Source organism: Gymnodraco acuticeps, unplaced genomic scaffold, assembly GCF_902827175.1.
Source record: "Gymnodraco acuticeps unplaced genomic scaffold, fGymAcu1.1, whole genome shotgun sequence".
NCBI classification, from domain to species: Eukaryota; Metazoa; Chordata; class Actinopteri; order Perciformes; family Bathydraconidae; genus Gymnodraco; species Gymnodraco acuticeps.
Genome location: NW_022989764.1, coordinates 564,942 through 637,030, shown reverse-complemented (window position 1 = coordinate 637,030; position 72,089 = coordinate 564,942). Strand labels below are relative to the sequence as shown.

General features: G+C 42.5%; 1 long non-coding RNA gene across 1 annotated transcript; it reads right to left on the bottom strand.

The window, feature by feature from the left end:
* Nucleotides 1-43,502: 43,502 nt before the first annotated feature.
* Nucleotides 43,503-45,670, bottom strand: LOC117546100. The gene is made up of 3 exons (XR_004568939.1): nucleotides 44,680-45,670; nucleotides 44,539-44,581; nucleotides 43,503-44,399 (listed from the first exon to the last, which is right to left on the bottom strand). It is a non-coding gene; the product is annotated as an uncharacterized LOC117546100 (long non-coding RNA).
* Between the last annotated feature and the right edge of the window lie 26,419 nt (nucleotides 45,671-72,089).

Sequence of the window (72,089 nt, the reverse complement as noted above, 5' to 3'; positions counted from 1 at the left end):
GAAAACCAAGGATTGTCTCGTACCTTTACTCTAAATGTACGCAGGGGTGCATGTCTATCAATGATCTCCATAAAACCAAGATAAAAATAAGACCATGCGGTTTCTACATCAGCACACAGATCGATTTTACCCCAATCAAAATCAAACAGATCATGTACAAAACCCTGCTCCACAAAATATTTGATGTCTCTCTTGATGATAATACGAGGTTTAACCTTTTGGACCTTAGTGTCCCTAATTGTGGCTACAACACAGTGATCACTCAGATCATTTGCAAATACTCCCACAGATGAGTATTTATAGGGAACATTAGTTAAAATGAGATCAATTAGGGAGGATTTATTAGGGGACTTAATGTTAGGGCGAGTAGGACTGTCAACAATCTGAGTAACATTTAAAGAGATACAAACGTTTTTAAAATCCTCTGACACTGCAGTTAACCAGTCCCAGTTAAAATCTCGGTAACACTTTATTTTGATAGTCCATATTTAACACTCTATAAGTCATCAGTTGACATTTATTAGCATGTCAACAGCGTATTAACCAATATTCAACCTTACTATCTGTAGATTGTGTCAACACCTTCAAAATTGACAATCAACTACTCAAAATCAATCTGTCAGTTGAAAGTCAACAGGGTCATCTTGACTATCTGTTGATAATCTGTTGAGAGTCAAGATGTCAACTAAAGATTACATTAAGCATTAGTTGATGATCAACAGATAAGCAACTTTAGAGTTTAGTTGACTTTCTGTTGATCGTCAACTAATCTAGAGTTGACTATCAGTATACTTTTAGTAGGCATTCTCCACTAAGCGTTTGTAGGCATGTGTTAGGACTATCCAATTAAAGTGAAACACAGTTGAGAACAGTAGAAAGTCTATAACCTATCAACAGAACACATACATTCATCCACTAATTATATGCAACAGACATGGGAATACAGCGAAATGTTTTGCACAACTGATCACAAACTTTATGTATTCATTATGTATGTAATATTTGAGTTAGAAACACCTGTTCCTGTTTTATTTGACTAATATATAAGATAAATACAGAAGCCTAATGCATTCACTTGAGAAAAAAAGGTTTTTCACAAGAACTCACAATCTACAGATAATAAGGTTGAATATCGGTTAATAATCTGTTGCACAAAACATGTTGACAGACACTTTTTGTAAAATCTATAGATCAACACTTGAGATGTACCTTATATTCTACTGGCAGTTAGTTAAATGCATGTTTACTTGTCTGTTGAAACAGTCTTGTTGAATGTCAACTGATGACTTGTAGAGTGTTAACTATGGACTATCAAAATAAATATTTACCAAAATCTCCAAGTAACACTATTTCCTTGTAGTCTAGTTGTGATAAAAGATTTGCTAGTGAAGACAAGGAGTCTTTGACAGCTGAGGGGGGTCTGTAACAACTCACTACCATGACCCTTTGCCACTTCTATATTTATGGCTAAAAATTCGAATTGCTTACTGATCGATTTGGAAACTAATGTGGTTACACTGAACTTATTCTTAACATAAATGGCAATGCCACCACATTTATTAGGCCGGTCGGTACGATACACATTAAAACCATTTAAGGCAATGTCAGAGGCCAAAATAGATTTGTTTAGCCATGTTTCTGATAAAACAATGACGTCAGCGTCAGTCGAGCTCGCCCAGATACGGACAAAATCTAGTTTACCTAACAGACTGCGCACATTCAAGTGGATGAAACCCAACCCAGACCTAGCTTTAAAATCAGCAGGAGTAGCGATCTGACTACTACTACTGGGCAGACCAGGGTTAGGTTGTACATTTCCTGACAGTAATAACAACAACAAAACCAGGCATCTTTTCCTCTTAAACGACACACATACACCGTCATCTAATTTAGAATCACCGGAAAAGTCTGCGAGAGTGTGATTTGAGCTTAAGAAGCAGTCCTGAAGAACCATCATCGCAGGAAAACAAAAAAGACAAACATATTTTGTCGAGCAGATTGACTGTGACAAGGCAACCGGTAATTGTTTGAGCAACACATCCGAACCTTTGCAGGGGATGCCCACTGCGGGTGGCAGAACAGACCTGAATCCAGTAGAGTTCTCAGAATGACTAGAGATCTTCTCATAGTCCAAAACAGTTAACAGGCACAGCAGAATCCCGATATGGGCCATTTTCCCAGACCAGCACACAGTATCCGCGATGTTCCTGGAGCAAAATCAGCACAGCAGCAAAGGACAGGCGAAAACAGCAGTGTGGAAGCGCTCCAGTCCCTCCGTGGTATCCCCGGGGTGAAAGCAGGCCTCTGCAACAGCAGAACCAGGACAGGTGGAAAGCAGGCCCCAGCGGTGGTAAAATCCTCCTCCGCACAGCAGCACACGCCCGGTGGAAGCAGGCCAAGCCCGAAGCGTGGATCCACTCCGTCTCTCCGCGACGACTCCGGGGTAAAAACCTCTCCAGTACAGCCGTATTCTACAGGTGGGAGCAGGCCTCCGTAGATCGCAGATCGCAGGCAGCAACAGGTGGAGCCGCTCCGTCTCTTCGCGACGAGCAGGCCTCCGTAAATCGCAGATCGCATGCAGCAACAGGTGGAGCCGCTCCGTCTCTTCGCGACGTCTCCGGAGGAAAAACACCTCAGTACAGCCGTACTCGACAGGTGGGAGTAGGCCTCGGCAGATCGCAGACAACTAAAACTACTTGTATAAGCAGGGATGGCTAAAAGTTTGTAAGCAGGAGAGCTAGATCCTAACAGATGCCAGATGCTAACAGGTAGTGCGAGCCTGTAGAAATTGCGACTGCCTCGCATCATATCATCCGGTGTGGTCTCTAACATTTATAAATTATTATGTAGGGCTGCCCCGAATACCTATTCTCCTGTCCAACTGTCCTGGGAGCATGCCTTGAATATCTCTCTGTCTGCTTTGCAATGGAACTCCATTTGGAGGTCAGCTATGTTCTCTTCTAAATGTGTAAGATTCAGGATCATACAGTTCAAAATTCTCAATAGAGCATACATCACCCCTGTTACAAAATCCAAGATGGACAATAAACACAGAGACTTATGCTGGCATGAATGCAGTGGCGAGCGGTGACTTTTATACCTAGGCCCTCTGACCCCCCTTCCCTCGAAAAAAAAGAAGAGATATTACGTCACAGTATACTTCAGCGGAATATCAAAACAGCGGCCCGGGGTGCAAAACGCATCAATGACAGCGACCCTCTACCACACAAAACAACACCATTTATATAAACACTTATCATGACAGGGCACCCACAGCCAAGTAACAATTACAAATGAATTAAGTCGGCACAGCAGCCCGCATTGAAAATGACTTAGGCCTACCTTTGATGATAAATCACTGAAACACAAAGTCCATCCTCCTGTCCTTTTGGATGAAGCACTTGATGGCAGGTCATGCAGCTGATCCTTTGCCACTCCAGTTTATCATTGTAACTCAATCTTGAAAATGACTCGGTTAATAATTTCGCAACGATATCACTATCACTGAAGTGAGCCATCATGAACGAACTTATGCTAATTATAAATATATCGATCATAAATCTATTAGATTTATGATTCAAAAATAATAAAAGTAGGATAGACATGTGGATATTATCCGGCTGAACAAAACGTGCATTTATCTAACAGGTTCGTTTTCCACAGACCTTATTTCGAGCTATTTTCCAAAATCCTATGGAGAAATCCCATTGCTTTCTGTCGAGGGAATCCGAGTCACTGCACCACTTGCATAGACCTCACAGCGGGCAGAACTTGTCATAAAGTCCGCGAAAATGAAGCCCGCCCATTTAGAGGGAAGATATGATTGGTCAATTGTACTCTCATTTGACATTACTCTCTCATTGAGTTACTATAGCTGGCCCTCTGTGAATGTAGAGAGGGACCAACAAGCCCTCCCGTCTTCACATAACTCGCAGAGACGGCATTTAACCCTTCACATTCCAACATAAACTGAACAGGCAGATTCGAAGGATTTCTTTCTTTCGAAATATTATTATAAATACAATTAAATCAAGTTATTTTGGTAAAACTAAAACAACAACAAATATTTTTAAAAAATGTTTTTTTTTTAATGTTTTCAAATGTAATTTTTTTGAATATCTTAGGCCCTCACAGAGGGCCTAGAGGGCCCTGACGGCTCGCCACTGCATGAATGTGGCAAGCGAGGTACATTATTGCACCTACTCTGGGAATGCCCAGCGGTAAAAAAACTTTGGTCAGAAGTAATATCCTTAATGTCTGAATCTTTAAAAGTTAATTTCCCTACATGTCCCATTGCATGTCTACTGGGTCTCAAGCCAGATGGCAATGTTGCAAGGACTGCAGATCGGCTCTGGACATTGGGCTGTTTCGCCACAAAAAGACTCATCCTACTAAACTGGAAGGAACGCAAACCAGCCTGCTTTACTAGGGACTCATGGCTGAGGGAGTATCTGGACCTACTGAATATGGAGCGTGCAGCTTCTCTGCTGGGGGATTTTGAGGGGAGACAGGAGGACTGCGGTTCACTGTCCGCAGCTCTCCTATCTGACCCTGTCAATATGGCATCTCCTGTGTAATGTATAATGTAATGTCCTGTGTATGTCACAACAATCAGCTGTTTTAGGAAGTCATTCTTGCATCCCCCCCCCCCCCCCCCCCATTACGTTTTGTTTAGTTGTTTGTTGTTACATGTTTTGTTGTATGTTCTGTTATCTGGAGCAATGTCTGTTTATTTTATAACTGAAAAATAAAAAACATTTAAAACAATTAAAAAAAAGATTTGTTGCAAGAAACACCAGCCTGTTTACATGGTCTGGTTTCAGAGATGAGCACAGGCAGGTGACAATATTGCCACCTGTACTGAAGACCCTCTCTGAAGAGGAACTTGTGGCAGTGCTGCCACATATGACACAGGAAAAAAAGAAAATACTCTGAACCCTTTCTTTGCCATTATATAAAATTAGTGTTGCTACACAAGTATAAACTAAGCTTACTAATAAGACAACTCAGATCTGAAGCTACACAGGAATCTGCTGCCAAAGTGCAATAAAAAAGAAAAAATTAATAGAATCAAACCCTTTTTTTGTTGCATTTTATTAGAGTATAAAAAGAAATGCCTTTAAAATAGGATGCAAGCAACACTAGTTTCTTAACCTGAATTAATAATAGACTATAATCAATTTAAGTTTGCATTCTTATACCATTTTGTACAATAATTATAATGAATAAGTTCAAACAAACTAAAACTTACAGCAGATTAATAACGGTATCTAACTTGAGTTTTTATTATATCAAAAACCTGTTGAAATGCTGCTGTTATTTTTACTGTCCCCAAAAGCGCGTCGGCAGCCTCCAGGAATGCTTCTTTCACAACTTCGCCGTCTTTGAAAGACTTCATGTGTTTAGCAAGAACGTGACTGACACGATAAGATGCTATGGTAGCAGCCTTGCTCTTGTTGTTGTGCCTGGTGGAAATGGACTGCTGTGCATTTAGCTGTCCTTTCAGGCCCCTCCCCTTTTGGGATAAAAAAATATTCATCCTCCCACTCGGAGTGAAAATGATATATTTTGGGCTTTTTTGCTTCTGCCATAATTGCGGTCTTGTGTGTGTGCGGACTGTCACTCCTGTTGACACGGACAACGTCAGCGAAATAGTGCCCACTGCCCACCAACCACGCTCCGACACATGGCGTGACGCCGGCCAATCACAAAGCTTTGATGCGTTCAAGTCAAGCGGCAAACTCTGGGGAAGAGCTGGGACGCCAATACGGAAGTGCCACACACTGCAGTTCATATATTGGCCGATAGGCGATGGCTGCAGAAGGGATCAATTTCCATAGACCCCCATGTTAAAATGCCCAACTTTACAGCAGAAATAAACATGTTTACATCGTGGTTCAAAAAACCATATTCTCTGTATAGTTAGATTCCCCCTTCATGACTACTGTGTGGGGGGTGAATTTGTTCTCAACTCATCTGTTTAATTAATATTAAGCCTTAAAACTTTTGCATAAATTAGGGCGTGGTCACTTTGATGGACATGTACATGCCTCACTGTCAGCTAACAGCAACTTGTCCACTCTGCTAGGCTACAACCATAGAGGCTACAACGTTAGTTAGTTGTAGTTACTGTCCTTGACCCTTTAGCCGTGTTCGTGGTGATTGTGCCTTTTAGGGAATATTGTTACAAATACCAGACAATTAAAATGTTGTGCTGTGCGCTTGAATGTACTAACAGAACTTCCAAGAAGTCTAAAATTATAATATTATACATGTTAACTGTTAACTGTGTTCTTATTCTCGCGTCCAGGAAAGAGAAGCTTAAAAAGGAGACTAAATGGAGTCTGGAGGTTCAAATTTGGTACTTTAATTAATAAAAAAGGCCGGTAAAGTCACAAACAGGATATTGTTCAGACAGGAGAGAAAGTCTGCAGCTTCCTCTCCCAGGTGCTGGCCGTGCAGAAGAGCTTACAAGCATTCGTCCTTCCTGCTTGCTGGCTGTTTGCTCCTCCTTTCTGTGAGCTGTAGTGACGTAGGAGACTTCCCCCCCTCGTTCGGCTGTGTCCGATATCGCGTTAAACAGAGGATTTCGACATTTTACATTCATTGCTTACTTCCACATGCCTTTTCTCCTCCTTATCTCTTTCATAACTTTATATGTAATACATGTTAACGGCGTCAATAGCCACTTTAATGATACTAATGGGCGGTAGTCCCGGATGTCGTCATGAAGGATTTTCAGAATAAAAGCTTGGTATTGAGAACTTCCGGTTTTTTCCAGAATAAAATAGCATTTAAAATGACGGTATGTTTAAGGTACATTCTGCCATAAAACATTGATTTTAATTTCTAACATAACCCCGTTCACAGGTGTTTGTGTGCTTGGTAGCTTAGCTTGCTACATATTAGCCAGCTAAGGACGTAACCCTTTATCCATACATATACATTTTAGTTTATGATTCAGCCTTGGGTAAGACTTTTATAGTCTATGGCTATGACGCCCATAATGCTAAACGGGAGCAAATGTTAATAGGGGACCCAATTATCCCAGTGGTGGCCGCCGGAGCTAACGGAGCCGCAGGGGGAAAGCTCCAGCCGGCGTCCCGGAGCTAGCCCACTGCGGCTTCGTTAGGTCCGGGCGGTGGAGTCCGTCTTTTCTCAACGTGTGAATGACAAGCATTAAGAATAACAAAATAAAGCTAATTCTCTTGCAGATTGTCTCATTTGATTATGAATGTAACGTTTATATAGGGGAACTACATTGTTAGCAGTAACTTGGTATGCATGTATTTCATGTTAGCTTCTTAGCCTGAGCTAGCTCTGTTTACTTCAAGTTCGGAGGCAGCAGGTCCCGCCTCGGCTCCGCCTCTTTGCCCTTATTTGGAGCAGGCGGGATTAGACTCTGACGTCACAGTCGAGCCGTTAGTGGCCGACTCCGCCTACTAAGGGCTTCTCGGCAACTCTGCAGAATCCTATGGGTGACGTCACGGACACTACGTCCATTTATATATACAGTCTATGGTTCAAGTGCATTATTCTGGCACAGGAAGATTATGTTACAGGACATTAACGATAAAACAGAATATTGTTGTTCTATTTTTAGACACATCTAGCGATCGACTGGGAATCTCCCCATAGGTCCGTTGTGGTGGCAAAGTAGTCAGCTGAAGCCACATCTCTCTCAACTTCCCCAGGCATTTGTCATATAGCGCAGGCAGCGCAGACCTGCTGAAATAATACCGAGACGGCATCGCGTAACGCTTGTCCAACGTGTTGACAAGTTGCTCAAAGTAATCAATACTTTAATAATACTGGAAATACTTTACGGCAGTTATCATTTACGGTAGTCCCGGAAGTCGTCAAATGCTACCCACGTCTGTAAACAAAATGTAATATTCAGCAATAATAATATCTCAACGTCTATAGATGTGGTGTTAAAATCAGTAGGTTTTGATGTGCAACACTCCGTGTCATTTCCACTGTACATTTCACATTTCTAGAATTCGTAATATTAGCCACATGCTAAATGCTAACTGGAGACATGAGGTCAAAACAAGATGGCAACTGATTTTTCAACCCCTAACCTGAAGAACAAAGAGATTTGAAAGTACACCATGTGGCTCTCACAGAGGAGTTTAAACAGGGGCGGACTGGCCATCGGGACGTTCGGGACGAATCCCGGTAGGCCGGTACTGAAGTGGGCCGGTCAGACGATGTGGGCCGGCCGGTAACCGGCAGGGCTCAACATTAAATGGCCTGCTGGCCCGGAAGCACTAGACACCCCGGGCCAGCATAACGTACTTTCCACTTGCCCGCTCGGGCCACTAAAATTATTGCTTTAAAAAAATGTTTCCTGTGGTATTGGTATCTTGACTAGCAATTTAGTTAAATTGTTTCGTTTATTAACGCTACAAAATAGCGTTCCGTGAGTCGGTTGTCGTTGTTGGGTGTTGCGTGAGACATTATATTCAGCAGAAGTCTCCACGTTTGCAGTCAACCAAAGTAGCTTGTAAGTATGCTAACGGACAGAAGAAACACACGACCACATCGCTTAGAGTTTGGCCTTGAGTACTGGGCTGTTTATTGTAACTGCGCATGCTCATTAGCATCACCACGTTTCAGGCACATTCTGATGATGTCATACACATGAACTGAAACATGACTTTGTTATTATACAAATATGCTCAACACTCCAACTCAAAGACATGTTGATAACTCTCTACCGTGGTACACAGAATCCAAATAAACAAAACAAAAGCTTCTCTAGCAGTGTTCAATTTTTATACCTGCAATTTACATTACTCTCCAAACAAATACCCTTTGAACTTGTCAAATTGTGCCTTTGTCAACGGCTTGGTTAGGACATCAGCTACCATATCTGCAGTAGGACAATATGTAATAGATATCTTCCCCTCAGCATGTGCAGATCGTACAAAATGGTATTTGATGTCTACATGCTTGCTTCTCTGTCTGGATACAGGGTTTTTTGATAGAGCTATTGCTCCCTGGTTGTCCTCATATATCTTCACTGGTACATGTGGGCTATTATGGTCTACCCCTTTTAATAACTGTACAAGGTACATGCTCTCTCGAGTAGTAGCCGCTAATGCCATGTACTCGGCCTCACAGGTCGATAGCGCCACTGTTGGCTGCTTCCTGCTTTTCCAGGATAGAACTGGACCATTTTCAGTTAAGCTGAAACAATATCCAGTTGTGCTTCTCCTATCATTTTGATCGGCTGCCCAATCAGCATCACTGTATCCCTCAAGCTTTAGGCTTTCCTCACTTTTCTTGTAATGTAGCTCTTGGTCTATTGTACCCTTTAGATACCTCAACAGTTGTTTTGCTGCAGCCCAATGTTGTTGTTTTGGTTCGGCTAAGTGTTGTGATAGTTTACTCACAATCCAGCTCAGATCAGGTCTAGTACATGTCATAATGTATATCAAGCTACCTACTATCTCTCTGTATCCTGTTGAATCGATAACTTCACCCTCAGTGTCAAAATGTAACTTTTGCTCGCATGGAGTTGACCTTGGTTTGCACTCTGACATGCCAAACCTCTCTAGCATCTTTGCTATGTGTTTCTTTTGGCTCATTTTGATCTCCCCCTCACTCTGTGTAAAGTCGATACCTAGGAAGTGTTTAAGTTCACCCAAATCTTTCATTTTAAACTTCCTCTTCAACATCTCTTTGACATCACTGAGTGAGCCGTTGTTATTGGCCGCTATAAGTAGGTCATCTACCCATATCAACAGAATCACTCTTTCTTTCTCAGACTCTTTTCTGTAGACACAATGATCAGCATCATTTTGCACAAACCCATTCTCTGTAAGATGATCATGCAGTAACTTGTTCCAGTTTCGCCCGGATTGCTTTAAACCATACAATGACTTGTTAAGTTTGCACACTAAGTGTTCCCCTGTTTTGGATTCTGCCTCAAAACCTTCGGGCTGTTCATATAACTCGCAGTCTATTGGTGCATGGAGATAAGCTGTCTTCACATCCATTTGGTGTAGGATAAGATCCTCCTGTATAGCCACCTGCATCAATGTACGTACAGGAGTCATATTTGCTGTCGGTGAAAAAGTTTCCTTGTAATCAATTCCCTCTACTTGACTATAGCCTTTAGCTACATGTCTGGCTTTCCTTTACTGCATATACCCAACGACCTCCCACTGCTTGCTTGCCCTTTGGCAGTGTGGTCAGACTGAAGGTCTCATTCTCTGTTAAAGAGTTTATCTCCTCTTTCATTGCATCAGCCCACATTTTTGATTTCTTAGAGCCTACAGCCTGCATGTATGTTTTGGGTACGTCACAAGCAACCCTGTTGAAATAATCTACATTTTCACCTTCATCATTACAATCAGCCTTACACTGATACTCCATTAAATATTCTGGAGCGTTTCTTTGTCTAGTGGGATAGCGTCGTGCACTCTCTCCCTGTTCTCTTTGAGTACCATCTGTCTGGATCTGACTAGCCTCAATATTCTCCTCACTATAGGACTGTACACCCACATTAGGCTCTCTCTGATTCTGGTTCACTATTTTTGTCCCTGCTGGTGTTGTGGGAATAGTTTCTCCATAAGTGTCAAAATCCATATTATGATTTGTCTGAGTCTGACTATCTGCACTACTCTTTGTGATACATTTTACCAGCCTATGTTTCAGGACTTTCCCTGTCTCAGGATAAAATACTTGGAATGCTGGGCTATATTTGTTGTATCCTACAAAAAATACCCTTTGCACATCTAGAATCTAGCTTCTTCTTATCCTGTTTATACCCGTAGCATTCAGAGCCAAATATTTTCATGTTGGACAAGTTGGGTGTTTTGCCAGTAAAAACACGGTATGGTGTCTGCTCTAGACGCTTACAGTAACACCTGTTACGTATCTGTGCTGCTGTCTGTACAGCATATGTCCATAACTGCTTTGGGAGTTTACTCTCCAATAGCATGCATCGTGACATCTCAAATAAGGTCCTCCAACCTCTCTCAGCAGTACCGTTCTGGTGAGGTGAGTATGGGGCACTTGTCTCGTGCCTTATCCCTTTCGTCCTAAGTCAAGTTTGAAATTCATGCCCAGTAAATTCAGTACCGTTGTCAGATCTTATGCACTTAATGTGTCCATATGGAGCAGTATCCGCTATGAATTTTTCAGTAGCTTTTGCTGTATCACTCTTTACTTTGATAAAGTAGGGAAAAATCATCCCACTATAATCATCAGTAAATGCTATCGCATATCTGTACCCGTCTTTATCTGCTGGTTCTATTGGACCGCATAGGTCTGTATGTACTAGCTCTAGTACTGTCTTAGCTTTTGCATCTGCCTGCCTGTTTCTGCTTTGAGTAAATTTTCCCTGCGTACATGTTTCACAGTTATGGTTAGACATGTCATGTTTCCCTTTGATCGACATACCTTTAACCACTTTCTCAAGTTTAGACACATCCTCAAAATTACAATGACCAAGTATTCTATGCCATGTCTGGATGTCATGACAACCATTACAAACATCATCAGTATTTTCATCCTCTACTGTGCTAAGGTAATATAGCCTACCATACACATCCATTTTAAACTTAGTACCATTTTGATGAATCAGCCAATCATCACCGTCCTTGAAGCGGACCTCAGCTCCGCTGGCTGTCGCTGCTTTCACGGAGAAAATGTCCTGTGGAAAAGATGGGATGTAAAGCGCTCGTTTGAGCCTCGTTTTCACTTGCCGTCCCTCGCTGTCGAGCAGAACAACTTCGGCTTCTCCTCTCATCTTCGCCATCCCGGTCGTTTTCGTTCCATCTGCCAGCTCTATCACATGGTCCTCGGGTCTAAAGCTCTTATCGATTGTCTTAAACTTTGCCGGGTCATTAATCATGTGTGTCGTGGCACCACAGTCGACCATAAGACCTCTCTTATTTCCTACTTGATTTTGACAGTCACTTATTTTGAAAAAGAATGATGCACCGGTATCATCCTCCGTGTCTCCGTCTGCCTTCTTCACCTGATCACGGCCCAGCCCTCTGCCTCGGCCTCGCCCCCTTCCTCGGTGTGGCGTGTCCCACCGTCGCTCCTCTCGCCTCGCTTGGATCTCGTTAGGGCATGTCCTAGCCATATGCCCCATCTTTCCGCATGTGTAGCATTCAGTGTCGGCTAAGTCCATCTTCTTCCCTCTTCCACGTCCTCGTGTCCTCGCCCCGCTAGTCCTCATAACGCCATCCTCGTCCGCATTCATGTCACTCGTCCTATATTTGTCAGTGCTCTCATAGCTCCGCAGTTTAGCTTTGAACTCACCGAACGTTAGACGGTCGTTGGTTTGAGTGACGTGCACGACAAACGGGTTGAATGAGTCCGGTAACCCCTTCACTACCATGTGTTTAGAGTATGAGAGGTCCTGATAATTTATTCCGGTAAATTATTCTGACCTCCTAATTGACCTTTCCGAAGATTATTGAGTCTATGTATGCTGCTTGGCTCAGATCCACCAACGTCAGCAAGATCTCACCTCTTCCTAACCCCCCCGAAGAACCAGGTTCAATTAACTGCTGTTTCAATTCAGACAACTCTCTTTTAATCTGTTTAAGCGATCCCGAAGGATTTTGATATCAGTAAATGGAGTGTGCTCCTACCTAAGTGTGTGTGGCAGGGTGCAATCTTACCTTTGACGCAGGAGAGGAGGGCACAGGTGTCTTTTAAAGGATCCCAATCCAACAGGTGGGAGTCAGTTTATTTGAAGAAAAATAGGTCCAAACTAATACAGGGTTTTTTCCTTCTCTCTCACAACATTATAATCATACTAAAAACCTGGTGCTGTGATCATGTTCAAATGAAACTTTAATTCACAGTCTTACATTTATTACCAAAATGTTTTAATTTCAACTGCCCATTTCAGTTGTGACATTTTAAAATTCTCCCGATAGAATTTAGAGGTATTTCCTCGTAAAAAGACCGGTGACAATAAAAAGCGCATTCAACTTTCCATTCATCAATTAATTCACATCAGTTTCATACCGTTTTTTTCCGACACAGACGGCGGATTAACACTTAAAAAAAACACATTCCCATCCGCCAAGAGTTCGAAGGAAGGTCCTTACAGGTCGCGGTTTATAATATTCCCAAACACATCTTCCGACACAGACGGCGGATTAACCTGTCAAAAACACATACCCATCCGCCAAGAGTTCGAAGGAAGATCCTTACAGGTCGCGGTTATAATATTCCCAAACACATCTTCCGACACAGACGGCGGATTAACCCTTCAAAAACACATACCCATCCGCCAAGAGTTCGAAGGAAGATCCTTACAGGTCGCGGTTATAATATTCCCAAACACATCTTCCGACACAGACGGCGGATTAACCCTTCAAAAACACATACCCATCCGCCAAGAGTTCGAAGGAAGATCCTTACAGGTCGCGGTTATAATATTCCCAAACACATCTTTCATCAAATCATTCCACTCAGCCAACAACCAAGAAAATCGAGAGATATTTACCCCGTCTGACAGAACCAAATACCGAGAGCTAGTTACCCAGCTCTGGCCTTTTTTACTCTCACCCCTGTCTTTTATGCACAAAAACCCCGATAGCATTTTCCAAAACGCCTCTTCCACACCCACATCAGGAAAAACTGGGCATGGCTTCTACTGTACAGGGCTAAAAACATGACTCGACATGTTCCATAGCTTTATGGCCTAAGACCCCCCCCCCCCCTCTTATGTTAGTGTGAAAAGGACATGAACTCTTTTTGGCCTCTGTGTTTTCCCTTACGCCTGGAGCCCCCCCCTCTTTGTGTACTGCTGCCAGAGGAGAGAGAGAGAAAAACGGCCTACTCTTTTCACAGACACCTATATATAATTTTCCCTTACACACTCAACCTACACAAACCACTTTGTTTTGTTTATACTGTACTATAGAAAAACCTAAAATATGAAGCATGTTCATTGTGGGTTATACAAGAATATATTTGATTATAACTAACTTTCGTTTTTAAGTATTAAACATGCTATGAAAACTCACAACACATGGCAATCTGCAACCCGTCACTGATATTTTCTTCGGCCCTTCTCAAAGACGTGAATATAGTCTCCGCTCGAATAATATAATCAGTAACAGTCTCGTTGCTTGCTTTGTGGAGAGAAGAGAGTTCACAGTACAGGCTCACGACTCGTGGTTTGTCCTTTCCTGCGTAGTGCTCTCGGAGTATTGCCAACGCTTTTCTTCCATCTCGTTTCGCGTCTCTCATTATGAGTGATAAACTCTTATTATCTAGACACTGCACTAATTCAGCATATGCCTCTGCATTCTTTGTTGCGTCTTCTTCAAGTGCTTGTTCGTCGTTGTAGTCTATCGCTGGCTCTTCCAGGATAACTTCACTGAGGCCGCGCAGTTCCATGTGCGCCAAAAACCTTGTCTCCCATAACTCAACGTTTTTCTCGTCACCGTCGAATAACAACTTAAACCACCTTTGGCCTCCTTGACTGGGCCCATAACCTGTTGCGTGAGACATTATATTCAGCAGAAGTCTCCACGTTTGCAGTCAACCAAAGTAGCTTGTAAGTATGATAACGGACAGAAGAAACACACGACCACATCGCTTAGTGTTTGGCCTGGAGTACTGGGCCGTTTATTGTAACTGCGCATGCTCATTAGCATCACCACGTTTCAGGCACATTCTGATGATGTCATACACATGAACTGAAACATGACTTTGTTATTATACAAATATGCTCAACATTGGGTGAAAAGCAAACAGCTGTTTGCTGCGGAGCGCAGCGCGAGCAGGCTCCCGTGAGCGTGAGCGCAGCGCGAGCAGGCTCCCGTGAGCGTGAGCTCCTTCACTACAGATTATCGCGCCACCTAACCATTCGCCAAATGTTTTTAATACCAGCGGTAACCGGCCAAGCGCCGTGCAAAAAACAATCTTCAAATAAAAGAAAGTCACCGGAGGAGTTAAAGGAGAGTGACAGCAAGCTTGATCGATGGAGCTGGCTTCTAGTGGTGCAGTGACGCATCCTAAAATCCTTTTATAATCTATCGATTAGATTTATGATTCGAAAATTATAAAAGTAGGGTAGACATGTGGATATTATCCGGCTGAACAAAACGTGCATTTATCAAACAGGTTTGTTTTCCACAGACCTTATTTCCAGCTATTTTCCAAAACCCTGTGGAGAAGTCCCATTGCTTTTTGTGGAGGGAACTAGCAGCTTACTTCCTGGTTTTAGGATGCGTCACTGGCTGCACCTCTCAATATGATGGCAATATAAACAAGGTCTTCTGTCGGCTCTGTACATCAATGCCGACCTATGCTGACAAGTAAGTGAAGAGTAGACCATATAAAGGTATTGGCGAAATGTCCCAGCAGTTTAGAATAATGAAGGCTCTAATCAAATCAATTACATGGCCATTACATGTCTAACTCCTAATGACAGGAAGGCAGAAAGTGCATTATACAAATAATAATACTCATAATAGCAGAAATGTTTTAACAATAACCACAATATCATTATTTTAATAAACCAAATATGAACAATTGAGGAAAATGAGGAAGAACTGATGATTCAAATGTTGTAGTACAAGTAGTAATGTAGTTAGTGCATACATTACTATTGCAACAAATGTGTTCATTTTCTTCATTATTAGTCGATTTTTTTTTTTGGACGAATGCTCCGGGCCAGTGGTTACAATGGTGGGACCAGTGATAATACAAGTCTGCGGTGGGCCGGCGCTACCGAAGTGGGCCGGTCGAGAGTCCCGGGCTGATTTGTAGTCCCAGTCCGCCCCTGAGTTTAAATAATGGCGGGGTGATCTTTAGACGAACCGTAACAAAGGGAACCACTGGTGTGGTAAGTTATAGTTTAGAAAATACAACACAAAACAACACTGTAGTTTAAAATAATAACATTTCTATCTAGTTTACTATGAAAATGGGCCTTGAACCCCTTACGTTATAGGCCTTGAACCGAATTACGTAATAATTGACTTAGAGTCACTATTGTGAAAGAAACTTCTGTACAGCAATGCAGAGCCAATGGTCGTGAAATGATGGAAGCTGGATCGTTTTTAGCCAAACACTGTTATTTATTGAGAGAGAAATACAGCCGGAGAGTTCACAAGGCATTTCACATATTGTCATGGAAGCAGCCAAATCAACTCTGGAGACAAAGAGAAAATAGCGCCGATACACTCCTTCCAAAGGGGAGGAACCCAGAAAACCCGCGCTTTTACTTAATGATTGCCAGACGTCGGAACAAAGGCACCTTTGTATTGCAACTCCTCATGTGCCCAAACCCCTCACCCCCACAGGAAGTCAGAGGACCTCTTGACCTGTGTCTTCCTGAGGTTACACGCAGGATCACATTACAAGCAGGAGAATCTGTGATTTAACGAAAAGCATATCTTTGTGATTAACAGTTTCTCAGAAAGACTGAGAACCTCTAAATACACAGATCGGATTAACATATTCTCTGACAACTATGATAATCTGTCTGGACAAAATGGGACGCTATCCAAACACAATCAGAAGAATATCGTCTATCTAACGCACGAATGTCGCATTTCCTGTCGTAATCCACACGCAATGCTTGGTTAAAAACAAAACAGAATAACCACTGATAAAGCCTCAAACTTTAATCAGGCCTATTCACACCAAGGACTTTTTTTAAACAGCCTTCAACTGTTGTAAGACTAACACTCACTTAAATTACTCAGTCTTAAACTGTCTCGCTATGTCTCCTTTATCTTAACAGCCTTAAACAGTTTAATGGCCTTCAACCACTTGCGTTATAGGCTTTAAACCTAAGAACGTAACAAGAGACACCTACTTGAAGTAAAATCAGCCTTAAACTGACTACACATCTTAATATTTAAAATACAAAACATACAAATTAATAGCATGCAGGGTTAGTGTAAGAACAAAGAAGAAAATGTGAACTCACCCTGCTTGCCAAAAAACAACGCCACTGGTTATATGATGCTTATGTTTATAAATGTAGGTTGTTTTAACATTAAATGCACAGCTATTTTCAGGATCCGCCGGCCGCCATCAAACACACAAATCTAATAGTTCCTACATAATCTATGGAAGAATTTGATATAACAGGCTTCTTCTCTTACTACGTGGATTTGAGCTCTTTTGTGTGTCATGGGAGCCTGCCTGCAGACCTCCACTCTCAGGACAGTTCCGGTGCAGACCTCCACTCTCAGGACAGGAAGTGCATGCTAAGAATTCCAAAATAAAATCACCACTATCAGTACTGTGCCACTTTCCAAACAGGAAATGCACGCAAATACAAAATAAAATCGTACTGACACTTATTATCTATATAGATATATATTTATTTATTTATATATATAAATACAACATCTTGTATTTTAGTTACACCTGCTAGACAACAGTGGAATGTTCGAGAAACAACCGTGTTTGCCGGGGTGCACCGCGGCGGAGGTGGGGAGGTTCCAGCTGGGAAGTTGTGGGAACCTCCACCCCGCTGCGGGACCCGTGGGACCCCTGGACGGTGCGTCTTGGTCACGCTTCATATCGGCCGGCCCGGGAAGGAAGAGACACGCAGAGTGGGGGAAGTCCCCCACCCCAACGCAGCACACCCTCCCGGCCATCAGAGTCGAACCCGCAGTTCGGAGGAACCGACCGCCAGAGCACCGGCACTAGGCCGGGCCGGCGCGGAGGCCCTCCGACAGTGGGTCGCGTTTGCCATTCGATCAGTGAGAAGAGAGGAGAAAAATGCAACAAAAATTGTCAAAATCCGTTAATATATGGATGAGTGGGGGGGAGGGGGCTGGACACAGGCCGTGGGGGGACACCCGAGACCGGGCAATGTCCCCGGTAGAAACCGGGTGAAATAGCCAAAAAAATAATAAAACCGGGGAAAAGTGAAAAAAGGTGTCCGAAAATAGGCACTCGTGAGGCGGGCAGAGTCTCCTGTCAACTCCCGTTACATTCCTCCATGGTGTCATTTGAGCGAAAAACTTTTACGAGAACCAGCCTGGGGGGGTCAAAAGGGCTTGAGTGCACGGTGGGCGAACTCATCACCTCCGTGATGAGTCTCCATTGTGATTTGAAAACTTCCATCAAACGAGTCCTTCGGTGGGCGGGAAAAAAAATGCGTCAGAATCGTCACTTCCTGTACTGACAGTGGAGGTGTCCTGAGAGTGGAGGTCTGCACCGGAACTGTCCTGAGAGTGGAGGTCTGCAGGCAGGCTCCCATGGTCGATCGCGGCCGAGTCTCCGTTGAATAGTTGGCGTTGTTTGTCCTCCTGGCACAGTACTATCACGTCGGGCGTGCCAGTTATTAGAGTATTCGTTATTCTCGCGTCCAGAAAAGAAGCTTTAAAAGTAAGAGACAATGGAGTCTCTGAGAAAGGTTCAAATGGGTACTTTAATTAAATGGCGCGGTAATGTTAAAGGCAGAAGATGGTTCAGAGAGAAAACAGCTGTGTTCTCGGGGTCTCGAGAGCGAAGGAGGGACCCCAAACACACACGTCAGCTCCTTAAGTATCCTCCAATGGCCCCTCCTCGTGTGTCGGTTGGCGTTGTAGGGGGTGCGCCCGCCTCTGATCTTCAATGTCCGTTGTTGCGCATAACAGAGGATTCAGACATTGTACATTCAATACATAACTAAACACGCCTTTTCTCCTCATATTCTCTTTCATGACTTTTCATTTATTGCATTTTAACGGCTGTAATCAATACTTTAATAATACTGGAAATACTTCACAGCAGTTATCATTTACGGTAGCCCCGGAAGTCGTCATATGCTACCCACGTCTGTAAACAAAACTTATTAAAATAAACTGTACCTTCATTTAATATTCAGCAATAATAATATCTCGACGTCTATAGATGTGGTGTTAAAATCAGTAGGTTTTGGTGTGCAACACTCCGTGTCATTTCCACTGTACATTTCACATTTCTAGAATTGGTAATATTAGCCACATGCTAAATGCTAACCGGAGATGAAGGATTTTCAGAATAAAAGCTTGGCATTAAGATTGTGAGAGAACTTCTGGTTCTTTCAGAATAAAACAGCTTTTAAGCTGACGGTATGTTTTAAACTAAATTATGCCATAAAACATTGATTTTAATTTCTAACAGTGCGAAGATCTCGAGGCCAGATCACGGCGTAAGGATCGTGGGTGTACCGGAAGAAACAACCATCACTAACACAACTGCCGCTATTTTCACTCAGCTTAAAGAGGCTTTTAAGCTGGAGAAAGAGCCACTTCTGGACCGCGCCCACCGCACCCTCCAGCCGAAGCCGAGACCTGGCGAGCACCCCCGCACCATAATTGCCTGACTTCACTATCATGCGGACTGTGCTGATATCTTGCGGAGAGCCAGAGCCCAACAACGAATCAAGATCGGTGACTTTGTCGTCTCCATATTCCCTGACCACACCTCGAGGACAGCCCGTGCCCGTGCTGCCTTCAATGACGTCCGCCGTCAGCTCCGTGAGATACCGGGGATACGCTTTGGTCTGCTTTACCGAGCGCGACTCCACATTACGCATGGCGGTACCAAGAGGCAGTTTTATTCACCGGATGACGCCGAGACATTCATTAAGACACTGGTCAAGTAAGGGATCTGTTAACACACCATGATGAACACCTCTCGAACAATTATTTACTCTTTATTTACTTAAATCCATACACCAAGTTCTCTGTATGTGGAAGTTGATCTGGTTATAAGTGCCTTGCTCTATATCAATTTCAAGTTTGCAAGAGCTTAACCTAAGTGTAGCTTTCACTATTAGGTCACAAGCTGTTAGCCATAGGAATTTGACTCCTTGTGGAGTTAACACTCCATCGTTTGGGGATGGGGTCGATGTAAGTGCTATGGGATGGGTGGGAGGTGCTGGGAATGTGTGTTTTTTTATTTATTTTTTCTATTGCTTTGTTTCCTTCTATGTCTCTTTCGGGGTGGTGCTTCATATTCAATTTTCTCTTTATAGAAAGTCCTCAGTAAATGTCCACCAATACTAGCAATTTAGGAATCGCTCCTACTGGTTCACCAGTGAAGTTTGTAAGCTGGAGCATTAAAGGTATGGGGAGCCCCTTGAAGAGATCCAGGGTATTTGCTCATCTGAAACGACTTAATGCAGACATAATGTTTCTACAAGAAACCCATATGCGCTCCACAGACCAGATCAGGCTTAAGTGTCCATGGGTTTCTGAGGTGTTCCATTCAAACTTCAACTCTAAGTCCAGAGGGGTTTTAAATTGATAAGTCTGTTAATTTCACATCTTCCAAGTGTATAGCGGATGACAATGGCAGATATTTAATTATCTCAGGCACGCTGTTTCATGTTCCTGTATTGTTAGTCAATATTTATGCCCCAAATGTTGATAACCCACACTTCGTGAACAAGCTTTTTGAATGTCTTCCGTCATTGCATAATAACCTGCTTATATTTGGAGGGGATATGAACCTTGTTGTCGATCCCAGTCTAGATCGTTCTTCTCCTAAAACGCTGACCGCATCACTCATGTCAACAACTCTTTCTGATTTAATGTCCAAGAATGGCTGCGTTGACCCCTGGAGATTATATAACCCCCGCATTAAGGAATATTCCTTCTTTTCTCATATCAAATCAAGTTTTATTTATATAGCACATTTATAGTCGAGCCAAAGTGCTGGACACATAATAAAAATAGCCTACAGTAGAGACACTTTACAGCAAATACAACAGCACAGATTGTTCAGAATATCAGTATGAGAAAAAACGACACCCTCTATCCTTAGACCCTCACATCGTACAAGGAAAAACTTCCAGAGAAAACCCACAGTTTAAGGGGAAAAAATGGGAGAAACCTCAGGGAGAGCAACAGAGGAGGGATCCCTCTCCCAGGACGGACAGACGTGCAATAGATGCCGTGTGTAAATCGAAGAGATAATACATTTTACAGCATATAGACCGAATGTTAGGAAATGCATGTGTCTGTAATAAGAAGATGAATCCAGCTACAATCCTGTGGAAGCCATCAGGGAAGCAGCATGGCGAGACCCAAGGCAGGACCGCAGAGACAGGTTCAGCCACGACCCGAACGTCCACGACTTAATCCAGAACTCAGGATAGAGGATCCAAGACACAGGACTACAGCAAGAGGATCAGCCTCGACTCCGGATCCCGGCGTAGATATAGATACAAAACAAGAACAAAGATTTGGCTGGGTTAATCGGAACAAGAGAATACACAGACACAGACAGAGAGGGAAAAGGTCATTGGATAAAAGTTATTCTTGATAACCCTCTAGAAAGATCTCATGAACTTCCCCACTCAATCTATCAAGACCCGAGCAGTTATATTAGAAGTCCAAGGTAAAGGCACAAGCCGGCACATATCGCTCATGGAATCCCTCACCATATGAACTCTGACCCCTCAAGTGTACAAGTGAAGAGACACCATGTGTCAGCTCCTTTTTAGAATAGTATTTCTTCTCTTCTCTGAGAAACAAGGGTATGAAAAGAACAGCCAGAAACAGAGGAAGAGAGGCACAACGTGACTACGTAAATGCACTCTCCTAAATATTAAACGAGTAAGAGGTGAAGAAACTGAAATGAAAAGGCACCATCATGCTTCCCCTTAGAATAGGGTGGAAATTATGAAGACCCAAATTATAAAGAGGGGACATGGGATACTAGTGAAGAGGGACAACAGTGAAAAGGCCCAACATATCCAACGTACTAGCACTCTCCAAAGAGACAGAAAGTCAAAGTATACGCCGAGAGGCACAACGTAACTGCACTCTCCCGTATAAATTAGTTCAAGGGAAAGGGGGTGAAAAACTAAACTAATCAAAAGAAGGAAGTAGAGAGGCCTAAATGCCCTCAAAGGAAAGAACTGGGGAACAAACAAGTACAGGAGGAAAGGCCCAACGAGTCAACGTCAACACACTCACCTAGAATAGTTCAAGGTAAACGGGGTAGGAAGAATATAGTAAGAAACAGAGCTGAAAAGGCGTCCAAGAACGCTTTCCCTCTAGTCCAGGGTGAAAATGTAGGATAAGAAGCAGAGATAGAGAGCACAACAACCTATCTCTTCGTCAGATGCACTCCCCCGCCTGGATAAGCGACTCTGTGCCCCATCCCCCTCTACCGGACCTTAGATCCGCAGAGGGAGAGGGGAGGGACCAACCCCAAGGGGGGGTTTAGGGTTTTAAAAGAAAACCCAGCAGAGATCCAAAAATGGATGAAGAAGTAATTACAAAACGGTTTATAAAACCAAGAGGTTATTCCTCATATTTCTAAAATGTTCTAATCTAATTCAGCGTTATACCAACTCAGCATCAAGCTACCAGATTTAGCAACCAATTCAGTATAGTCAGAACCTTCTCTAAGGTCTCCCCGCCCCCAACCTACTAATCATAAAAAACTGAAACCCCATAAAACCCCAATAATATTAATAACATTTAATAATATTAAAAATAGTATCAATTCTGAGGATAACTAAATAAATAAATAATGAAACAAAAGCCCAAGAGAAAAAGTGAGTTTTAAGTGTGGATTTAAAACACCCCAGGGTCTGGGCCGACCTCACATGGAGGGGCAAAGTATTCCAGAGCCTAGGGCCAGCCGCTGCGAAAGCTCGATGCCCTCGGGTTTTAAGCCTGGTCTTAGGCACTATCAACAACAGCTGATCAGCCGACCTTAAGGCTCTGCCTGGGGTGTAGCGATGGAGGAGTTCGGCTACATAGGCAGGAGCCAGCCCATTTAGGGCTTTGAAAACAAATAAAAGGAGTTTAAAATCTATTCTGAACCGAACCGGAAGCCAGTGCAATGAAGCCAGAATTGGGGTGATATGGTCACGCTTTTTATGGCCAGTAAGAAGACGTGCAGCTGCATTCTGAACTAGCTGGAGGCGTCTAATTGAGGCCTGGTCCATACCCACATACAGAGCATTGCAGTAATCCAGTCTTGAGGTAACAAAGGCATTAATAACCCTTTCTAGGTCTTTAAAAGATTTCATATTTTGAAAAAGCAGGTCTTGACTACAGTGCTAACCTGCTTATCAAATTGAAAGGTGCTGTTGAAGGTCACTCCAAGGTTCATGACAGAGGGGAGGATATTTGTATTGAGGGAGCCCAGAATATTAACCGGGGACACTGTTGATTGGGGTCCAAAAAAGATGAGCTCGGTCTTGCTCTCATTGAGGGTAAGGAAGTTTTGGCTCAGCCAGGATTTTATCTCCATTAAGCAGTCCTTCAACTGCTGTAGTGTGTTGGCATTTTGATTGAGAGGCAGATAGATCTGTACATCATCAGCGTAACAATGGAAGGGGATATTATGTTTTGTAAGAATTGAACCTAGGGGCAGTATATATATACAATAGGAAAAGGATGGGGCCCAGAATCGAGCCTTGGGGAACCCCACAGGTAAGAGGGGCTTTGGCAGAGGAGAAGGCACCTAACTACACTGAGAAGCTACGGTCCGTCAAATAAGACCTGCACCATGCAAGAGCAGAGCCTGTAATGCCTGCGGACTGTTCAAGCCGTGACAACAGGATACTATGATCCACAGTGTCAAAGGCAGCAGTTAAGTCTAACAGCACCAAGACAGCTGGGCTGCCTGAATCGGCAGCTAAGAGCAGATCATTAAAAACTCTTAAAAGGGCTGTTTCAGTGCTATGCATAGTTTTAAAGCCAGACTGACATTTTTCGTGGATGTCATGCGTGGTTAAAAACGACTGCAGCTGGGCGTAGACTACTCGCTCCAAGGCTTTAGATAAAAAGGGTAGCTGGGAGATGGGCCTGAAATTTGAGAGAATGGAGGGATCGAGATTTTTCTTTTTAAGTAGTGGCTTAACCACGGCATGTTTGAAGGCAGCTGGGACACATCCTGAGCTAAGAGAGGTGTTTACAAGCAATAAAACACTTGCTCCAACTGATTCAAAAACATCTCTAAGGAAGCGAGAGGGAATGCTGTCTAAGATACAGTTTGTCGGCCGCAGGTGCTTGACTACTTCCGAAAGAGAAGAGAGGGATACAGGCTCAAAATGGTCGAGGACATCAGGGCACAGAAAGGGAGCAGGATCTGGGGTAGCACTAGTATAGGCTAGCCTTAGAGCAGATACTTTTTCGATAAAACATTTAAGAAATGTATCGAATTGAGGACATTAAAAATAACTTGAGGTTTATGGCTGTTTTTGGAGATCAACAGAGAAATATACTCTGTTTTGGCTGCTTTGACTGCCGTCTGATAATCGGAAAGGCAAGCACGAAGAATTTCTAAGGAGACATGAAGTTTATCCTTTTTCCATTTTCTCTCTGCACGCCTACAAGCGCGTCTAAAAGCGCAAGTACAATCATTGAGCCACGGCTCTGAGAGAACTTTGTTGCATCTAAGCGTAAAAGGAGCAACAGAATCCAGTATTAGTGTGCATGTCGAATCAAACAAAGAGATAAGCTCATCCACACTAAAAGCACAGTTCACCTCTAATTTACAAATCGGATAAGTATTAAAAGCATCTGAAAACTGTGAGGCAGTCAAGGGGTTAATTGAACGCAGACAACGCGCAGGAGCAGGTGATTCGACTCCTACAGAAGGGATCGAGGTTGTAAACAGAATCGGTAAATGGTCTGAGATACGCGTTCCTACACAGATTTCATCCACAGAGATAGACAATCCAAACAATAATACTAAGTCTAAGGTGTGTCCTTTATCATGTCTTGGGCCAGCCACAAACTGAATGAGACCGAAAGAGTCGAGGAGGTTTAAAAAATCCCTAACCAGAGGTTTAGACTCGCAGCACACATGGACATTAAAGTCTCCGCAGATCAAAACACGATCATATTTCACCATGATTCCGGACAGAAAGTCAGAAAAGTCAGTTATAAAATCATTATTGTCTTTGGCGGATGATACACGACTGCGCATAGTATAGGTGAGGCCAGGTTCAGCTCAAAAAGCTGCAACTCGAAGCTAGCATAGCTAGTTACAGGGTGAAGCAATCGGCATTGGAGATTAGCAATAAACACTGAAGCTATACCCCCACCACGGCCGGTGGTACGGGGGGAGCTGAAGAAAGTACAGTCGGGAGGAAGAAGTTCAGAAAACGGTACATACTCGCCGGCGTGGACCCAGGTCTCCGTCAGGAACATTAAATCCAGATCATGAGAGGTGAAGAAGTCGTTTAACAGGAACGTCTTGTTTGCTATTGACCTAGCATTTAGCAAAGCCATGCAGAGTTTTCTCTCCGGGCTGGCCGAAGATGTGCGTGTTGAACGCCGCGCGGACCGGGAGCAGTCAGTCGGGCAAGAGGAGCTGCCAGCGGGCCCAGCAGAGGCCGCAGCTCCGGAAAAACAGGGCGAATCCACCGAACCCTCGGATGGCGTGCAGCGGGAGGGCCATGACATCTGATGCGTGGATAAGTCACGGAAGAAGCCGTCAGGTGTGCTTTTTGATGGACGAGTGCGCCACCACGCTTTCCCCGTCGTCTAAAGCGCTTTCGGTGAGGCAGGATGCAGGGCAACCGGCGCAGGTAGGTGGGAATATCTGACAGTAGAGGGGGAGAGGAGGGGGGGTCAATTTACGGTTGCCAGATATAGGTTTGGGCAGCAGTATAAACTCCAGTGAGGGTCTTAGTTGGAGGAGAGCTTGGCGATCATAGACAAGCAGAGCAGGGACATTCTGACAAACATAAAACAAAAACAGGATAGCTAAAGGCAGAGAGCTGAGGGAGTGGCATGCCGACACAGGCGCCATCTTGAAAAAAATGCACAAATACTTTTCTCGAATTGATTATGTCTTCATCGATGCCAAACTTATTACCAAAGTGTCGTCAGTTAAATATCACCATATTGTAATTTCTTGTCTTAAAAAGTCATACATTTGATAATATGAATTTAAGGCCTTAAAAAGGTTTAAATATGACCAACAAAATGATCGGATTTGAAAGGTACTTCTGTGTTGCGATCGCGTCTAAATATGTTTTGGGGGAAATGTCCGGACTGCAAAGTAACCAGTACGGTAATGGCCTTTCAGTTCCCCCCAACAATTTCGATTGAAATAAATCAACATGGAACCAGTAATCACTAACTTTGTTTCCCCCGGCCCCTTATCGGAGAACACCCAGCTAGTAACCTAGCAACCAAGCTTCAGCTAGCGGCAGTCAGAAACTCAGGTATCTTCGAATCTACTTACAAATAAATATGAGGAAGTGTAAGTTCAAACGTATTTGGTTGGAAAACATCTAATTTAGTGCTTAGTTGAAACCAGTGGAGGGGAACGTGTTTGAAGCCCGCTGCACCTTTTGCAAAATAAATTAGCGTTTGTTTTGCTAATGTAGCGTTAGCTAGTGCAGCGTTAGCTAGTGCAGCAGCTCCCGCAACAACACCGGGGTACCTCCGGGTGACCTCAACCCTAAAAGCGGAGGTGCTGTGGACCTACATGGCGACGCTAAATACCGTTAAATAGTGATGGGAATTCCAATTCCCTTCGGGGACACGAATCTTTTGATTCAGTTCACTTGAAAGATTCGTTCACTGATTCGTTCACCGGTTCGTGAACGACTTCTGGTGATTTGCACGTTCGCGAACGATTCGTCTTTGTACTTAATTCGTTCAGTGAGTCTTCACTACTGCCGAAGTCCATACAAGAAGTTTGCTGGCGTAACATTTATGATATTAAAACACATTTTACACCTCACCTTGTTGCCCCATGAATTATGCTCTGGGAATAGGCTACATATTATTTAAGAAATATAATTGGCCATTGTTAAATCTCTCATAAATGTGTGTCTGACTATACGATGTATTACAGCAGGCTAGCACGTTATACTTTCAAACCCATGCACGTACTATGTGGTCTAACTTAAATCCCAAAGCATTAAACTCCATTTGGCCGAGTTCAAAGTGAATAAAAAAATATATCCTCTACATCAGTGACGATTTATTCATATTCTGTTGTATGTACCCATCTATGTTTACCTTTAGCTAGCGGCTAAGCTAGTGGGACGCTACGGAGCCCAGCTATCCGCCCTCTGAAGCATTTAGGGCCGACAGGGCAACCCAGTCTCATGGCATTTCGTGTTTACCAACACGATTTTTAATCTATTGATTCGTGTTCACCAACACGATTTTCCCCTTTTTGTCGTGTTGCACAGCACGATTTTAAAAGCAATGTATTTCTACTGGTAATGACGCTCATGGAAGCACGGCATTCGTTGGTGTCGGCTGCCCTTAAAGGCAATGTGAGAGTCCATTCTCATTGGATAACGGAGAATTGTACACCCGGAAGTAAGTATTCCCCTTACTGTCGATTAATTTTACAGTGATATCTGCACTACTCATCGACTAAAAACCACCAGATTATCCTTGTTAATTACACAACATTGATTGGTTTAAATTGTGTGCAATGCTTTTGTATTTTCCCCCTTCGATTCGGAGAAACAAATATTTTTTCGGAGTAAAGGATGGCGGAAGACACTACACTACCCAGAATCCCCAGCTATCGTTTGGACTACACCATGTGCTCTATTTGACAAACCCCGTTTTTTTCACCATTCATTCCAATGGCTGGTGTCTATGTCACGTGATCTTCAAATTTCTCCCTGCAGAAAAAAAAAACATGGCCGAACTTCGTTTTATTCTCGGTGGAAAATGCCTATTTTAAAGTTAGTTTGGCCATTAAAATGCGTTTTGATGTCATTTGATGCGAGAAATATGAGTTGTTATTTCAGATTATGTGTGCAGTGGATGTACATGATCTTTAGTTTGCTAGTTATTACGAAGATTACTTCAGGAAGTTTTCATTGTTACCAAGGTGGTTGCTAGGGACGCTGCTATCGATATTATTTCTGTTATGTTGTGTAACTGTTTAATGGTGTTATCTTTATTGCTACCCCCCTTCCCCGTCAATGTATAGTGTTGGTCCACAGCGCAAACATATTAGTTTAACAAAATCCGCATCTAAAGATAGCCTACGTTATTTTCCCCTGTGCAATTCCAGTCTCACATCTCACAGCACATCGTCATTAACAAATACCGGAAACAGACCGAAAACATTAAAAAAAATAATACTTTATTCCGAGTGTGCTTGCTTTTCTCTTTGAAAGTCATCACATAACGACATTGTAATACACGGTTCGGCTGCATTAAATATTACATATCTGCCGTAGTTCTGTATTTATAGAGCCCTGATGAGAAGACTTCTAGACAAACATGAGGAACTGAAAACGTGACGTGGATCATACATATATCAGCCATTAAACAACATCTTACATTTCTTTTCACACAATACGTCTCCTTGCAGTATCAACACTAATTCGGCTGACTTTTATATTTGATCCAATTGGTAGATAGGCTGTATTTACACCATAAAGGTGCACAGCTGATATAAAGGGACACCTAGTGGTTAAAGCATGTTATTGAATTTCATTATTTGTATTATTAGATATGAATAGGATCCCTATAAAGTATATTCATTACTCGTTATTCTCTACTAATAGTTAATTAAAGACTGTATATAATGACTATTTTGCACATCCCTTTCAAGATTTCAAGATTTTCTAAGGTGTATTGACATATCATATAGGCCCACACAACTATGGTGTAGTTATGCATTGAATGAAAAACTTGGGTCGCAGGTTCCTCAATAGTGCATTACAAGACATCTATCAATATGTGTGCATACCTCCAGCAATGTTAACTATGTTGAAGCACTTATTTTAACTGATATTATACATAATGTATTATACTCTTATAAGATGTATGTAGATATTTCATCTCCGGCCTTGTCAGGTATTGAACAATCAATAAATAAAGAACACAGAATTGTTAAATATAAAACATAGAAATTGTGTGATTATACTAAATGATTTACAAATAAACACCACTGCATACAACTGTTACACATGCTGATGTAACGCAAATGTTCCAACTTGGGATCAATAAAGTATATCTTATCTTAAGCTGATCGATGGCTATACTGGCATATTTGCAAAATATGCCTCTGAACCTTGACAAGTGCATGTTTCAGGCTTATCAATTAATGTAATGTAATGTTATGTTATCAATTAACAACAGGGGTCACAAACATAAGACCAGCTGTTAAATAAAGCTCTTCTGACCTTAGCTGGCATGTGTGTATATATATGAATGCTGCTCATTATGGGCACAAGCAATTTTCACCCATTTATTAATTATATGTTTTAAATTTGAGTGTTTCCTACCCCCTAAACCTCCAGGGATGTACACAGTTTAATACTGGCAACTTCTTATTATGGGAAATAGGAAAACGTCTTTTAAAACTACAACTCCCAGTAGAGACGTGCCATAGATAAAGAACATGTTGCGAAACAGAATAGCCAACATGTGTAGTTCTGGGGACGGGGTGGGGGAGGGGGGGGACGCGGTGGACCCGTTCAAATCCAGTTTTGGACAGTCTGCGTGGTTCCATCCCATTTCAAGTGCTGTTCGAGGCTCGGTAACCCTCGGAGCACACTCTCCAATCACAGAGCTTGAGGACAATCACGGGGTTTGTCAAACAGAGCACATGGTGTAGTCCTAAACGATAGCTGGGGATTCTGGGTAGTGTAGTGTCTTCTGCTATCCTTTACTCCGAAAAAACATTTGTTTCTCCGAATCGAAGGGGAAAAATACAAAAGCATTGCACACAATTTAAACCAATCAATGTTGTGTAATTAACAAGGATAATCTGGTGTTTTTGAGTCAATGAGTAGTGCAGATATCACTGTAAAATCAATCGACAGTAAGGGGAATACTTACTTCCGGGTGTACAATTCTCCGTTATCCAATGGGAATGGACGCTCACATTGCCTTTTAGGGCAGCCGACACAAACGAATGCCGTGCTTCCATAAGCGTCATTACCAGTAGAAATACATTGCTTTTAAAATCGTGCTCTGCAACACGAAAAAAAGGGGAAAATCGTGTTGGTGAACACGAATCAATAGATTAAAAATCGTGTTGGTGAACACGAAATGCCATGAGACTGGGTTGGACAGGGAGAGGAGAATGTCCCGCTAACGCTGTGTATGTGTATTTCACATTAGCAGGACGCTATGGAGCTCAGGTATCCACCATCTGAAGCTTTTAGGGCCGACAGGGGGTGGAGAATACAACGCTGTGTGTATTTATCGCTAAGCTAGCTGGACACTACGGAGCCCAGCTATCCGCCCTCTGAAGCTTTTAGTGCCGACAGGGGGAGGAGAATGTCCCGCTAACGCTGTGTGTGTGTGTTTCACACTAGCGGGACGCTATGGAGCTCAGGTATCCGCCCTCTGAAGCTTTTAGGGCCGACGGGGAGGAGAATACAAGTGTATTTATCGCTAAGCTAGCTGGACGCTACGGTTCAGGTATCAGTCCTCTTTATTGCGGACAGGTTGAGGAGGATGTCCCGCTCCTGTGTGTGTGTGTGTGTGTGTTTGTGTGTGTGTGTGTGTGTGTGTGTGTGTGTGTGTGTGTGTGTGTGTGTGTGTGTGTGTGTGTGTGTGTGTGTGTGTGTGTGTGTGTGTGTGTGTGTGTGTGTGTGTCGGAGCTCAGGTGAGAGGGCTCTGATTACAGTACACTGTAGGAAACAGTTCTGAACTGTTTCCGCCAGTTCTTTAAGTTCGTCGTTCGCGAACAGCTTCTCTTTAGCTTTTGGCGGAAGGCGGCGACTCAAACAAACAAATTGTTTTGTGGGAGGAAGCAGTTCATCTCGTTCACTTCAAAGATTCGTTCACTTCAAAGATTCGTTCAAAAAGAACGAATTGTTCGCGTACGACCCATCACTATAGTTAAACACCAATCATACAACAGCAACGATGAAAGATTGTAGCCACGGCAGCAGAGCTCTGAATATAGCTCTTGTCTCACACACACACACACACACACACACACACACACACACACACACACACACACACACACACAGGCTGCTCGATTATAGCAAAAATCACGTTAGAAATCACGTTTATGTTGGTCAATAATTGATATCACGATTATTAAATATGATTATTCCAATGAATAATCATATTTAATAACATCCATTTATTGAACTTTAAAACAAATAATAATTTGAACAGTATCTTTTTAACTGTTGATTACCCTGAACGTATAATTCAACGGAAAAACCAATACAAAAATAAATTAAATAAATGATACATTTAAATAAATAATATCAAAATAATAAATACCAATAAACAAGATCAACAAATATTTTGGAGCGCACTTCCACAAGCTACTAAACATATATAAATATGATAAATAAAAATAAATTAGACTAAAATGAATTAAATAAAATATGTTGTAGTGCACTGTCACAACCTAGCAAAGCAAAATAATCGTTTTTCGATTATGTTGTTTTCGTAATTGTGGCAGGCCAAAATCGTAATTGCGATTAAAATACGATTAATTGCACAGCCCGAACACAGACACACACACACACACTTTTTGTCTAACACGCTAACACAGTTCTGTGTACTGTTGCTGTTATGTTCTTATGTTGAACATGAATTAATTTACTTTGTAAGTAATTATGGGACATTTCTTCTTTCATAGCAATTTTCCTTCATACGTTCTTGCCGTGAAATACAGTAGGTCTTAAATTCTATTCAAAGTGGTCTTAAAAAGGTCTTAAAAAGTCTTACATTTGAGTTGGTCGAAACCTGCAGGAACCCTGTTCTCTGGATATTTGGATTTCACCGCAACCACGATACTCAACGCCGTGGAGGTTTAATACTTTGCTGTTGTCAGATGACATTACATTACATTACATTGAATTTAGCTGACGCTTTTATCCAAAGCGACTTACAATAAGTGCGTTCGACCAACAAAATACAAACTTGAAGAAAACAGAATCATATAAGTACATCAGGCTTCATAGAGCAAAAACATTTCAAGTACTACTCAACTGGCTTTAGGTAAGCCAGTCCTTTATTAGTATATAAGTGCTTTGTTAATAGTTCTATTGCTCGAAGTGGAGTCGAAAGAGATGAGTTTTCAGTCTGCGCCGGAAGGTGTGTAAGCTATCTGCTGTCCTGATGTCAATGGGGAGCTCATTCCACCATTTTGGAGCCAGGATAGCAAACCCACGTGTTTTTGCTGATGGGAACTTGGGTCCCCTTCGCAGCGAGGGTGCAGCGAGCCGTTTGGTTGATGCAGAGCGGAGTGCACGTGCTGGGGTGTACCGTGCGGTTTAACCATGTCCTGGATGTAGGAAGGGCCAGATCCATTCGCAGCATGGTACGCAAGTACCATTGTCTTGAAGTGGATTCTAGCAGTTACCGGAAGCCAGTGAAGGGAGTGGAGGAGCGGCGTGGTGTGGGAGAATTTAAGAAGGTTGAAGACCAGACGAACCGCTGCATTCTGGATGAGCTGCAGAGGTCGGATGGCACATGTAGGTAGACCAGCCAGGAGGGAGTTGCAGTAGTCTAGGCGTGAGATGACGAGAGCCTGGACCAGAACCTGCGTCGATTTCTGGGTCAGCTGGGGACGTATCCTCCTGATGTTGTAAAGCGTGTATCTGCAGCAGCGGGTAGTAGCAGCTATGTTTGCAGTGAAGGACAGGTTGTTATCTAGGATCACACCCAGATTCCTTGCAGTCTGAGTCGGGGAAACAATAGAGGTGCCGATGTTGATTGTTAGGTCAAGAGTGGGACAATCTTTTCCCGGAAGGAAAAGCAGTTCAGTCTTGTCAAGGTTGAGCTTGAGGTGATGAGCAGACATCCACTGAGAGATGTCAGCTAGACAAGCAGAGATGCGTGCGAAGACCTGGGTCTCTGAGCGGGGAAAGGACAGAATTAATTGGGTGTCGTTAGCGTAGCAGTGGTATGAAAAACCATGCAGGCTAATGACAGATCCGAGCGAGTTTGTGTACAAGGAGAAGAGGAGGGGACCAAGAACAGAGCCCTGAGGGACCCCTGTAGTTACTTGGAGACGGTCGGACTCCGACCCTCTCCAAGTAACCCTGTAGGTGCGGTCTTTGAGGTATGAGGTGATGCGGGAAAGTGCAGAGCCTGAAACTCCAAGTTCTTGGAGAGTGCGAAGGAGGATCTGATGATTCACCGTGTCGAATGCAGCAGACAGGTCCAGAAGGATGATGACAGAGGAGAGGGAGGCTGCTTTAGCAGTGTGCAGTTCCTCAGTGACAGCAAGGAGGGCAGTTTCTGTGGAGTGACCTGCCTTGAAACCAGACTGGTGCGGATCCAGAAGGTTGTTCTGATGGAGATAACAGGAGAGTTGTTTAAAGACAGCGCGTTCAAGTGTTTTAGACAGGAACGGGAGGAGAGAGACAGGCCTGTCGTTTATAACATCGGGTTGAGAGTGGGTTTCTTTAGGAGAGGGTTCACTCTTGCCTCATTGAGACTGTTTGGAAAGTGACCAGAAGTTAGAGAAGTGTTGATGAGATGGGAGCGAAATGGTAGAATATCAGGAGCGATAGTCTGAAGGAGGTTTGAGGGGATAGGGTCCAGAGGACAGGTGGTAGGACGGGCAGAGGTAATTAGGGTAAGAACCCACTTGGAGAGAGAGGGGAAAAGGAGGTCAGTGTGTGGGTGAAGGGAGGGTCTGGTGACCCAGTGGTGAGTAAAGGTGAGTCAGAAAAAGAAGAGCGAATAACATCAACCTTTTTTTCAAAGTGGTTAACAAAGTCGCTTGACAGAAGGGAGGAGGGGGAAGGGGCTTTGGGGGGGTCCAGGAGGGAGGAGAAGATGGAAAATAGTTTTTTGGGATTGGAATAGGAAGATTGGATCTTATCTTGAAAGAAAGTGCTTTTTGCCTGAGAGATCAAAGCAGAGAAAGAGGAGAGGAGAGCCTGATAGGTTAGGAGGTCGTCATGGTGTTTGGATTTCCACCGTTTCCGCTCTGCTGCCCTAAGGATGGTTCTATTAGCACGCAGTGCGTCATTTAGCCAGGGAGCAGGAGGGGACTGACGAGCCTGCCGAGATGTGAGAGGACAGAGAGAGTCCAGAGAGGATGAGAGAGTAGAGAGGAGAGTTTCTGCAGCAGAGTTTGGAGGTAGGAGTTGGAACGAGTTAGAGGAAGGGAGGGCTGAGAGCACCGATGAGGCAAAGGTAGAGGGGGAGAGGGAACGAAGGTTACGGCGGACAGGTGCAGGATGAGAAGAGATTAGTTCGTTATGTTTGGAAAGGGGTAGAGAGAATGAAATTAAGAAGTGATCGGATGTGTGGAGTGGATTTACAGAGAGGTTAGAAGTAGAGCAGTTCCTTGAGAATATGAGATCAAGGACATTGCCAGCTTTATGAGTTGGTGGGGATGGAGACAGTGAGAAAGCAAAGGCGGTTAACAGAGATGTTAGTTCGTATATCTTCCCTGTCTGGAGGTTGAAGTCTCCGAGAAATACAGCGGGAGGACCAGTTTCAGGGATGTGTGAGAGGAGATTATCTAATTCCTCCAAGAAGTCCCCCAAGGTGGACGGTAGAGAACAACAATGGTTAATTGTATAGGATGGGTTACTGTGACGGCATGGAATTCAAAGGTGGAAGGAGTGAAGTTAGGTAGCTTGAAGAGGGAACAGCTCCATTTGGGAGAGAGCAGGAGCAGGAGCACGTTCATGACAAATGTATTACATTTATTGCAACTTCAATTCAAAAACACTCAAAAACACTCAAAAACCCATTCCTGTCCGCAAAATTCGGGGGACCAGATTTTCCCCACAGGTCGCGGGATTTATAAAGGTTCATACACTTTTTCTGACACAGACGGCGGATTAACACTCAAAAACCCATTCCTGTCCGCAAAATTCGGGGGACCAGATTTTTCCCCACAGGTCGCGGTATTTATAAAGGTTCACACACTTTCTCTCATCAAATCATTCCACTCAGCCAACAACCAATAAATTCGAGAGATATTTACCCCGTCTAGAAAGACCTTACCGAGAGCTATTAACCCAGCTCTGAAGCACACAGCCTACCCGGAGAGAGTCTACCAGGGGTCACCCCCCCTCTCTTGCGCTCTCTCAAAAAACCAGTCTCTTTATGCTAAAAAAACTGGATCCTAAACCCAAAAAAACAAACTCCTCCTCTTACACCCAATTCAGTTGAAAACCGCGCATGCGCATAATGTACAAGGCTGAACATGTCCCAACATGTTCCACAGCTGTTATGGGATAAGACACCCTTTCATATGAGGTAAAAAGGACATGAACTCTCTTTGGCCTCTTAATGTTTCTCCCCTTAGTGTGAAGCCCCCCCCCCCCCCCCCCCCCCCTCTCTCTGGACTGCTGCCAGAGGAGAGGAAGAAAACTCAACCTAAACAACCCACTTGGTTTTGTTTATACTGTAACTATAGAAAACCTAAAATATGAAGCATTTTCATTGTGGGTTATACAAGAATATAATTGATTATATTTGATTATAACTAACTTTCGTTTTTAAGTATTAAACATACTATGAAAACTCACAACACCCTCTTTTCAAAACGCAAAGTTCTCAAATAGCAACAGAAAAAATTGTAAGCATAGATACATATTCAAAAACCGTCAAGAAGCATTCTCATTATGGGTTTATACAAGAATATGATTGATCATGTATGATTTATAATTAACTTTCGTTTTAAGTATTCACTTCATACCATGATCTCAATTAACTTTCGTTTTAAGTATTCACTTCATATGAAGATCTCAACACCCTCTTTTCAAACGCAAAGTTTATCAAACTGGCAACAGATAAAATCGTAAAAACACATACATATTACATCCGTAAAACTCCACGCATCAATATCATGAAAAGTTCTTCAGTATGTGTAATCAGGACGACCTTTTGATGAACCTGGTGTGAAAAAAGACCGAAAACATAGTACCGTACAGGAATGTCCTTGGGCGAGGGGCCCATCTGTTGTAGACTCCTAAATCCATGTTGCTATCTGATGTATATCCTTGACCCTGACCATGGAGGGGTTGCAGTTTTTCGCTGGACGACATCTCCAAACGAAAACCAGATAACTCGGTCGACAGTTGTTATGGATTTTTTAGACCTCGTCAATAATCGCTCATGACTTTGTGACAAGGTCAATGAGTCCCCACACAATGATAGCACAAACGAGGAACCAGAGGCATATGAAACAGCTTAGCTGGCACTCGCTCATGACTTTATGTGTGTGCAGTGTGAGATTAGGTGTATGTGGTGCCAGTGTGGTGCTGGTGGTACTTGTTGTCGTCTTTCGTTGGTGACTAGGACACATCACTTGTTGTCGTCTGTTTCTACCGTCTCTCCTGGCCTGTGACTACGACCTTGCAGTGGCTGGCGTGGACCCACGTGGCTCTCTCGGTGACCTTGACCGCTGTCTGGGTGATGAGGAGCACCTGGTAGGGACCTTGCCAATGGTTGGATTTCCAGCTCTTTCTCCGGAAGTCCTTGACCAGCACGAAGTCGCCGGGTTGGAGATGGTGAAGTGGACCAGTGGCAGGGGGTAGGTAGGGTTGCTGCTACCTGGCGTCTGATATCTGACCATGCAGTTATCAGGTAGTCGTCATCCTTTCCTGGGAAATCCACTGCGATCTGAGTGGCTCAGCGGGTAGAGATGCAGCCTGTCCCACAGAGCTGGAAGAATCATCCTCCTTCTCTGGCGGGGTCATAGGTGACTCAGCCGCTGATCCATTAATAATTGTTTCAATTGAAACAATTTCCCCCAGGAATCCTTCCAAGGGGTCTGGTACTCCATGTTCCTCTGGAATGTCTATTGACAGCAAGGACATCTTTTTGGCTTGGGCACCCGGGGAGACCTCTGAATCAGATCACTTTTTTCTCTTACGAGTCTCCTCCTTTTCACCGCTTGCCCCTTCCGGTCCTTCTGCACAGGTTTCCTGGGTCCAGGAGTCTACTTAGCTTCACTTGAGGCACTGTGACTGAAGTTTCCCCGCTAGGCAGGTTCAAATCCTCTTGGTAGATTGCTGAGGTATTAATCTAAAAAATATAGCTAAAATCAAGTTTAAATCATTTCTCTGATCCATAAAAAGTTGTTTCAGTTAAAATAAAAACTTCCCCAAGGGTTTTCTCAAGAGGGTCGTGTATTCCATATTGCTCTGTAATTTCTATACACAGCAAGGTGATTGTTTCTCCTCTTACTCAGTTGGCCTCTAATGGCAGAAAGCACTGGGCCATAATTTACTCTTATCAGTTTAACGACCTGACAGCCCTACACCTTCATGCTGTGTGAGAACCAGCAAAAAAGAAGGAGAGATGTGCTCAAAAAATCAAATTTAAATGAATACTCTTTTTAGGGTGTAAGCGTATATCAATTAAAAATAACTGAAAAGAAAACTAATAGTGTAAAGTTAAAAAACAATGAGAAAAATAATATAAAGGTTATTTTCCATTTCCTCTTTGATACTGAGGTATTCTCCATCCAAGCTCTAATGATTCATATGCTTAATAGACAGAGTTTCGTCTTGCCATTTTTCTGCATAATTCACTATAGATTCTAACAGTTCTACTGCTAAATCCTTTGCATTGGAGCTATTGCTTGTTACTCAGATTTAAATTCCCTCTTTTGCTCTATAAAATATCCCTTGGTACAGAATTTACCAAGACAAATTCTAACTTATTGCGATAAGATCCCACAAAAAGCCATCCTCTCCTGTGGAAGAAAGCACATTAACTGCCACCTGTGTGTGCAAAACATGTCATGTGATGTGAGACTGATGGCATCAATAGTGGATGGGTAGGCCGCAGTCATATTCCTATCTGGATTCTAAACTCAGTTGGCTTGGGTGAACCGGTCCTCTCTTCTGGAGTGAAACTACTTTCCCAGAAAATTGACTTCACTGTATCCAAACCTTCTGATTTAGTTTTAAGCTAACCCTTCTCTGGACTTTGCCCCTTTCTGGTCACCCATACACGATTTCTGAATTTAAACGGAAAAGGTGTGATAGTTAGATATGACCTGACCTTTGCCCTAGGTAGCTTTTCCATACTTATAGGAATATATTCAGCCTTGTCAAATTGATTGGAATGTCCCAATTTGTTTTACAGTTTTTTATTTTATACTCCACTCTTTGGCTCTAATGCCTGATACTTATACGGTAAAGACCAGATAGGTGTGACTCCCTTTATCCTGCAAGGGTGACAAAAACTTTCTCATTTTTTAAAGTGAGTGACATTATCCATTCCTATTTTCTCAGTTTTTAGGAAAAATACTTATATGTTCCGCCATTTTAGCAGACACTGTGTTCCAGTTGCTCTGATCAGAGGATAAACATGTTTATGACTCCCTCCATTTATCAAAGGTCACAAGGAAATACTTATTCCCACTGGGAGTGCGGGTCAGAAAAGGACCTGCTTATGTCAGCACTAAAAATGGTTAGTGGTCCTTCCTCTATTATTTTAAGATGCTCAGGATGAACTTTCTTAAACCCATCCACCTCTACACATTGAAGACATGTTGACCATGTGTGTTGTAGGTGCAATCGCAGTTTTGGTAAGAGGATTTTATTGTGGAGACAATATTTCCTCATCTGAAATAGGCCCACATGGCCTAAACTGCTGTGTAATTCACGCACAACCTAAGGAGCTTCTTCAGGTGGTACGTGAATGCTTCCACCCTTTTTCCATATTCTAGGGAATATGGCAGTCCGGTGGTTAACTCGTCCCGTGCTTCAAGCAAGGTAAAACTTCTCTATTACCCTGATAGTTAAATGGTATCTTATCTGTATGGCCACGGACATGATTCCATTCTACATGCCTGCCTTTAACTCTGCAATAAGACCCTCAATAGATGGGGTGTCAGCGCTTCACCTTTCACATTTTTGAACTGCCTTTGTTTCCAATTATTAAGCTCTTCTTTACCCGCTTTTTAATAATAATCACTATCAGTAATAATACGGATGTGTGCTATTTTTCCTTTTTTAGCAAAAGGAAGTCCCTCAACAAATAGCCTTTTCCTCAGCAGGCTGTACCTGGTATTGCACCCTTTTGCTTGCAAAGTACTTCACCTGAATTAGTTTTCATTATAAAGGCCCAAGTGGCTGCTTGGTCACCTTTTCGCAAACTCCGATCTGTAAACAGTGTTATCTGTGGAGGAGCGGTTTTCTGTAAGGGTTTCAATGTTTCCCTTTGTGGCTTACTTCCTGAGGTCCTTTGCACCCCACATCTGGATCAGACATTATCATCTTCCATTTTCTTCATCTACTCATCATTGTTTTTGCTCCCTGAACAGTTTGTTTAGTAGCTTCAGATATTGAAAAATAAAGAGTGTATATGCACATTTTGGTACCTTGAGACATTTCCCTCAGGGCTGGATAAAATCTGAATGCAAGTGCAAGATGCTTCTCTTCAGGTGATAATTTTTCCTCTGTTCCTGATCAAGTCATAGACATGAATAACACAGATTTTCTATCACCCTGGTTCCTTATCTCCACACTGTTAGTTTCTGAGAATTGGTCTCAACATACTATTTTGGTTTTTGATATTTGATATTATTGTTCTGGTGTTAAGATAATTTTTTGAATCTCCCTCTTTTCTTAACAACTGGAGCTATGTCTATTTTAGATCCGACTTGGTTAAGAGTTGATTTATTCATTGGTGAGAGGAACACTATTTCCCTTGTGCTGGGGTGGGGGATGCTTTGGGAGAGTTCCTTAAAATCTCCAGATCTTCCTCTGTGCTGAGGCCATAAAACTTTTAATGGTCTTTCGTGGTCTGCTCAAATTTTCTTCCCCTCCAGAGGTCACGCCTGTCTTTGACCCTGTGTGCTGCGTGTTTCTGCAGCACCTCGGGAGCAGAGAAAAGAGGAGACTTTTTTTCCAAAAGTGCAAGCTCCATTCATGAGCAAAATAGCACCACATTTAACTCTCATTGACTTGTCTTTAAAGCGTTCTTTAAGGCTTGAATTGAGTTTTCCGTTGTGTAACGGAAAATCCCATTCCCAAACAGGGGTCAAAAGTAAATAGTTTAGTTGATTTTGGTAAAGTATTTGAGCTTTAGCTTCGCAAAAACTTTCTCATATTAGTTTTGAAGATATTTTTGGGGCTTGATTATCTGCTGATAGTTCCCACATAGGTTTTTTTTTAAAAGTACATTCAAAACAACCGGTATTTGTGGGTCATCTGATCACCACATTGTCTTCTGACAGTTTATAGTCCTTATCATATTATCACACTGTTATTGCATGCTAGGACCTATTCTCTTTGCCAGAGCTACTGCTATTTCTCCTGCATGTTTTAGCTTCCTATTAGCAGGGTTTATTAACATGGTTTGTTGATCCAGTTTAAGGATTTTCAATATTTGACATTATTTATTTCCAACATTCCTTTTTCCTGAATATCATGTCTAACAATGTTTTTTTTTTCTTTTTCCTAGGAGTAGTAGATGGGATACTCCTAAATGGCATTTTTTGAGCTTTTATCCCTGTATGGTGGAGATAGGGTCTCAAACATTATACCACCTGCTTGTTGCTCTCTGTCAAACGGTACACTCAAAGAAATAACTCATTGGATTAACTCAATTTTATTGTTGGCAGGTTTTCCATCCAATAAATATATGTGGCTCAAACTAATGGCATCCATGCAGTATAATGTAAATGAGTTAGTCCAACTCAAATTTTTCAAATAGAGTTTAAGTAAAATGATAACATTACCTTTATGAATTTAGATAATGCTAGTCCACCTAAATCCTATTTAATTAATTGAAAATGAAATAATGAGGTTAAATATAATTTAATAAAAATGTGTTACACATGATAGAAAACATGGTTTAGTTTTTTTTATTTTTAAATTCACATTATTCAAAACAATCCTCCATTCAATAGTGTTTTAAAATGAATGAATTCACACTGAAAGATGAAAAACATTTCTGAAAGATAATACCATTTTTAAAATGGCAGAGAAATGGAACTCCTATAATTAACTTACAAATCTCCCTTTGCCAAATACAATGAATACAATATAACAGGGGTATGCACTGCTCTTCTAACAGGACAATAACACATAACATGAAGAGTGCACTGCAAACACCAACATATGGAAATAGTGTTACAGTGTGTTGAAACAAACAAATACAAAAAAGCACAAATGATTGATATAACGGCTCAATCTGCTCTGATTAGGAAACTCGTGAATAAAATGACAACAATGAACTCATGAGTCACTTCTTTTTCACATTTCAATCGAACAACTTGATCTTCAGACTTTCGATTTTACCATTCAGCTTGTGCCCATCCAGATTCATCACTACCTTCTGCATGAACTCGAAGGTGTGTTTGAGGTTGTCCGGAAAGCTCAAATCCAGGGCATAAATAAGTCCCAATAGGGACAAACCCCACAATCACGCTGCCCAAGTTGTCCATGACTATATTGCCTTCGATGACAATTCCCACGTCCTCTTGCTGCCCATCCACATCTCTTTGAAGTGTGTATATGCCCATGACTGTGTTTGCCATGTCCCTCTTGGCATCTTCAGAGGCAGTGGCCTGAACAAAGACACAAGCATACAACACATGTGTTAACTAAAACCTGAATTACTACATTTTATAGAAGCAGATTTACTTATGTGGCTCTCCTCATTGATCAAAACAGTTTTAGACTAACCCTCTGGTATCACTCAAATGTACTACCCAATCTGGCCACTCAGGATAAAAATGTCCACTTTCAAAAACTTGAATGATAAAATGATATGATAACAATATTATATTTAAATATTTTTCCCCCACACTTTTTGGGAAGTGTGGGAACATTTTTTAAATGGACAATTAGGGTAATTTGTACACAGTGTATTCGAGACCGATTAGAAAAATTGAAATTCCAAAAAGTATCTAGAAAAAACACAAAATCATTATAGCCAAATCTGATGTGAAAAATTACCAATTTGGACAAAAATGTCCTGAGTGATACCAGAGGGCTAAGGTTAGGACCTCCAACACAGAACTAAATTAAGCTTGTAAGAAAATGTTTACATAAATAAATTATAAAGATATATTCCTGTATGTTCTGTTTGATTATCAACTTTATCTTATTTATTAATTCAGGTATTAAGTTATTTGTTTACATCCCTACTTAATCATGTAATTTGTTGTTATTCCTGTAGTTAATTATGCATTTACCTACTTATTTTGATATGTATTTGATTATTTATTATTTAATAATGTATTTCCTTGATTTATGTGATTATGTAATTATTCCTTTAACAATTTAGTAATTGCTGCATTCACATACCTTTTTAAACATGAATCTATTGATTAATATATTTCTGTATTTCAGCATTTATTTATTATTTTATTTATGTATTTATTCAATTATTTATAAGTTCTTACATATGTATTCATGTCCATATTTATTTATTCATTTATAGATGTATTTATATATAAATGTAAATATTTATTTCAGCATTCATTTATTATTTGTATTTATTTCCAGATATATTCATGTTTTAATTCACATTTGTATTTATCAATTGTATTCCTATGTTAATTTATAGATGTATTTATATCTGTATAAATGTATTAATTCACTTTTTTCTATATTTATTTTAACACTTGCCCGATGAAATTACTTCTGTATCTATTTATTATTATTTTTTTATTTCTGTATTTATTCATTCTTACATATATTCATTCCTATATTAATGTATACATTTATTTATTTCTGCATGTATTTATGATATGTGATAAGATATTTAGATGTAAGCAGGGATAGGGTTGTGTGCCATAGAATTTTCTTCTTATAAATGTAAGTAATGGTGGTTATAATTGTGGGTAACACTGTTAACCACTACATTGAAAACATATTGTGATAAACATACCTGATACTCCTTAAAAAAGAGTCTGGATCCTCGTTGAGGTAGATCGCGATGCTTCGCAGGATGCACCCCCTCTTGATGTGGATGTTTTCAAACTAAAGCAGGGGCGATAAATCAAAGACAATTAAGCACAATGCATGTGCAACAGAGCAGGTCTACAAAGTAGAGGGCTGTATCTGTCGTGTGTTTCCCTAAGCAGGACTCCTTACCCCTACATTTCCACAATAAGCTATTGCCTTAAAAACACTATAAAAGCAGACAATTTCTTAAATGTGTTCATATGAGCATGGACAAAAACAATACAGTGAAAAACGAGGTTCTCTGCATTTATACTAACCAAATCTGATATTGCAAGGGCTTCCTTGATTTTGTGGCCCTTTAGTCCTCCTTTGATCTTGAAGATCTTCAAGAGCTTGTCTGAGAAGTGGTCCAGCTGCCACATGAACTTTGATTGAAGTGGTGATGTTGTGATCCTCAAAAACTCCGCATTCACCTTAAAAATATTATTAACAAGCACAATACAACCAATTGTTACTTGTTTATTAGAATCACAACCATGCAAGGATGTAGACATGAATCACAAAGGATAATAATAAAAGACTGTCAACAAATACAAATATTTACTTACTTCACTCTGCTGAAACAGAGCAGGCCATCTGCATTTGAAGTCCCCTATCAAAGGCCTTTGCTCCACAATCTCAAGGCGTCTGTGAGAGAAGGTTTTTTCCATTTTTGCTTTTATCACCACTTCATTGTCACGCTTTTTTCAGTTCTGACAATAAGGCAATTCTCTCGTTCTCCAAGCTTTCTGTGGTTTCGCCTTTTGGGTGCAGAGGAATGTAGTTTATTTCAGCTTTTCTTGTTTTTTTTTATGTTTGCTGCAGCTTTGCCTTGGCCTGTTTTCTTGTGCTTTAAGGAGTTCACAAGGATTTCAGGATGTCCAAGACGGCCAAGCTTTGTACGATAGTTTTGCATTTTGTACTTAAGAGACTGTTTCCACCCCCCAAATCCTATCTTGGATCCTAGCTGCCCCAAACAAGGGTGGGCCCTCGTCAACGCTGCAGCTACCTCTTCACACTGATAGTCTTTTGGATATTTTGTGAATTTGATCATTTCTTGGGCTAGGCCATCAAGAATGACTCCTTTCAGCTTTAGGCCAGGCTGGAAGTATGTACCAGTTGTCTCAAACTCTGCATTCTGTAGATGAAGCTCAAATTCAGCCTCGTAGGTGAGCTTAGGAACCACAAAAACTGTGGGCCAGGATAACAATTGTGAGGCCTGAGCTTCAGGGGATGGATGCGGGGTTGACGTATACACCATATCATCACTGCAGCATGAGGCTATTGATGATGCAGGGATTAGAGACTCTGAGCTTCCAGTAATTGAGGTCTTATCAAATGAGTCAACTGTGTACTAAGTGATGGAGGGCTCAATATTTGACAATATAGGAGAGTAAATTACTTTCAGTGTGCTTTTATCCTGAATTTCAGACACTGATGTAAGATTCATGAACTCGTTAAAGTCAACATCCATGTATTGCAGACGGAAGTCCTCTTTCAATTGAAGAGATGTCTTGACAAATGTGTGCAGTTCTTCAACTGTTGCTGGGATTCCCGAATCCAGGGTCAGTTTTCTAGAGTCAGACTGGTCGGCAAAGATGATGCGCAGAAGCGCCCGACCTGCCGTTATGGAACACCTTTTAATCTAGAGCAGAAACAAGGTGAAAGAATAACAAGAAAGAAACACATTAGGATTATATCAAAGATGAACATAAAATGTTTTTACAGTTTAACTGCCCCTTAAATGTGCATGTGTCTGCTGGAAATGTTTTAACAACAAATACCTGCTAGCTAGTTCCAAACTGCAGTGTTTGCCACATGCATAACCTGAAAAAGAGAATAAATAGAATTAGCAATTGACACTGAACAACTGACAATGTCACAGATCAGCTGTGCAAGTATTGTGAAAGTAGCCGTGTACTTACCATAAATAAGAGGTTTCCCCAAGGTGCTTGTTAATGCTGATCAAACTGCAAAAGACAACAAATATATTTTAGAGGTGTGATTAAAATGCTTATATATTTGAATTTTCACAGAAAACACATAATTGCCTAAGATTGCACAACCCAAAAAACGTTTCTGCACAACTCTGGGTGCCTGCTTGTGAGTGAAGTAACCCATACAAGATTCACATATATATTATCTCATTATTTATATTAAATATTTGGCAGTAAAAAACTAAACTCAACTGAACTCCTACAGAAACGAGTGGCTCCGCCTGTCCTCCTCTGCCTGCCTGCACTAAGGCCAGGAGAGAGATGGACACACCTGCTGAGCTTTATGATAGAAAATGGCAGCCCTTGCATGCAGGCTCTGCCTCCTATACTGTTACCTCATTCACTTGAATTACTCTTTGCATTTTTTGGTTGAATTTAAACTGAATTTCGGTGTACTGTGTTCAATGACAATAACGTTAAATCGAATGTAATATAATCTAATGATCTCCATTATCCAGTATCCAATGCTAACCGTATCTAGCAAGCTAGCTAACAAACCAGTTATCTGGCTAGCTAGCTTGCCGCTTTACCTCATGCACTTTAATTACTCGTTGCATTTTTTGGTTGAACTTAAACTGAATTTCGGTGTACTGTGTTCAATGACAATAACGTTAAATCTAATGTAATATAATCTAATGATCTCTACTATCCAGTATTCAATGCTAACCATATCTAGCAAGCTAGCTAGCTTGCTGTTTAGACCCAACTAAAAACGGAGCAAAATATAACACGGTGGTTTCAAATATTCTTGTCGATATTATGAAAAGGCATTACTTGGAAACAGGGAACATTCTAAACTACTAGAAAAAACAAATACTTACCAAATAATAGACTTTCCACCGTCAGTTTCCCCAGTCAGTTTCCACAGTCAGTGTTAGACAAAAGGCGGCAAATGACAGAACGGATGTTGCGCATACGCAAAGGGGCTGTGCAAAGGGGCGGTCCCCAATGAAAACAATTCATTTTGAGTTGCTCTGTCTTAAATACATTTAATAAGTGAATTGATTAATGTAATTTGTGTTACACTAATGAACTATACTTAGGTTTATTTCTTAAATAAAAATATTTAAGTAAAGTGAAACCATTTTTAATGTGTCAAGTCTAAGAAGGGCTTGAATCATTTTTTTGAGTGTAGTCTGACAGGAAAGTATTTTGGTCGCGGTACGCCCGTGGGTCTGGGCTAAGCTGACCAGGGCGGGCAGAAGCTCCGGATTTTCCTTCTGTGTATCCCTCCCCATCTGTGGTTGGCTCTGAGTCATTAAACTGTGTTCTATCCTCATCCGCCATTTATTTATTTTTGTTTGTTTGGTTTTTTAAACAACAAAAATGTATTTAAAGGGTTCAAGTTCACTCTTTTATACACATGCAAGTTCCTAGGCTTTACTCTCGACGGGTGTACAGTCCGACTATACTGTCACTTGGTTCTAAGTTCTCTTTCTGGATTCAGTTAGTACATGCGGGTACCTCAGCTAAGAGTTTTATTTACCGAGCTTCGAATTTTTTAAACAGCATAGGTACCTTTAGACCTATGTTTATCTTTATTAAATCTCCTATTAACTCTTCCCCACGTTATGTTTTAACGCAAAAGTTCAAACCGCAGCTCTTGGTCAAGTCCTACCTATAAGTTTCAAAGTAATTGGACAAGTACTGAGCAGTGCTCCTACGGCTGACTTCACTTTAGCCACCTAAACCTGTGTTAAAGGGACCACAGGCTTCTCAATTTGACTAGGGGAAAACGAACCTTCTTTAGCTTCTTTAATCAGACAGCTATATCCGATATAATATAACCCTCAGTCCGGTGCAATAGTATTAACTTAAATTACTACACTTTCAGGTTTAATTATATATATTCTAGGATTTGGGGTAGGTATTTTAACAAGACTTTCAGCCTGTATTTCGCTGATTTGTATTCATCGACTTTTTTCACTAGGTCGTTTTGGTTCTTGTATTTTGACTCTGTAAAAGTATTACTTTTCACAGAGCCCCACGTTGGGCGCCATGTTTAGAGTATGAGAGGTCCTGATAATTTATTCCGGTAAATTATTCTGACCTCCTAATTGACCTTTCCGAAGATTATTGAGTCTATGTAAGTTTGCTGCGTGGCTCAGATCCACCAACGTCAGCAAGATCTCACCTCTTCCTAACCCCCCCGAAGAACCAGGTTCAATTAACTGCTGTTTCAATTCAGACAACTCTCTTTTAATCTGTTTAAGCGATCCCGAAGGATTTTGATATCAGTAAATGGAGTGTGCTCCTACCTAAGTGTGTGTGGCAGGGTGCAATCTTACCTTTGACGCAGGAGAGGAGAGCACAGGTGTCTTTTAAAGGATCCCAATCCAACAGGTGGGATTCAGTTTATTTGAAGAAAAATAGGTCCAAACTAATACAGGGTTTTTACCTTCTCTCTCACAACATTATAATCATCCTAACAAAAAACCGTGCTGTGATCATGTTCAAATGAAACTTTAATTCACAGTCTTACATTTATTACCAAAATGTTTTAATTTCAACTGCCCATTTCAGTTGTGACATTTTAAAATTCTCCCGATAGAATTTAGAGGTATTTCCTCGTAAAAAGACCGGTGACAATAAAAAGCGCATTCAACTTTTCATTCACCCATTTATTCACATCAGTTTCATACACTTTTTCCGACACAGACGGCGGATTAACACTCAAAAACCCATTCCTGTCCGCAAAATTCGGGGGACCAGATTTGCCCCACAGGTCGCGGGATTTATAAAGGTTCATACACTTTTTCCGACACAGACGGCGGATTAACACTCAAAAACCCATTCCTGTCCGCAAAATTCGGGGGACCAGATTTTTCCCCACAGGTCGCGGTATTTATAAAGGTTCACACACTTTCTCTCATCAAATCATTCCACTCAGCCAACAACCAATAAATTCGAGAGATATTTACCCCGTCTAGAAAGACCTTACCGAGAGCTATTAACCCAGCTCTGAAGCACACAGCCTACCCGGAGAGAGTCTACCAGGGGTCACCCCCCCTCTCTTGCGCTCTCTCAAAAAACCAGTCTCTTTATGCTAAAAAAACTGGATCCTAAACCCAAAAAAACAAACTCCTCCTCTTACACCCAATTCAGTTGAAAACCGCGCATGCGCATAATGTACAAGGCTGAACATGTCCCAACATGTTCCACAGCTATTATGGGATAAGACACCCTTTCATATGAGGTAAAAAGGACATGAACTCTCTTTGGCCTCTTAATGTTTCTCCCCTTAGTGTGAAGCCCCCCCCCCCCCCCCTCTCTCTGGACTGCTGCCAGAGGAGAGGAAGAAAACTCAACCTAAACAACCCACTTGGTTTTGTTTATACTGTAACTATAGAAAACCTAAAATATGAAGCATTTTCATTGTGGGTTATACAAGAATATAATTGATTATATTTGATTATAACTAACTTTCGTTTTTAAGTATTAAACATATTATGAAAAACTCTCAACACCCTCTTTTCAAAACGCAAAGTTCTCAAATAGCAACAGAAAAAATTGTAAGCATAGATACATATTCAAAAACCGTCAAGAAGCATTCTCATTATGGGTTTATACAAGAATATGATTGATCATGTATGATTTATAATTAACTTTCGTTTTTAAGTATTCACTTCATACCATGATCTCAATTAACTTTCGTTTTAAGTATTCACTTCATATGAAGATCTCAACACCTGTTTCCATCCTTTCCCTCTCTACCCCCTAATCAAATATGGGATGAGTTTCTTTGTTCCGATCCCCTTCAAAAGTCACTTATTTCAAAAATATATAACAAACTCCTGACCGATGACAGCTCACACACAACTAAAATCAAGGCTGCCTGGGAGGCTGAGCTAGCTGTGAGCTTGGGTGATCACTGGTGGGACACTGCTCTTAACAGGATTCATACGAGTTCATCCTGTGCTCGTCTCACTCTCATACAGTTCAAGGTGCTGTACAGGGTTCATTTCTCAAAGGCACGATTGTCACAAATATATCCCACTGTTATTGACATCTGTGACAAATGTCAAGCCTCTCCCTGCAACCAGTCTCATATGTTCTTCTCCTGCCCATTAGTGTTTTTTTTTGAGGATATCTCAAAAATACTCTCACTCACTGTGAAAGTCTGTCCCCATATTGCCATATTTGGGTGCCCAGAAGATTACAACAGATACAACTCGGGGCAATTGGATATTCTGGCATTTACTTCTATTGGCAAGACGACTTCTTCTTCTTCACTGGAAATCCAAAAAAGCTTAATCCAATGCTAAGTGGCGCAGCGATGTCATGTATTTTCTAAAGTTGGAAAAAATTAAATATTCCTTAAGAGGCAGAACCTCTATGTTTTACACTAAGTGGCAACCCTTCTTAACCTTCTTCCAATCTCTCGCATTTTTGTCTACTGATTGATGGACACCCCCCCCCCACCTTTTTCCTCTTTATTATGTATTTATATTAAGTTTTTGTCTTTGTATTATTATTTTGATTTTATTATTATTATTATTATTATCTTGTGTAGTTCTGTTAGTCGGTACACTACTCCCTTATATTTTGGTCTGTTGGAGTTATGAAGGTGGCTTAAATACTGTATGCCTTCAAGTGAAAATTGAGAACTGAGGTCCCTGTCAATGTACCAAATGTATTTTCTATGTGTCTTCAATACAAATATATATATAAAAAAAGAAAGGTAGAATGGTGATTAGCACTTCATTGTTAGATACACCAACTAGCTCCTTCAGTCATGTATTTATGACTTTGGCTTTGGGACAGGAGAATATGTTGTCAGATGGCATTTAACTCATCAGACGTTTCAACCACAGCGTCCTCCTGTTGGGGGTCTGCAGTGATTGCCACCAGTCAGTGCCCCCCCTTCCAGCACACCTCCTCCCAGCAAGAGGCTCTTTCTGCTGCCTCCCCCAACCTACTATACAGGCAGCTTCTTTGTATTCCTACTTGCTATTCCCAGAGTTGTGAGCATCTTCCACACAGTTGCCCTGGATACCCCTGCAGCCGACCTTACCTGGTATAGCCAGGTCCCTCTGTCCCTGCTCTCATGGACCAGGTCCTGATACTTGTTGGCTTTTCTTTCCGAGGCCTCTTCACACCTGACTTCCCAAGGGACTGTCAGTTCAGTAAGGATGATTTTCTTTGCCTCCAAAAAATCCACTATATCAGTTGATAAATCAAGCTGGAGAGAAAATGTCCATCTTGAGCTGTTCTCTTACATTGCCTTGTACCATGTAATATATGATAACTGCACCCTTTAAGCAGTACATATATTTGTTATATTCTTGAATTCACTAGGGTGTATTTTTAGAAAATGAAAATACATGACTTTGTTTGAAAGTTTTCTTGTGTTTAGCAAACTTGACTGGTGCAAACAAATGCTATCATAGCAGCCGGACCCTGGGTGTTTGGCCTGATAAAAATGGACTGCTGTGCGAGTAACTGAGCCTTATACTTGTTCCTTTCCAGTGAGTAGAGCTATTTCCACAGGAATATCCATTTTGTAAATGGGTGTAGGAGTCAGCACACACACAACCACATTATAAAGTTTTCTGATGACACAGCCATACTTAGTCTACTGACTAGAGACTCAGACATTTCTATATATAAACTTGAGATTGAAGAGGTCGTGAAGTGGTGTGAGGCACACAACCTGATGTTAAATGTTAAAAAAACAAAGGAAATGATCTTTGACCCCAAGTCAGTAGGTGATCACAGCCCCGTCCTTATCAACAGGGAGGGAGTTGAGCAGGTTACACGTTTTAAATATTTGGGGATTTATTTTGATGCTCAGTTAGGCTGGGCCCATCAGGTGGATCAGGTATGCTCAAAGATAAGCCAGCGCCTGCATTTTCTGCGTCGGCTCAGGGTTCATGGAGTGGATACATGTATCATGTTAATGTTCTACAGGGCACCAATTGAGTCTATTATTCGTTATGGCATCACAACATGGTTTGGTAACTTGTCAGTTAAATCTAAATCACAACTCCAGAGCTTGATAAAAAGGGCTGGAAAAATAATTGGCATGCTTCCACCATCCTCTCTTCAGGAGATATTTGAGGAGATGGTGAGAAAGCAAGGCCGTAAAATCACATGCGACCACAAACACATCCTGTATAGAGAGTTTGAGTTGCTGCCCTCGAGGGCAGAAGGTATAGATTACCAAACTGTAAATTGAACAGGTATAAGTTTTCCTTTGTTCCATCAATCAAGCTGCTGAACAGTCAGAAACAATTGTGATTATGCTGTTAGGAGTTGTTGGGAGGTGCAATGTTTACAGTGTAGTGTGTGCAATCGAGAAGGTTAAATAGGGGAAGTGCAATATGTGTAAATAGGTATGGACACAATAGGGATATGTGCCATTTGACGGACACTATGCATAGGTGCAATAGGGAAAGTGCAATATAGATTTGTGTATGAATACAATAGGGGAAGTACAATATTTGATTATGTATGAATGCAATAGGGAAAGTGCTGTACCTGTATGTTTCTTGTTTGTTTATTTGCCATGTGATATGTGATCTCTGTTCTGTATCTATGACTGATTGACCTGAATGTTTTATGTGTATTATCTCGATGCCCAAGACAAATTTCTCCTAAGGGAGACAATAAAGCTCTATCTTATCTTAAATGGCACTTCATATTGTCCTTGTTTGGTAAGGCCACGCTCACATTGCATCGGGCCGACACATTTTGATTTGAGTGAAAACAAATAATCCTCCTCCCAGTCTAAATGAAAGTGATACACACAAAGTTAAGCAAAACCTCCCAGGCATCCTAAAACTCACAAATTACCACATAATATCTCTTTTGTTTAATCCATAACAAAGTGTAAAAGGACAAGTTGTTGAAATCTTTGCCTTTTGTTGTTCAACTTTAGGTCGAATTATGGTGTACTGTTAGACAGAGATGGTTCACCCCTCCTTAATTCTTTAAAGCTCACCTATTATGCTATATTTGAACAATATATTACAGGGCCATATCTATACAAAACATGTCTCTGAAGTGTTTTGCTCAAACAGATCACCCATTGTAGCATGTTGTTACAATGTACCCTGTTACTAAAGTGGTGATTCTGGGTCTGGCCCTTTGAATGTAACCGAGCTGCTGCTGGCCACGCCCCTTTGGAGCGTCCACATGCAAGCAGTGAGCTCTGTGGAGAGAAGGCTGTCTACCAGCAGAAACTCAGCTAAACGCTGCCGTGATGAAACGCCATATTATGTTCCAAACCACATCAAGCATTATTTCTGAAACAGTATGGAGCTCAAACACTTTCTCTCGCGGGTTTACCACAAGGACAGTACCTTATATATCTGGCTTCTTACACATACTCTCTCCATAAGGCCTACAGCGTTGAGCTGAGTGTTAGCGATGCTTGCTAATGTAAACTCAGACCATATTACTTCCAAAACATTCTGCATTGTTTCTGATACAGCACATAGCTTGACATGTTCTTTATTCAGTGTTTACTGCTAGAACAGTGCCATTGTATGCATTATATATATAACAACTTTAATCCAAGTCCCTCCCGTAGACAACCTGATGAATACACAGACACACATGCTGGGGGAGGGGATTCAGCTAGCGACTGTATATGGGGACGATAGGTTGGGACGTTGCCCACATTTTAGTAATGACGTCATGACCGCAGCAAATCTGGATCAGCTCCATTGTACCCCCGTTTTTAGAGATTTGGGTACGGAGGAAAAGAGAGAAGGTTTTGTTTTATGACACTTTGTGAGTTCCCTGAAACAAAGGGGACACATATTAATGTATTAAAGACATCAAAAAGAGCATGTCGCATAATAGGGGACCTTTAAGCTAAGCTAAACATCTTCTGACCCTTGCTTTACATTTGAAAACAAACTGAAAACCAGATGAATAAAGAAAACATTAACGTTTCTCCGCTATAAGATAATTCAATTGTTCCAGTGGTTCTTTGGAGCGTGAAGTAGCTTAAAAAATAAACAGATTAGTGGGAGGTCTGCCTGAAGATTGCTTTCACATCCTCTGCTTTGATTGCCACCCAAAGTGCTCCAAAATACTTAATGTATTCTCCAATGAGAATCTCTTAGGCCTTTTTTATTTGGTGTAATGAATCTGAGGATGGAACTCACACGCTATTTTACTATTATTAACCACATAAGCACTTTGTTGTCACCAGAGGGGTCCTTCACTACACATTGGTCAAGCCTCATTTCCTGCTAATGCTGTGAAGGTACATGTATGACAAAGGAGTGTGTGGTGCAGCAACTGTTCTTTACATAATATATTGTTATTCAACAGACCTTTTGCAAGACGTTGAAGGTTACAGATTAAGTTATTCTAAGAGGGATGCCATAATTATTATTTTTACGAGTGGAAGAAGAAATATATTTAGAGATGTGAAAAAATAGTTATTAAATAGAATATAACAATGTTTAATCATTTAGCACAACCGAAGGAATCCGATGTCTCTATAGTCAATGCAGGGGAAGTAATTATGGAAAAAGCACTCAAGTGATCGAAGTCATTAAGCAACACACTGTTATGAAATTCAATGTCAACCTTTGTCATCCTGAGACTCACATAATTCAGGCCAACAGGACTTCTTCTTGTTTTTTCTGTAACTGACATTTCTGTATCTTCAAGGGACTTTTTGTTCCAGGAAATAAGACTGCATTTTGTGACTTAAAGCCAACCTCAGGCTGCTTTTTAGAGATATATGTGTAGGAACTGCATAAAGACAGAGCACATTTTCATCAGGCTATAATGTCGGCACTGTGTGCAAATGGTCATCCTCGCGGCAATGCAAATATTTACTGGAGACCCTGACTGTCACGTTATAGCAAATATAGCAAGCACAAAGAGATCTCAGATTAAAGGAAACAAAGTAGGAGGAAAAGCAGAAAAAGCATGATGTAGTGAGCTGATTGATGAGAACAAGAAACACTTGTACCTTACTCTCAGCTAACACAAGTGAACAATAAGTGCAACATGTCCTATTAAAAGCAGAGAAAATGTGAAGGGGACCGGAATAGAACTGTCTTTTTGCAGACTTGTTTTTCACATCCTTGCCTCATCGTGCTTATATTTAAAGCCCCTTTGCTGCACTTGGAAGATAAAAAACGTCTTTGGTGTATAAGGTTATAAAAAGCAGAGCACAGTCAAGCCAATTGCCTCTGAGAAATCATTCCAAATTATTCATATAATATTTAGATTTTATCTTGACCAGTTACACAATTCAAGAGCTGGACAGGTTGGTTGTGTACAGGGCCGCCCCTCGCCAACTTGGGGCCCCAAGCTACATTGTGAGATGAGACCCCCCCCCCCCAACCGACAGGAGTGACAACAAATGTTTTGGAAACAAAGTAGGCTACTTTGCAAATATAATTCCTGTTTATTATTATTATTATTATTATCAACACAGTTACTTTTTTATACAGTGAGGTAAATGGTAAATGTGCATTTATGTCGTTCAGTGTGAATACGTCTGCATTTCCTGCCAAATACTAGCCTCAAAAAGATTAAAATATAATTAATGCAAATAAACAACTTCTACTAATAATAATAATCATAATCAATTCAATAATATAAATACTATATTATTTTATTATAATATAGTTGTATAGTCAAGACAAAACATGCTTATGACATGCTCAAAAACTGATATTTCTTAAATCTGTATTCAAATGTAGTTCCCTCTGTCAGCAATGTATCAACAACTACACACACATTTCTATCAGTATTTCTCTGTGTTGTGATTGACATGATGATGGCTGTTAGGAGTTAAGGGGAGAGGCTGAGCATCACCATGAAATGTGCAAATTGACATAAAAATGAATAAAAGGGGAAAAAATGCTCCATGTTTTTTAGGCTGTAAACTGTAACTGTTATGTAAGCCAACTAGACAGACAGTTTATCACTCTTCCTCCTGTACATTAGCAGATACAAGGCATAACTGAGGTTACCTACTGTAACCCAGCTTCTATGAGTAAATGGCGCAGCCCTCTAAGGCTATCGCTATTGGGTTATCCCTCTGCGCCCCCGCGCAGCAATGAAACACTTGTAGTCCACGCCCACCCGCTAGGTGGGCCCCACCCTCGGGCCTCATTCCGGTATAAGTAGAAAGGGGGCCCGGCAATCTGCTCCCATACAATATAACTTTTCTTCAGCTATTCGTAGAGCCAGTGGGGCCCAGCGCTTAGAGGGCTGCGCCATTTACTCATAGAAGCTGGGTTACAGTAGGTAACCTCAGTTCTATTTCGTATATGGCTTCGCCCTCTAAGGCTATCGCTATTGGGTTAAGGGCGAAGCATGATGTAGTCTGCGCCCCACTGGGTCCGCCCGGCACTAGAAGCACAGACACACCTGCTCAATAACACCCCCCTGCCTGTTGTGCCATGCGTAATGGCGCATCACCGTCCCTGGAACATAGCAAAACATGCCTATCTTCCCGACGGGGTAAAGGCTGGGAACAATACATACCGGCCGCTGTGAGAAAGTAGAGACGAAGGTCCCACCTTGTCCAGCGATCATAGAGGGGGAACAGCAGCTCAGCTGGATCCCTGACGTCACTCACTCTGACAAGGCACTCCGTACAAAGTGTGTCAGAGGAAAAAGGAACATCCCTCTCATAAGAGGGGAAAAGGGCCGCTCTCTGTGTGCCGAGAGGCAGGAGAGAGGCGCACAGCTGGATCCCTGACGTCACTCACTCCGACAGGACACCCAGTACAGGGTGCGTCAGAGAGGAATGGCAGACATCCCACAAATAAAAATGAATAAATGAACAGGGGGAAGCCCAAAATGCAGCAGTGCAAATATCTTCCACTGACATTCCTCCGTGCAACGCCGTGGAGGAGGAAATTCCTCCGGTGGAGTGCGCCTTGATATTCTCCGGAGGCTCCACCCCAGAGGAGACATATGCCTGTGACACAGCCTCACACAGCCAGTGTGACAGCCGTTGTGCAGACCGAGGTTGCCCGATCGGGCGCTCTCTATAGTGCACAAACAGGCGCTGAGAACGGTGCCAGGCCGCCGTGCGCGCCACATAGCAAGACAGCGTGCGCACAGGACAGAGGAGATGAGACGTGGCTTCTTCCTCCGACCTGTAAGGAGGGGGGAATAAGCCAGCCAGGGTGATCACTCTTGACCTAAAAGAGTTGTGATGATCTTAGGCATGAAGCCGGGTTAGGCGTAAAACAGCTGAACTGCCATCTCCTTGGATCCGGAGAGCTGACGGAGCCACAGAGAGAGCAGACCAATCACTCACCCTTTTCTCTGATAGAGCCAAAAGTAGTACTACTTTGGCTGAAAACAGTTTAAGGGGAACCTGATCAGGTTCAAATGGGGCTTTGCTTTAGTGCGCGTAACACCAAAGCCAAATCCCACTGAGGCGCCAGTGTGCGTGACACAGGTCTGAGTCTCCATACTCCTCGCATACAACGGCTGCTGCGTTCTGCGAGCCCCTCTGTTAAATTCGCCGGGAATATACATTGCTCTGATGGAGAGCAACGTGTGTGCGCGCCCAGAACAGCAGCCGCCTGGCTGCGTTCAGAAGCTGCGCAGATCGTACTCCTCCCTGGCGATTGAGGTAGGCTGCTTCCATAGCCGTGGCCTGTTGTCTGTGCAAATCAACACCTGTTTGATTGTACAGCAACGGGGCGACTCCCCCGTTCTTTTCTGAGATTTAGAAAAATAGCGGGAGTAAACCGTGCAAGACACTGTTCCTGGGATAACGGGCGAGTTTCTTGTATCCCATGGAACTGCTGGGGGGAGAGGCTTCTCTGTGATGTGCCGTAATGGTCGTCATGGTGACGAGCCACGCCATCGCCGCTGCCCGTGAGGCAAAAGGGCTGCGAGGGAGTTTCCACACGCTGCATTTCACTCCGTCTCTCATCATGAGGCGCGTACACGCCCAGAGGATGAGAGGTGTGTGTATGCTGTCCACACGAGGCGTTATAACGGTGCTCGTGGATTTATTATGACCGTGTGTAGGAGGCATATCTGGGACAGAGGAATGCCGCGAGCTCTACAGTTTATAAACCAATAGGTTAAAAACAGCAGGCTTCTGCAGCGAATGAACCACCTCTGGAGTGTCCTCCTGTTGGAAGAGACCCAAGGGGATCGTCACGTGACCAGCTGACGCCAACGCCGAGCAGCTGCGTCACGGAGAGGGCTGTGTGGGTTGTGACATGCCGGAGGAGAGCTGTCAGTTTCTCCACTCGCTGCCGCGAGAGCCGCGCTCTGCTGGCTGAGTTTAATTCCACTCCAGATAACGTTTGTCTGAGAGGGAAGAGGACAGCTCTTCTTCCAATTTATTATGAAACCCAGGCTTTGACAGATGCGATACGAGATGTACCGTCTGTAAAGCGACTTCCTCCCTGGAGCGAGCCAGCAAATAGCAGGTCGTCCAGAGGAAACCACACTCTCATCCCTCCTCTGTGTAGCGGCTCCAGCCTTCTCTTCACAAAAATGGGAGGAGCCAGGAAATATCCGAACGGCAGACGATTGTCTGGTCTGATATTCCCTGAAATGAGAAAACGCAAGAATTTCCTGTGTTTCGGGATGAGGGGTACGTGGAAGTATGCATCCTTCACGTGGAAGTGAACCAGTCGTCCTGGTGAACACATTCCACCACCTGTTTGATCGTCAGCATGTGGAATACTGACAGATCGAGGATGTCTCATTGCCCCAGTCTTTTTCGGGATTAGAAAAATAACGGGAGTGAAAACCCCTGATTTTCCTCCCTTTGAGGAACCCTGGAAATATCCTCTTTCAACAGGAGTTCCAGCGGCTCGGATTGGAGTACAATACATAGCTTCTGGGAGGACAGGAGTGTTTCCTGTATCCCATTGAACTGTGGGGGGGGGGGAGAGGCGAACTGCAGGGTGTACCCTCTGCTGATCAGCCTGCTCATCCATCTGTCCATCAGAAACACGCGCTGCCACTCCGAGAAACACTCTGAGAGTGAGCGCACATGCTCGAGATGTGTTGTGGTCGTCATGACGACGAGCCACGCCAGAGCCCTCGCCGCCGCTGCCCGTGAGGTAACCCAAGGTGGACCTAGAGCGAAAGGGCTGTGAGGAGGCCTCCACACGCTGCATTTCACTCCGACTCTCATCATGAGGCGCGTACACGCTCAGAGGATGAGTGGAGGTGTGTGCAGTGACATCCACATGAGGCGTTACCACGGCGCTCATGGGCTTATTGTGACCGTGTGTAGGTGGCGTATCTCGGACAGAGGAATGCCGCGAGGTCTGTGGTTTAATAACCGAAAAGTTATAACCACCAGGCCTCTGCAGCGAACCCTGCTGCCTACTAATCAACAGATTGGAGGCAGCTGGCCCTGATTTTCTTCCTCTTGGGGAACCCTGGAAATAGCCTCTTTCAACAGGAGTTCCCGTATCTGCTTGGAGCGCAAGCCACTGTTCTCGGGATGACAGGCGTGTCTCCTGTATCCCGTTGAACTGTGGGGGGGGAGGCGAACTGCAGGGTGTACCCTCTGCTGATCAGCCTGCTCATCCATCTGTCCATCAGACACACGCACTGCCACTCCGAGAAACACTGAGAGCGGGCACACATGCTCGAGATGTGTTGTGGTCGTCATGACGCCGAGCCACGCCAGAGTCCTCGCCGCCGCTGCCCGTGAGGCAACCCAAGGTGGGCCTAGAGCAAAAGGGCTGTGAGGAGGCCTCCACACGCTGCATTTCACTCCGACTCTCATCATGAGGCGCGTACACGCTCAGAGGATGAGTGGAGGTGTGTGCAGTGACATCCACATGAGGCGTTACCACGGCGCTCATGGGCTTATTGCGACCGTGTGTAGGTGGCGTATCTCGGACAGAGGAATGCCGCGAGGTCTGTGGTTTAATAACCGAAAAGTCATAACCACCAGGCCTCTGCCGCAAACCCTGCTGCCTACTAATCAACAGATTGGAGGCAGCTGGCGTAGTTACCGCGCTCTGCAGCTTATTAATCGATAGATTAAAATGCGCAGGCTTTTGTAACGAACCCTGCTGGCTATTAACCGATAGGTCATAGGCAGCTGGTTCACCCAGAGTGGGGGATATGTGAAACACATTTGAAACTGATGACTCAGACAACATGTTGGGAAATAAGCTTCTTTTATTTTCCTCACACTCCCTCCCAAACCGTCAAGGCCGGCTCTGTTTCCTCGGCGGCTCTCGTGGAGCAGACGACGAACGGGAGTATCTCTGCCTGTTGCTGTGGCCGGGTTGACCGCTGTGCTGCTGCTGCCGCTGGTGCCGCTGAGGCTTCGCCGCAGGCTGGAGCCAGCCGACGTGCTGGTGGATATCATCTGCTGTAACAGCCGCCTGTTGCAGCCAGAGGTGGCGCTGGATCTGCGTCATCCATGCTGCGATCCTCGCCTGGGAGACAGCCACGGCTGCGCACAGCGTGAGTGCCGTGTTGGCCGCCTTGCCGATCTCCTCCGCCTCCTCTGGTGCCGCGGTGGTGGACCGCTCCACCAGCGTAACCACCGAGTTGGCCAGCAACGCGATGTTTGCCGCCGCAGACGCCTGAAACGCACATTGGTGCGCCCGGTCAGCCTGGCGGGCGACATACTGGTCCTTGGGGGAGGCCAACATAGGGCCAACATAGGGCGCCGTCCGGCGATCAAGTTGGCCTGAGCTCGACTCCAGAGCGGGGGTGGTTGGAAAACCCTCCTCTGTGAATCCCTCCACCCTAGTGAAGGGAACAAAGGTGGCCACCGGAGCCCTCAGGGTCCTCGGGTTCGCCGCTGCCCCCTACTGGTACCTCCTGATGGCGGGGAAGCGCGGCCAGATCGGGTCACTCCTGCCCGTCTGAACCCGGGAAAACACTCCGGCCATGTCGTCCAGAGCCACCCTCTCCCGTCCTAGGAGAACGGGGAGACCTTTGCATGCTGCTGCTTTGCCGATTATCTCCGGCAGCTCCAGCATAATGCCACCCAACGCCGGTAGCGCCGTGGCCACGGAGAAGGGGACCGCGTGCTCGGCCGCCACACCCGTACCTCGCTCCGACCCCCCCGTCCAGGGGTGAGGGGGGAGAGCCGCATGGCGAGCCATGGAGGGAGACAGGGTAGGAGTCGTCCGACTCCTGCCCCGCACTCGGCTCCAGAGACAGGCCGTCGTCCCTGTTCTGGACGGGCCAATCGTTCTCCTCAGCCACAGCAGCTAGAGCGTCCGCTCTTCGCTTCCTGTCGGCTGACGGGAGACGGGCACAATAAGAACAAGCGACCTGCTGGCTGAGAGCCGCGTCCGCGTGCTCTGGCTCCAGGCAGGATTCGCGTGTAAGTCATAGCTCATGATGTACCCCGTCTTACATGAGGGACAATCACGGACACAGTTGTTTTTCATGACTTGACTTTTCCTGTGCTTCAGTACTGTGCTGGTAGCTGGAGAAAAGAGGGAGCAGATTGCCGGGCCCCCTTCCTACTTATACCGGAAGGAGGCCCGAGGGTGGGGCCCACCTAGCGGGTGGGCGTGGACTACAAGTGTTTCAGTGCTGCGCGGGGGCGCAGAGGGATAACCCAATAGCGATAGCCTTAGAGGGCGAAGCCATATACGAAATAGAACATACTTGAATGAATGGTAAATAAAGAATGCTGGAAATAACTGCATCTCCATTAGCCTATATGCTCTGCAGAGACTGCCTTCTTCATGTCGTGAATTGCAGCTGATGTTTTAATATGGCAATTGGCAAAACTTTGACATTTGACTTATACAACATTCGCAAGTTGTACATTTGACTCATACAATAACCCACCTTCGAGTGATGCTCTAGTTTCTTCATGTTTTGTTTTTTTTCCCTCTTGCTTGCGCCGGACTGAAACTGTCTTTTCGCCGACATCTCTTCACCTGCACTAGTGGCCGTATCAAAGCCGTGATTGGTCAGATGTCGATTCATTGCAACGGTGTCGGGTTACAGACGTGCTCCCCTTGTCACTTCTCACTCTTGCGTATCAGCGGGGGGGTGCGCGGAGAACTGCGCACAGCAGCTGAGGCCCTCTGGGTGGGGCCCCCTGTGCAAGGCGGGGCCCCATGCAGCCTGCGTGATTGGCCTGTAGGGAGGGGCGGCCTTGGTTGTGTATGTAGGTCAGTGACCACCAACATCTGGCCCGCACGACGGGGGTGACTGTGGCGTTGGCGGAGTGGTTACTGCGTTCGCCCCCCACCCTTTTTATCTTTTTACAACGTCTCGTGAGTAAGGTGCAGTACCGGAGTCCAACAGAGAGGCAGCAGCTGCGGGACAGTAGACTGCCTACTGCGAAACCTTCCCTGCCTTGAAGAAGAAGAGATCCGCTCCGCACCACAGCAGTAGCCCCGCTGCGACAGAGTCCATCAGAGAGGCATGACAGTAGCCTAGACGCAGGGTTGGGTTGTAACGGAATACATGTAACGGCGTTACGTAATCAGAATACAAAAATCAAGAAGGCCAACTGTATTCAGCTGGCGTTACATTTGAAAAACGTGTAATCTGATCAAAGTTACTTTCGTAAACCTGAAGTGAATACATTTTGGAATACTTATTGGAATTATTGGTGGAAAAGATTCCTCACAAAATGTAATATTCATTACCGGCAGAACTGTGTGCACACTGCACGGCGCTGCAGCATGTCTGTGAGCGAGAGAGAGATGCAGCGTGTCTGTGAGGCCCCGCCGCCGCATGCATATGAGAGAGAGGGATCTCTTTTAAAATATATTGAAAGTTAGAAACGGAGATGGTTAGATAAAATGTGCAAGATAACGTTTATGTAGCATTTATTTATTGTCGAAATGATGACATTTCATAACGGGATCAAATCAAAGTGAATGGCCTGCTGCTGCTGAATGCATGGGGCAAGTTACTGGAAAAAGTTTTAAAAGTTATTACATCGTTTCAGATAATAATAATAATAATAATTCATTCTATTTAGGGGCGCCTTTCAAAGCACCCAAGGACACCTTACAATTCATAACATATTCTAAGGAAAGGTTTTAAGACAGTACAAAGAATGCAGTCCGGGTGATGTTTTTTATGTGGGGTGCAGATGAGAGAGCTGTCCAGAATGACACCAAGATGTTGTGTTTGTGCTCTTGATAAGCCATTAAAACAGTAAAATACGTGTCTCCTGTTCACCAAAACATACCCATCTGTTATGGAAAAAGAAAGCATTCCAAAAGTATTCTAAAAGTAATGTGAATACGTTTTTAAGAACCGTAACTGTAACTGTATTCTGGTTACTTTCAGAGCATGTATTCGAGAACCCAGGTTTACACCTGCCTTAACTATACTGAGTTAAAGAGAGAAGAAAAGTCCCTCACTGTTTGAAAAGGACAACATTAATCACAGCATCTTTCATTTTCAACACGAGAAATAATCCAGTTTCATAAACTGCAACAGAAGCACTACATGACATGGCATGCATAATGCATTATATCTCTTGTGACTGAGTAGAAACCAGAGCAAAAACAAGGAACCATTGAGCCTTTTATTCACAGAACATTTTGTTACACTGAAATGACTCATGCTTTCAGCTGACATGAGAAACTAATGAACATGATATGAAAAGTATGCTCCCATGATGAAAGGTCAATTTTCAGGAGTGAAAAACAGCAATCACCCTCATATCACAAGGCTTTTAAAAGGATCCATGGAGAATTGACTGTCATCGTACAACACAGGGTTGTTCTTCTGATCTGGTTGCATACTTCTGTATCATTTTCCAGATGACAGCAGTGTCAGCAGGCTGTGGGGTGGGGATTGTACTTAAGCATCTTTTGTGCTCTTCACAGGGCCCTTTTCTAACCAATATCACTGATGCTCTGTATATTGGTACTAGGGTTGCAAAGTTCCGGGAATTTTCAAAGATGGAAACTTTCCATGGGAATTTATGGGAATACACGGGAATAAACTGGGAATTTTCTAAATTGAAGGTTGGCTCTTCATAGAGAACTTAAATATAGTTGTGGAAAGTATATGTTAGCATAATCTTGACTAAAACAAACAAATGCCATTCAAGTACACTTGAATATCCATGCCATTCCTCAATCACATGCACATAGCACACTGCTTACTGCATGGCTATTGAGACCACACCCCCTACAGGCACATGCACACATGATTTATTGTGGGGATTTTTGGATGGGGGGTGCATTTTTGTTCATTTTTGAATGAGTGGTGTTGGGGGGATGAGTAATATTTAACTCAACATTCATGTTTTTGTTCTTCAATGAAACAAATGATTGTTCAATAAAATAATTAAAACTTGTTCTGTTCTTAATAATAATAATAATACATTGAATTTATAAAGCGCCTTTCATGGGACCCAAGGTCGCTGTACATGGTGGACAGACAAAACAAAACAGACAATGAGGAGCCAACAAAACAAGAAAAAATAAAATAAAGGAAGCCAGGGGACCAGTAAAGGACTAGGGTCCGAAGGGCATGGTGAACAGGTGCGTTTTCAGTGAGGATTTGAAGATGTCCAGTGAGGCAGCGTTCCAGAGGGTGGGGGCCGCAACACTGAACGCCCTGTCACACACAGTATGAAGGCGAGAGCGGGGGATGGAGAGCAGGCCCGTGTCTGAGGACTGCAGACTCCGAGAGGGGGTGTAGGGATGTAGGAGGTCTGTTAAGTACTGGGAGGCGAGGGTATGGAGGGACTTGTACGTGAGGAGGAGTGTTTTATAGTGAATCCGGGACTTGACCGGCAGCCAGTGGAGGTGGATGAGGGTGGGGCTGATATGTTGCCATGGCTTAGTGCGGGTGAGAAGCCTGGCAGCAGAGTTCTGGACATATTGGAGCCTGGCCAGGGTTTTGCTGGGAACCCCGGACAGGACTCCATTGCAGTAGTCCAGACGGGATGTGATGAAGGCGTGTATGAGTGTTTCTGCCACAGAGTCGGAGAGTGAGGGGCGGAGTCTGGCAATGTATTTCAAAATAAATCTGTTGAAATGTCAATGAATCATTTTGCATTATGACAAAACAAAATGTTTATATTTATGCTTGGATATGATACAATTCGATTACATTACCCTCAATTCCAAGTTAGTTCCCATACATTCCCATTATTCCCATGGAAGGTTTCCAATATGGAATATTTCCAAAATTCCCCAGCTTAACTTCACATGGAAATGTACTGGAAAATTTCCGCCCCTTTGCAACCCTACTTGTTTTGCATCAATCTTGATACAGGGCACTTATATGTTATAGTTTGGATTCCTAAAGCTTTTAGGGTGCATTCACACCTAATAGTCCACTTCTCTGGTGCGCACCAGACCACAGTTTGTTACATTGTTTCATTTTTCAGAAGGTTCGGTTTGTGTTCACATGGGCAAAACTCAAACGGACTATAAACTTTAAACACAAGTCATGTGCACGGAAATGCTGTTCAACCATAAGTCAGACATTAAGGGGGTACAAACGCAAATCCCGGCAATTTCTACCGGAGCCTCCGCCATGGAGCATCGGCACTTTCGGCAGGTTATTCTCATGCTGCTGTTAATCTGGAGATCAACAGACACTAGCGGCCCGCGCATATGATTATATAATCAGACAACGTCCGTTAAAAAACATTATAACACATATAATGAGTTCTGCAGTAAGGAGGGGGTTTCACAGACGACAGGTGTTCTTACTTTTATGTAGCTGACGGAGCACTTTTACTTTACACGACACTGTTCAACACTTCATTCTGCTTCACTCTTTAACTAAACAACCGCGGATGTCTTGAAAGACTTTTTTGCTAAAGATTTTGAAGATATCCGCGTTCTTGTGACACGTAAATACTACGCTTCCTATGTTTTGGTGCGGACTGCGTTCACACCAGCAATGAACCGCTCCAGAGTTCGCAAGCAAGTGTTCCGAGACCACCTATTTTAGCGGACCAGAGTCCGGTTGTTTAGTTCACTTCAGAGGTCTCGGACTGTGTTCACACCGACCCAAATTAACCGCACCAAGCGACTAAACGCACCAGGGTTCGATTCAACCGGACTATAAAAGGCTGGTGTGAACGCACCCTAGTCTCCGATCCCATCATTCAAGGGTGGTTTTCACTATAAGTAATGTTTTTCTTTTGGACGGACATAGTGTATATATAAATATATATATTTATAAATATATATAAATATAAATATATATATATATATAAAGATATAAATATATATGTGTGTGTGTGTGTGTGTCCGCATCTGTAGCCTGTTATTGTCTCATTATACCGCACTGTGAATGAATTAAAAGTAAATATATAAGTCGTCATCAACACATCTGTCCATCAGACAGAGGGCTGCTGTGCCTCCTGAGTGTGAGGCTTAGGGTTTTGGGGAACGCGTGGCTCTCCATAGGAGCACAGTGTGGTGCTCCATAGGAGCGCAGCGTGGTGCACGGGCTCTCGGGTCAATATTTTGTGTTTAAAAACCTATTTAAAAACTCCTGTAGTAAAACCAATACAAGTTTATAAAAGCCCTATTTGGTCTGGGTCTCCCCCGGTGTGTGTCCGAGGCTGCGGGTTAAAAAACATCTGGCTAAAAGGACCGAGGTTGACTTTGTTTAAAATCGGCATGCAGGTAAAATTAGTGTTAAAAAAAGATAAATAAATACATAAAAGTGCTTTTAAATAAGTGCTTTTCAAAAATAAGTGCTGGTAATAAAAATCACATCAACCCAAAATGTTAAAATATGTATAATATAAAACAAATATGTAAAATATAAAATACACACGGGTTAGTAGGCACAAAGGGAGGGGAAATATCTTAAAATAAAGTCAACCAAGTGTCCCTAAAAGTGTTTAAAACCCAGGCCGAGGTCTGGAGAGGTGGTGCAGGTGAGACATGGGGCACGCCTCGGATGATGTTTAAAAATACTTTATTAACCTCTTCTACACCGCACCTATATCGAGGGGGGGGGGGGGAAATGCGTCATCTGCAGGAAACAGCATCTGAGGGCTTCTTAAAGGTCCCATGTCATGGCCATTTCCACTGATCATAATTCCATTGTTGAGGTCTACTAGAATATATTTATACTGTGCAATTTTCCAAACTCACATTGGTTTCGCATACAGCATCTCTGTAAAGTATGTGTATTCAGCAGTATTCACTCTCTCCACTAAACGGCTCGTTGCAGCTCTTGCCCCCCCTCCCTGTGAGCCCAGTGTGCTCCGATTGGTCGGGACCAGTCGGGACGTTGTGAATCGCGCTGAGCTCCGTGGAGGTGTGATTTCCTTGTTTAGCGATACACAGCGAAACACAGCCAAACTCACCCTGAGCACACACAAAGTCACAGCCGAAGTAAAAACAATAAGTGTGGCTTGATATTGAGTAAGAAAAAGGTTGATAAACGCTGTGAGAATGGGTCTGCAGAGAGAATTTGGCCGCGATCCCAACTGTCTGTTATCAGCCTGCAGGCAGGGAGGAGAAATCAGCAGAGCTGCCTGCACTGAGTGAGTGTGTGAGGAAGTCCGTGGATTGGTCAATTTGGACCAATCAGCGGGGGCTTAACGTAACGGCTCCACGGATTGACGTCATGATGTACCAGGAAGAATCAAATGGACAGTGACGTATCTCCAACGAGGCGTTTTGGGGAGGTATTTTCTATTTTAGAGTTTTAATAAACTATGAATGTTTTATATCCATGTAACGGGAAGAAACTCAGCATATGATTTTTTAAAAAAAATTTTTAAAAACCCCACAAATTTAGCGTTGAGCCTATGAATTAGCCACGAGCGAAAAATGCTAACGGCATTTTGCACATCATCACTTCATGATAAGAACTCGCAAAGATATGAACAAGAACAGACATCAAAATATGTGGCGCTAGATAGCTAAAAACGGCAACATGGCTCACCTTGGTCGTTGTCTGGTCAAAAGAGGTCTTCAATGCAGGGTTCGTACGGGTGCTTGAAATCCTTGAAAATGCTTAAAATTTGACGTGGTGTTTTCAAGGTTGGGAAAGTGCTTGAATTTTGGCAATGGTGCTTGAAATTGAGATAAAGTGCTTGAAAATGTAAATGCTTTACTTTTAGAATAAATTGCTGTCTGACTGAATAGTTCGCTTTTTAGATTAAAAGAAAATAATTGCTTCGCTTCTACATAAAACAGCTCCGCTGCGGCCTTCTCGCGCCATGCGCGTGCAAGTGTTTGTGTTACGTGTGACCTGGGCATTCTGATGAGTGATAGATGTGTGCCAGGAGGTGCAGTTTCAACGAGCGTTGGCTAGCAGAAGACAAATACAAGCCATGGCTAAGACGAGGGTTGAGCCCACGAGTAGCCTCCTGCAAAGTTTGCAAAATTAACGATGCGAGAGTCTGCGCTGACGAGCCACATGAAAGGTACGCCGTCGAGCATTTTAGATTAGGCTAACGTTGCATGTTACGTTTGTTTAAGCTAACGTTAGCTAGCTGAATAGCGAACTCGATTGAGGGATAATAATCATTTCATGTTATGTGCGTTACAGTCGCCATCGTGTGGTATTCAGAGGATGAAGCACTCACGGCATTTCGTGTTATAGTCACAAAATATAATCTATTGATTCGACACAGAGCGATTTTGAAAGCAATGTATTTCTACTGGTAGTATGTTTCGTGCCTAAACCAAATGTAAATTGCTCTATCGAAATCAGTCACATTGACCCGAAGACACATTTTCGTTTGTATTACTGGTCTGGGGGAAGCTCGCGAGTGTGTGTGTGTATTTTTGTGTTTGTGTACCGGGGAAACACTTACAAGAAACACCGGCTGTTGTTATGCCTGCTGTGACGTCAAGTTACTCCGTTCTCTGCTTGTAATTATGCCAAAGCTTCAAAGTTGTATTTATCATCTGAATTTGCCGAAACAAGTTTAATATATTCTGAAAGCCAAGACTTTGTTTATTTGAAAACAGATGAAAACAAACTGTCTTTTATATAAAATTGAAGTATTATACAAGTAAAACTACATTTTGCTTTAATCCCATGTAATTGTAGAATGAACAGAGTCTTCCTTTGAAGATGTATAAATCAGGTGTCTTGAGTAGTCATTACCTAAAGTAAAATTGCCTAAAATCATTGTACACATTTGTAAATATTATGTTCCACTTGTTACCATTGTGAGTCTATTTTTATGCAGCTCTGCGTGATTTTGTGGCTACAATTCAGAGGAATAAGTACTCAGATATTGTACTTGAGTACAAGTACTCAGATCTTGTAGTGAAATTATAAGTACAAGTACTCAGATCTTATACTTGAGTAAAAGTAGAAGTACTCAGATATTGTACTTGAGTAAAAGTAGAAGTACCCAGAGTGTAGGAATACTCTGTTTCACTAAAAGTCCTGCATTCAAAATGTTCCTCAAGTGAAAGTAGAAAAGTATTATCATCAAAATATAGTGAAAGTAACGACAGTAAAAGTAGTCATTGTGCAGATTGGTCCATTTCAGAATAATATATATGATATGTTTTATAATGATTGATCATGAAAGTGTTCTCAAAGCTGGTAAAGGTGCAGCTAGTTTGAATGACTTTGTATACTGCAGGGTAGCTTGTGGATTTACTCCAGGTGGAACTAAAGTCTGATTTAACACTTGATTAGATTTCACATCATTCATCCACATCTGTGAAGTAACTAAAGGGATTAAATACATATAGTGGAGGAAAAGTACACCATGTACCTCTGACTTATGTTCACTTCCAACCTAAAAGTACCTCAAAAATAGTAATCAATAATGTATTGAAAAGTTATTTGGCTGATTGTTTTATATTGGCTCAGACAGGTTATATGGGACATACAGATGGGTCACTCATTTTGAAATATTAAACTTAGTTTTATTTTCTTTAATTTTTCATCCTCATGTAGAATGCTATCACGAAACACACATTTGGTTGTTTATAGCATAAAGAACATCTGATTTAATGTGAGGTAGGGAAATAATCATTTGAGTATGTGTATATAAATATGTAATTTACAACAGCTGTAAGATGCTTGAAAAGCTGGAAAATGCACCTTGAAAAGTGCTTGAATTTGACTTTGGAAAAGGTGTAAGAACCTTGTCAATGGCATTAAAACGATAAAAACGCTGCTGAAGTTAATCCATAGGTTAATCCAATGTGTCTGTGTCCCTTTGAAATGATTTCTGATAATCCATAAGCAATAAACCTGCTTTTCCGTTTCCAGATGTCAGAGCGAGAGATAGGTTCGCTCTGATGCAAACCTGCATGCGCAAAGCCCCCCACCTTCTTTTTTTGTTTTACCATATGTGTGTATGTGGAAATCTCCCTTCGATTATATTGGCTTTAATGGTCAAAAAGAGATGTCAATCACCAAAATCGACCAATGGGTTCCAGAGAAACGGTAAAAACGCCCATTTCCACCCAAATCACCTCAGAGGTGGAGTTTTTTTTGCTAAACCTATCTAAAAAGGTAAAATTGTTTTGCATCAATCTTGATACAGGGTACTTATTATATGTTGTACTTTGGATTCCTAAAGCTGTTAGTCTACCTTACCATCATCCAAGGGTAGTTTTCACTATAAGTAAAAAATAATTTTTGGACGGACACTATAATTTACAGTTGTTTCCTATGTTCAATCTGAATTTTCTTTAAAATAAAAAAAACATCGATATTGATTCTGACTCTTTTACATCCAACTCACAGGTTTATCATTACTTTGAGAAAAAAGATTATTAATGTAACCCTTTTAGAAGTGAAGATATGGTCATTTGTTCTGGGAATGTCATTTTCGAGCCTGAGACCTGAAAATCAGGCTCAGGGCTTAACAGGTTAAGGGGTTATTTCAAGGTGTTTCCCTGCGGGAGGCTCCAACATCCATTTAAAAATGGAAAGTAATAACTAAAATATAAATAAAACAATATAAACAATGTTTAAATAGAAAACGGGGGATTCATAATATATAAAAAATAATAAAATATATAATATCCTTATTTGGAACCTAATAAAATAAGAAAACATGCAATACAGTGCAAACATGAAATCAACTGTAGGGTTAGGGTTAACCCGTAGGTGCAGTAGGGAGGGACATTATGGGTGGAGGAAGGAGGAAAAAAGAAGGGGGAGAAGGGAAATGATTTTTTTTAATAAACTAGCAAAGATTACCTTTTTAACCCCATATTAACACCAAAGGGTCAAAGTATTATTACCTACCTATTAGGGGTGTGGTATACGTACCGAAATTATTCGGTACGGGCCCTTCGGTTCGGTACACGTGTGTACCGAAGTGTACCGAACGAATATAACGTTAAACGTAAAAAATTGAGAACGTGAACAACTTTTTGGAAGTAATCTCAGGTGCTGCGTCGCAGCATTCAGAGTAATTTGCTCACATTGGGTTCAACGCGTCATAGAGCGAGCAAGTCATTTCATTGGACGAGAGGCATACTATGAGAGCTGGTCCGAGGGATGCGTTCAAATTTAGTCAGTAATTGGAGGAACTGTCAAAATGGCGAACGCAGATAAAGAAAAAAGACTGAAGTGCAAACCCAACTCCCACTAGCATGTAAGCCTCCACCACTCGCAACAAGTTCAGACCGAGCCAAAGCTATTGCAAACGCCAAATATCCTTATGTTGCCATGTTAGCAAAGCGCTACCTGGCTGTATCTGCTACCTCTGTCCCTAGCGAGAGGGTGTTCTCCACAGCAGGAGACATTGTTAGTGCCAGCAGATCTGCCCTTTCAGCAAGCAATGTGGACAAGTTCATCTTTCTTTAAAAAAACATGAAAATACAATGACAAGCAAGTCCTAATGTCAAACTGGCTGCTTAGGTACTAGTACAGTTCAAATACAGATTATTTCAGTTCATCGAAATGTTAATGTTTATTTTATTATATTTTGTATTTATTTGAGTGAATATTCACAGTTTAATAATAATTAAAAACCCAAAACTAATAGTTTATGTTTAGTGAGTACTAGTACAGTAAAGTTCAAATACAGATTATTTCAGTTCATCGAAATGCTGCACCTTAATATTTATTTTATTATATGTTGTATTTATTTGAGTGAATACATTATTCACAGTTTAATAATAATTTTAAAAAAACAAAAAATATTTAGTGATAATTTTTTCTGCTGTACCGAAAACGTACCGAACCGTGACCTAAAAACCGAGGTACGTACCGAACCGAAATGTTTGTGAACAGTTACACCCCTACTACCTATACAACTTCAAAATACATACTTAAATGTCATATAACCTTATATTACCACAAAAGAGTCAATAAGTAATATTAATCCCCTATTAAAGAACATTACCTTATAGAGGGTATTACAACCACAACAGGTGACCGAAACAAGTCAAACTATCATCAATGACTAATGGTTTACTAGGGGGATACTACAACAGGTGTCACATCAAAGGGGCAATAGTCTTATCATCCCCTATTGAGCAACATTCATTATGAGGGGGCAATGAAACAATAAAAAACAGCTAAACAAGTCATACTATCATCATTAACTATATCGGTTTTATCATTGACAATAATGACCTACTAAGGACACTATAACAGGTTTAACAGGTTATCACCCCTTATTGAGCAACATCCTTTATGAGGAGGCAATAAAACAATAAACATACAAGTCATAAAAAATAAAAGGGCCAAAGGTCAGATATGTAAAGTCTTATCACACCCACTATTGAGCAACATCCTTTATGAGGGACAATACAACAATAAACAAGTCATAAAATATAAGAGGGTCAAAGGTCAGGGATGTCAGAGTGACAGGTGCCACATCAAAGGGATTTGGAGGCGGGACTAAGGTGTATGAGGGTCATAAATAACTTATGAGGGTCATAAAACACTCTTATCAGGTACTTAATCTAATTTTGACAGAAACCCTTGTCTTAATACTACTGGGCTGTGTGGAACATTGCCCATTCCCTGGACCTGGCCATGACTATGAGGTCGTTGAGATAAAATGAAACCCTCATGCCATGGTCGCGAAGCGGCTAAAGCGCTGTGGTCACATATTTGCTGAATGTGCGTGGGGATAGGGAGTAGCCGAACGGTAGTCTGTTGCGGACAATGTGCTGATTCAGGATGCGAAGATCCAGAATGGGTCTGAGTTCTCCTGTCTTCTTGGAAACCATGCAGGAAGTACATGGAGTAAAGCCCCTTTTCTCTGTCCTGAAAGTGCACAACAGACACAGCCTGTTTTTGCAACAGGGCCTGAATCTCTGTTGAAAGGAAACCTATCTCCTCCTGGAATGATAGATTTGCCTCTCTTATGCCCCTGAATGGAGGAGGGATGCTGCAGGACTGAAGTGAATAACCCAGTTTCAGTGTCCTGTCCATCCACTCTGTCAGTACACAGCTGAGCTTCCATTCCCCATAACACTGTGTTAGGGGACATGTGTTACGGGTCCCCGATATGAGGACCACAGTAACAGTAATGA